The sequence below is a fragment of the Dermacentor silvarum genome, chromosome 9 (assembly GCF_013339745.2).
Source record: "Dermacentor silvarum isolate Dsil-2018 chromosome 9, BIME_Dsil_1.4, whole genome shotgun sequence".
NCBI classification, from domain to species: Eukaryota; Metazoa; Arthropoda; class Arachnida; order Ixodida; family Ixodidae; genus Dermacentor; species Dermacentor silvarum.
The window spans coordinates 3,718,726-3,790,814 of record NC_051162.1 but is presented as its reverse complement, the minus strand read 5'-3'; the positions used below and the strand labels follow the sequence as shown (position 1 = coordinate 3,790,814).

The 72,089-nt window shown below is 48.5% G+C and overlaps 1 protein-coding gene across 1 annotated transcript; it reads right to left on the bottom strand.

The window, feature by feature from the left end:
- Positions 1–37,982: 37,982 nt before the first annotated feature.
- On the bottom strand, positions 37,983–52,797 carry LOC125940290 (acetylcholinesterase-like). The gene is made up of 2 exons (XM_049656312.1): positions 52,792–52,797; positions 37,983–39,197 (listed from the first exon to the last, which is right to left on the bottom strand). Exons 1-2 carry the CDS (start codon positions 52,795–52,797, stop codon positions 37,983–37,985), a joined length of 1,221 nt encoding a protein of 406 aa, XP_049512269.1.
- Between the last annotated feature and the right edge of the window lie 19,292 nt (positions 52,798–72,089).

Here is a 72,089-nt window from a genome sequence, read left to right as displayed (position 1 = left end):
GGGAGGGAGGGAGGGGGAGGGAGGCGACGTTTAGCTGCGGCACCAAGTGCCTATATATATCAGAGGCTCCGGCAACAGTCACCAACGCCGCACGCATTTTGAGCGAACGCGGGCAAAACGCCGACGGCGTCGACAATAGTTCTGCGTGTTGCCGGTGCTGCTGCATGTCCAAGTTTATACAGCTGATAAAGCTAATATCATTACTCCGTATAGCTCTCTACAAATTTGCTATCGCAATTGATGCTTCGCCTTTCAGGTGAAACTGCGACAACCTTTTTACCACTGTGCTCTAAATGTAACTGGCATCTCCGCACCATGAAGGCTACGTAAGAAAATTTTATTATTGATATCTTCTTGTCGGTGGATATTGATCAGGGACAATAATCGCAGAAAATAATATTAGAGTGAAATAAACCAGGTTTATTAACTGCGTGGCGCGAAGAATGACCAATGTACTTCTAGGTAATTAAATCAAAGGGTACGTAGACATATTTATTGACGATGTATACATGCAGCGGAAAAATTACAAATATTCTAAATGCAATAATTGAAAAAGTGAGAACTCCCGACCAGAATAAGCGCACGTGTCTGCAATAACAAACACACTTATTAGTGAATGCTGGAAATAAAACTCTCATTCGCAGAAATAGTATTCATAGCAGGCAAAGCCATATATATATGTGTGTGTGTTATTGATATACTGTACGACGCCGCATAGTCATTTCCGTTCGAATGTAACGCATAACAGCCCTATTGAAATTTCAAAGGGGAGTGACTGTATGCACGAAAGTGAGGACTGTTATTCCGAATGGTTTTGCTGCCGGAGAGTTGTGGCTGTTGCGCAGAGGCGCAGTTCCTGAGAGAATTAACGGACGGTTGTTAATAAGTGCTGCCTAATAATACTTAATAATGCTTAATAAGTCCTGCGTTTTGGGGCCGCCTGTAAATCTGCTAACTTGATTCAGACAAGAATTTTTTACAGTCTCACCACGTTTGCAACCCATTAAAACTGGGTGCCCCATGTGGTATCACACTTATCTTCTTCAAGACCGCAACAGGTCTGTACATATCTCTACGTGTACGTGAGACATGCCATTCCTTTAACTGTTTTATTATGGTCGTTACGATAGTGCACCGGATAACTGAAAGCAGCCGTTTGTAAAAGACAAGCTGCTGAGTTGAGCGGTCATACATTTGGGAAAGGCATTACATTTACGCATGAAATATAGGATAAGCGTAACATGTTTTTCTCGGAAATGTTGTGCCGTGCTACGTGCCTATGATCGAGGCGACGGGAGCTCCCACCTCTGCGCGACAAATCAAGAATTCAACGCGCGGGGAGACTTCAAAAAGCACCCATCTTTGTCGCGGCGAAGCAATAGACGCCTGTTATTTCAAGCGGCACCAGGTCTCCCCCCCCCCCCCCCCCCCCCCCACCGTGGAAAGAAGAATACGACGCGGGTGACGCCAGAAACCGCCCGTCTGGGTCCTGTCGACGAGTCGCCAAGGGGACGCGACGACACATTACGGCGCGGGCGACGTCAGCAACCGTCCCCTCTGGCTCCTGTCGACGAGGAGCCGCCGCCAAGGGGATTTAAGGAGGAACCGGCCCATTGTTAGGCCAGAGAGTCGCCACCGGCCGCCCCGTCGGTCTGGTGCGCTCTTACCAGCTCTTACTGCTTTGACCAGCTATCCCCAGCTAAGGGCAGCTATTACCAGCTATTACCTGCTATTCCTGCTATATCTGTACATATTTGTACATATTGTATAAAGCTTTCGTCTCCTCTTCGTCTGCTTCAAGACTCCGTCTCTCGTCCCGGACCCCGATCCGCAACAGTGGATGGCAGCTATGGGATTGGCGAACCAGTATCTCAACAGCGGATGGCAAGCTGTGAGATACGAGGACCAAGGACGCCTGCTACACCGCTCGATGGCAGCTACCAGACCGACCGGCGTCAACCACTTTGGCTGGGTGAGTGCCCGATGTTTGCTTTTCATGTCGCCAGACCTCTCTAGCACAGGCAGATGTCAGTAGAGTGTTTTGCTTTTGGTAGGCTATTATTTGAGTGTTTTGTTGTTTTGGTAGGCTAGGATTACGAATTTACCTTCCTTGAATAGTCGATTCTAGTTTAAGGTAAGGGTAAATTTTGTGGGCAAGCAACACGAGGAACGAGATCGCGATGGAGGAATTCCAAGTTCAGGACCTCATTCAAATTTGCGAGGAGTTGGGCATTTCCACCGGCTCCGTAAAAGCAAGGAAAGCGATTCTCGACGTGATGCGAGCAGAGGACGTGACGACCGAGGAAGCCGAAGAGGCTTGGGAAATGATTGTGGAGAGAAAGCTCGAGGCAAAAGAACGCGAGAGACGTGAGAGGCGCGAGCTGGAAGCGAAAGAGCACGTAAGTCCCAAGGAAAAGGCAAGGCGAGAGAGCCGCCGACAGAATCAAACATGGATATGGCGCACAGCACGATATCATCTCCACACCTTCAGGGCGGGCGAGAATATGATTAAATTTCTTGCTGATTTTGAAAAAGTGTGCGAAGGAGAAGGTGTCAACCGGGACCTCTGGTCCGAGCGGTTGATCCTGCTGCTCGCTTGTAGTCTCGCGTGCGTTTTGGAAAGCCTGCGTGATGAGGAGAAGCGGGACTACGATGAAGCTAAGAAGGCTTTGTTGAGTCATTTTGATGCTGTAAGTGAGGCCGACTGCGAAGGCCAAGGTGATAGCGACAATGCCGAGCCTGTCGAGGAGAGACCGCGTATTGAGAAGGCTACTAGCTCAGTACGCCAGGGAAATGCTATGGTGCCATTGTTGCACACGCTTATCGACCAGCGGGTACACATTGTTGTGTCGCCGTCTAAAGAAGCCGCTTTGGAAATTGTGGCCGACGACGAAGGTCAGAAAGAAATTCTGCGCCCTTTTGATGACAGCGATACACTCAGGCTTGTCAAGGAGAGACCGCAGGGCAAGCCGGCTAGCTCAGATGGCGTCGGATGCAGTTGTGTTCTGTTAGAAGTACAGACACCTAGCGACGACCACGAGGCTAGCTTGGTTTTGCCGCCCGGAGCTATGTCGTTGCGACTAGAAGGCAGGGCACCTGCGAGTACGAGTGCCGAGACCGCGAGCTTTGTGAGCCGCGCCGAGGGCAAACGACGAAGGCGCAAGCCGAGAAAGTCGGACTCGGGCGGCGATACGGGCCAGGTCAAGCGCTCCAACAGCCAAGCCGTTAGGAAAAAGCGGAGTAGGGTGAACCCGAAGCTTAGGCGGCTGCTGAAATCTAGAATAGGCGTGAGGCGCGTCGCAAGAGAAAGGTTTGCACATGAACTCAGACGTCGCAAATGCCGCCAGTTCTTAGTGGTGTCAAGGCATTGTAAGCAGAACAACGTAGCGAAGCGTCGGGTATGCTCGATAGTCTGCTGCAATGGCCTCTCCCTTTCTGGGGGAAAGAAAGGCGACTGCTCAGCTGTCAAAGGGACAGCGCGCACGCGGGTCCGTGAATGCGCCGCTCTCCCAGTATTCGTTGGCCGCGGGTCGAAAGTCGCCGGTGCTTGCAGCTCTTGTTTCTTCTTGTGTCGCGACTGGACTACGCGTAGACCTGAGGATGGGAGACCCTCTCGAGCGCGTCTGAAACGACGTGTTTGCGCACACCTAGCGATTAAGAGCATACCACCTTGAAAGCCGATTTTATTATGTCTTTTTAGTAATAATTTTGTGTTTGTTTCGTTGCGTTAAAGTTCAGTCGCGTGTTGAGCCTATGAAAGGTTGGATGTGCAGAGAAGAGCGCATCTTTTATGCTCTGGTCCCTTTTATTCGCGAGACACCGACATTTTTTAGTTGTTTAATCATTTTACTGAGACCTGATTGCTGAACGCTCAAGTAGAGAAAGCGTCAGTGTTTTCATTTGTTTGTTGTTTTTACGTTTAACCTAGGCTAGACAAAGCCTAAATGCTTAATTTAGATTGACTTGTTTTTGTATTGTACGCGTTAGTTGTGTCAGTGTATAATTTTGATTCACCTTTGCTTTCGTCTCAGTAGTGTGAGTTTTAGTATTTGTTTGTTTTTTGTTAGGACCGCTTCTGTGCTTTATAAATGTGGTGCTCGTTTTGCCGAGCGCATTTTGACAGCACTAATTGGAGGGCTATTTCATTATGCGGTGACAGTTGTCGGGTTTAATTCCGTACTTTTGCGAAGTGGCGCCCAGGCGCACAGATTAGCTGCGTTCAGCCTTTGCGTCATGGCTTTCGGGGGCAAAATTAAGTCATCTTCGGCAACCTTGATATTTGCCAACCTGCTTGCATTACAGTTAAGAATCGCTTACAAAGCAATTCTGATTTGATTAACCCTCGCGCATTGACAATTAAAGAAAAAAAGAAAAGGTCCGTATTTCGAATTTCACTCTCCGATACGTGTCTCGTGTTGTTCGGGAATTTTGTTTTTGTTGTTTTGTTTTGTTTTGTTTAGCGTAGCCAGATCTCGGAAAATGCTTTGTTCGATGATTTTGGTCTGGCGGTTTGAGGAGCATTCGGAGGGTGCTTGCTTTGGCCGGAGTGGTTTGGCTCTGTTGATTCTCGGTCGTTCCAGTGGACATAATCAGGGCCGAGCAGCAGGAAATACCACCGGCGGGAAAATCAGCAAAGCCTGTACCTCCATCGACGACGTCGCTCAACCGGCGCATCCAATCTTCCGAGCTGCGTCGGACAGCTCGACCTCTGGATGCATTGTCTGGCGGCGGGGGTGCTGTTGTGCCGTGCTACGTGCCTATGATCGAGGCGACGGGAGCTCCCACCTCTGCGCGACAAATCAAGAATTCAACGCGCGGGGAGACTTCAAAAAGCACCCATCTTTGTCGCGGCGAAGCAATAGACGCGTGTTATTTCAAGCGGCACCAGGTCTCCCCCCCACCCCACCGTGGAAAGAAGAATACGACGCGGGTGACGCCAGAAACCGCCCGTCTGGGTCCTGTCGACGAGTCGCCAAGGGGACGCGACGACACAATACGGCGCGGGCGACGTCAGCAACCGTCCCCTCTGGCTCCTGTCGACGAGCAGCCGCCGCCAAGAGAGAGAAAACGAAGAGAGGAAAGGCAGGGAGGTCAACCAGACGAACGTCCGGTTTGCTACCCTACACAGGGGGTAAGGGAAAGGGGGAATCAAAAGAGGAAAAGAGGAAGAGAGTGAGCATTGTGTGTGCAGCGAGGCAACATGACACCAAAGTCAAGTCCCATAGCTGGTGATGTGCGTTGAAGACATCTGACATGAACCAAGGGCCAGTGGTCGTTGCGTGAATAGGAGGCGGTGGGTGAGCCACGGGGCTTACTCGAGACTTGCAAGCACTGGATTAAGAGCATCCAGTACTTGCACTGCACTTCGTGCTGACGGAGTATGCAGCTTGCTTAACAGTATACGAAGGGTATTTACAAGGGACCGAAGCATCACAACCACTTGCCGGTCTACTTCGGGCAATTTATCGGGAGTCGGCATTCTCGACTCTACCGCGGTGCACTGTACACTGTGATCTGACTGTGGTGCCGGCTGTGGCATCGGTTGTGGCTCCGCCTGAGGCCTAGGCTGTGGCGTCGGCTGTGGCTTCAACTGTGGCGTCGGCTGTGGCATCGGCTGTGGCATCGGCTGTGGCATCGGCTGTGGCATCGGCTGTGGCGTCGGCTGTGGCGTCGGCTGTGGCGTCGGCTGTGGCGTCGGCTGTGGCGTCGGCTGTGGCATCGGCTGTGGCATCGGCTGTGGCATCGGCTGTGGCGTCGGCTGTGGCCATGACTGTGGCTTCGACTGTGGCTTCAGCTGGGGTATTCGCTGTGGTTTCGGTTGTGGTTTCGGTTGTGGCTTCTGCTGTGGTGGCGGCTGTAGCTTTGGTAGCGCGGGCCAGGCTTCAGTATTGTTCTCCGGCACGACCTTGTCAGTATTTGATTCGACTCCGCCAGGCCTAGGGGGCAGAGGAGGAGGAGTTGTCGGATGTGCCGCGCTCTTCATAGAGGAACCTTCGTTCTTTGAAGTCCGACGGCGTCGACGGCGTCGGGAGCGTCGCTTTCTAATGGCCGCAACAGCTTCCCGACGAGACGAATGGTCTCTTGCCATCTGCTTCAAGACCGCCCTTTCTTTCCTCATTTTAGGGCAGTCCTTTGAGGTAGCATCATGGGACCCAATGCAATTTGGGCATTTGAGCACCGTGGCTACACATGAGTCTGCAGCGTGGGGTTGTGCGCAGCGCGAGCAAACTCTCGTATTCTCGCACACAGCGCTCACGTGACCCAGCCTCAGGCAGTTGCGGCATTGGAGTGGTCTTTGGATAAATGGACGCACGGGGTGTCTAAAGTGGCCCACCTTGACGTGTGAGGGAAGAGATTCGCCCTTGAAAACCACCTTCACACAGCGGGATGTGCCGAGTCGAGACACGTGAGTGATAGCGCAGCCATCAACGGCTGGCTTAATTAAAATCGGCAAGTCGGCGCTGGAGATGGAGACGTCCACGTCGCTGATGACACCAGTAATGGTATCACTGTCCAGAGGAATGCACGAGCGGACCTTCATGCCGCCAAGTTCCGTAAGCTTGCTCAAAGTGATCCGTGCCGTCTCATGTATGACGTCAATAACCAAGACATTTTTGCGTGCGTTGACTCTGACATCTGTGACTTGATTTGGCGCCACCGCTTCGAGAAACACTGAGACAGACTGTCGGTTGAGTCGTCTCAGGTTGTCGGTAGCGAGTTCTGGTATAAATAAAATTGTACTGACTGCGCTATTCCGAGTTGGTCCTGCAGTCGTCGTGCTTGAAGACAAATAAGCCCTGGTGTTTCTTCGTTTCGCCTTGCGGCTCCTCACAAGCTGAAAGTCGGCATCGGAGAAGTCCGCACTGCTGAGCGAGTAGACACTGGTATCGTCGCTGTGGGTGTCGCTCTGGAGGCCGGTCCGCTTCCTAGACGCAGCCACCGCTGAAGTCGCCATCCCCAGCAGAGGTGCGGGGACGTCAACTTGCATCCGTGCAACAATCCATGACGGCTACCCGGAGATTTACCGAGAAATCATGCGAAAACAGCAGAGCTACAGAAGTAGCGTTCTGGCTCGCAGAAACTTCGTCTTCGTCTCCGCCGCCGCCAAGGGGATTTAAGGAGGAACCGGCCCATTGGTAGGCCAGAGAGTCGCCACCGGCCGCCCCGTCGGTCTGGTGCGCTCTTACCAGCTCTTACTGCTTTGACCAGCTATCCCCAGCTAAGGGCAGCTATTACCAGCTATTACCTGCTATTCCTACTATATCTGTACATATTTGTACATATTGTATAAAGCTTTCGTCTCCTCTTCGTCTGCTTCAAGACTCCGTCTCTCGTCCCGGACCCCGAGCCGCAACAGAAATCAGACTCGGGAGTAATTTATGTTGTTTACAACCCCAGAATTAAGCCGAATTAAGAACGCAGCATCTGTCTTTTTCTTTTTTTTATATAAGCAAATTCTTGGGTTTTACGTGGCAAAACCACGATATGATTATGAGGCACCCGGTTTAGTTTTTGCCACCTGGGGTTCTTTAGCGCGCACCTAATAGACATACACGAGTCTTTTTCCATTTCGTTCCCATCGAATTCCGCGACCTGGATTGAACGCGGGAGCTCCAGAATTAGCAGCGCAACGCCGCGTATCCACTATATAGCCACTAATTAGGCTACCGCGCAGGCTTTCTTTCTCTTCTTTTCTTTTTTGAAGTATCGACTGGAAAAAAAATTCCACGTACGGCTTACGGCCAAATATTAGCATATAGAATGACTAACTAAAACCATTTCCGGCGCTCGATCGCGGTCCGACTGTAATAAATGACCCCGTACCAATTACTCCGCATTCTCTTACGCGAGGAAGGCGGAAACATTAATGGGATGTTGCGCTGCAGTTTACACTTTTTTTTAATCTATACCAATGCTTCCCGTAAATCAAAGTACAAGGCGCGGGATGGGGCAGATATGCTTTACTTGTTTGAAGCGGCAAGCAGGAAGGTTACATATGTTTCTTCGTCTGCGTTTCGCAAGACCTACTGATGGAAAACTATGTGCGCAACAATACACACGAGAGATACATGCTGGTTGAAGAACGAGAAAACTATTTTTTCTTCAAAGGGAACCGTACAGTAATATAGTCGAATGAAAGTCGACACTGCGGCCGCAATGTACGCGCAATCACCGAGCGGCATTAGAAAATAATAAAAAATAAATAAAAAAGAGAAATTAATTTATTCTTAAGGCACAAATACATGTCATATGCAATTATGAACCCCATTTGATCGGTCTGAACGCAAATACCAGCGCGCGAAGTAGCATGAATGACCCTGCCGAGAAGTATAGCCAGCAGTTTCCAACGGCGCGACCTTGATGCGGCCCAATCCACTTCGACCGCAGCGCCGCCCCAGTATTTTTCCACGTCGGGCGCCTCACTGCCAGTGTTGCCAGGTTTGGCTATAAATAGCCAAATCGGGCTACGGGAAAAAATTTTTGGCGTCCACTTGGACGAGTTGGCTATGTGGCTACATTTGGGCTACTGAAAATCTGCGACTTGGCTTTGTTTGGGCTATAAGTGGCGCCCTAATCCACGCTCTAGAGTTGGTTCTGGTCGGGTAGAAGCACATCTCGAAGGCTGTATTTTAGCTGACTGAGCCGGCCGCGTGCGTGTGTGCGCGCGCAAAAAGACCCCCCCCCCCCCCCCCCGCCTCCCCGTTCCTTTTCATCACTCTCTGCGATGTTGTCTGAGCCGGTGGCTTTTATCTTTGATGCACTTAAGCTTACACCCTGCTTGACCGTTATGCACCAGGTCCCCGGGATGAAGCTGGGAGTGGTGGGCTTTTCACAGTACACTGCACTAACATGGCTATGCTCAGGAAGGGACAGCAATATCATAGGGTCGGGGCCGTCGGGCGATCGTAGCGCTGACATGAAAGAAGGGAAGCACGGGTGGATGACACACTCCTGTGGGTTCATGGCCATGTCTTCACGGATGAAGTATCGCGCCGGGCACAGCTTTCAACCTATTCCACGTTTCTGGCGCGAAGCTTTACTGCCATTTTCCTTTTCCAGCTAGATGAACTTTTCTTCGTGCTTAGATTCGAGATTCATTTCGATAGGTTGGACGTAAGATCGGATCCTCCTCAGAGAGGAGATTCCAAACATGGGGAAGTGGGCCAAGTATGCGAGAACGTATAAAAAAGAATGGAAGCGAGACCCCGAGCCAAAGGTGGGTTCTGGTGCTTTTACTTCTAGATGGTTTCTCCGCAACGTCGTGGATGCAGATGCTCATTCTACTAATATCGAAACATGTTTGCCACGATGACATCAGTGCACCACGTCACATAAACTTCACCCGCCGTGTTAGCTTAGCTTGTGAGGTGTCGTGCTGCTGGCTCGATGCCGCGGGTTCGATTCCTGGCCACGGCGGCTGCATTTCGATCAAGGCGAAATGCAGGAACACCCGTGTACTTAGGTGTACGTTAAAGAACCGAGGTGGCCAAAATTAATCCGGAGTCCCTACTGCGTCATGCCTCCCAATAATATCATGGTTTTGGCACGTAAAACCCCAGCAATTATTAGAGATTTGGAATAGGGGCCTCAAACGTATTGGGGCTCCAAAGAAATAGCGTCGAAGCTACTGCGAATGCGCAAGACGGAAACTGTGTTTGGATTTCGCGTCGGGTACGCTAGTTCATCGATTTAGCGGGAGTCCCAAAAGCTACCCCAAAACCTTTCGTCAGCAAACATGGCGGCGCCCATCGAAGCGACGGCTCTAACCTAGCACAAAACTGGGCTCGATTCGTGGTAACGCGTAAAGTTTGTAAGCTAGAAGAAGTGAGTGTGGTTATCGCTTTATCTCAACTAACATGTGTAATGAAGATTGATTCATTATACGCCGCTGATTCCGAATTCAATTGTCGATTTTATGGCTCGTAGGCCTATCACGGATTGACTTGGCTGGGTGAAGGTGCGTAAAGTTGGTAACTCAAAACTAAGCGCTACAAGTTGCATGCTGCAAATAGAATAAGTTCTAAATTGTAATTTAAGGCGAGAACACCAAGGTCTAAATTACTTTTCTTATCATAAAATAGTATATTTTATTTTAATATTTATAACAGCTTTTCTTTGACACCATAGTGACACTGCAAACACAACACGCTATCCGCAAACGCAAAACGTCTATTCCAAAACTCTTCATTCCTGCATGCCCCAACACTAATACCCGCAAAGCTCTGTGGGGCCCCAAATTTTAGGGGCCCCTATTCTAAAACTTTATTAGCCATCAACATGTTTTTTTTTACAGTAACCGGTTTTCACAGCATAACCACTGTTATCAATTTGTTGTTTACCATTGCTCTTTGTGCGCCGTCGCGGCTTTTACCATTTCGAGGAAGTTCGGGACGTGCTCGTCACCGAAAACGACTGCGCGCTTCTTACACTAGTGTGCCTCTTTGTGTAGTAATTTTTTAAAGCTCTGCTTACACCGATTCACACAGTGAGTGGCATCTGTTGCCTGTCCTATCAACGCATGTTCTTGGCGTGCTAGAGACCTAAGATGGCGGCCAGGTTGATGTAAATTGACACTATATAGGTAGTGTGTGTCCCAGCTAATCCAGGCCAAGCTAATTAAAAAATGAGAAAATAAGATAGGACGATGAGACAAATAACGCGAGATATCATAGCGCGAAAGACTTGTTTTAGCTCATCAAAAAAGAAGCCGTGAGCACGTCGCCGGTGCAGATCGCTGGACAGCTGAACTTCTACGCCGTAGGCAGAGATAACGTGAGAGATCGATGACGCTAAACATTATTTTGTTTTCACGACAGCTAAAAAGCACAGTTCTTATAGTTAATATTACTTTAAATAACTAAAGATATTAACTTAGTACTATCTGTCATAAAATAAAAGCACTGATTTGCCCTCTGCAGCGATTCGCTGGAACTTGAGAGCTTCTGGGGCCAACCAAAAAGTGTTCTGTGCAAGCGTGATGTCGCTGTTGTAGATGTGAAGGGCCGATCGCCACGGCGGCACGGACATTTTGTTACGACGGGTTGTGGAAAAAAGGACTGCCGTAGTCGAGTGTGAAAATATATACACAGATAAAATTGCGAATAAAAATGGCTATATTTGGCTACGAAATAGTTTGCACTTTTTTTCTGTTTGGCTACATTTGGGCTACAACTCCTCTAGCTTTTGGCTACGCCGCCTCGTCGGACCTGGCAACACTGCGTCACTGCAAAGCATGCGCCGCCCCAGCCGCTCGTCGCACTCGACCATATTCTGTAACCGAGTTGAACCTAATCGGGACGTTGTGGGGAGAGTGTCAGCATTATTCTTACACCGTGGTCTAGGGTGCCACGATGCCCTCCTCGCCCACCACTCGCCTTCCACTGGGAAGTCGGGTTTGCTCTCCGTTGTGCGTTCGCTCCCCGGGAAAGCGCGCATCTCTCGCCCTCGCGCGCTTTCACTTGCACCAGCATACGGCCAATGAGGGTTTTTTTTTCTATAGGGTTCCTGCTTTGCCCAGGGGCGCTGCGAAAGTGATGCTAATACAGAGCCTACATACGGGACTTCCGTCTAGAGTGGTGTCAGCCTTTGACACAGCACATGCCGCCAGCCGCCAAAACACATAGCTGCCCGAGAGAGACGCAGCGCCATCTTGGGCCCCACACCAGTTTGCTGCGGAATCGCGTTTAATCCTCGTCTAGGCAAGTCTTTGGAAACGTGTTAAATGCAGTCAGTGAAGTCTGAGGACCAAAAATGCCTAGTTGTTGCGTACCTCTTGTGCACTAAGCACTGCAGGAAGTGCGTTTTGTTTCCCAACCAGCCCGAGCCGAAGAAAACGCTGGCTCGCGCAAGTGAAGCCAGACTGCTGGGAACGCTTCATGTGTTTGCTATGTGTGTGTTTTCTTCGTTGTTTTTCTTTCGCTGTAGGACAAGCTTTATGAATTTGACCGTCTCAACGTATCCAGATAACCGAACGTGTCGTTTCTGGGATTATGTGTGGCGAGTAGGGGGGGGGGGGAAGGATCAGCTGTAGCTGAAAAAGCTTTTCCGCCTGCTCGCGCCGGCTTTCCGCGGGCGTGAAATTGAGCTGCGTGGTGCTGATCACAAATGCGTCTCGACTGAGAGGCTAGGCCAGTAGTCGACGTGGTGCTTTGTAACAGCGAGTAGCGAGGACCACTTGAACACGCGGTTGTCGATCTGCAGCCCGCGACCTTTTCAAGACGCGTCAATGGACGTGTCTTCTTTGACGTCAAGTCACCGTTTCTGTCCCGACAAAATATTTACGCTACTGAACGGAACTTCTCGCCAAAAGCCCCGAGTTGGTAGTTCAATGAGCGTTTGAAGCTGCATCGGCACTATTACTATTGGCGTGCTGTTGCATCTATTTTGTGCGCAGAATAATCACGCTACGAATGCACAATGGGAGAACACGTTGAGGACGGACTTCAGAGGCAAATGTGCACATATAGTTTTTATGAGTTGTGTGCTACATTACAATGAACAGTCAAGCGCCCACTTCGCGAACTTGTACGGCTGCAAGATTTTCCTTCTAATGCGTCTTGAGTGCAGCCCCGTTCAGAATGTTCACGTGAATGCACCTACCTAATTATGCTAACGGCCGCGTGGTGGGATTTATTGCCGGCTCATTTCGAATATTCAAGCTTCGAACAAAAAATGCAAGATGACTTGAAGAAATTGAGGCCAGATGCCGTTCCAACAGTTTGCATTTGGAGCTAAGTCCGAAGTGAAGATTACGCTATGTTTTGTCTAAGACTCGTTGAATAATGTGACGTTGCATATGATATTTCTCCCTTGTCTATATTTGTTTTTATTGTTTTCAATTGTGCTGTTATTTGACACACGATGACCTTTAGACATGCGAGTTTGCTTCTGATGGAGTCATTTGCGCTGTACGTAAGTGCGGATAAGACTGTGTGGTCTTCTTTTAATTTTGCTATGTTTGGTACACTACGGTTATTTGAATCATGAAGCCGTATTGTGAGTGATCATTTGTTTTTTACTGCCTGTCCCTGTTGCCTTGTATATAGAGGCATAAAATTCACCCATAATTGGTCATATATATTGCGTGCTTCCGTCTCAGTGAAGCCTTAACAGAACTTGTTTTTGGGCCACGGCTTTGCCGCTGCTGCCTAGAGAAATTTTAGAGGCATACCAAATTCGAAAGAAAGGTAGTGCCTGTATAAGTGATACGTCTGTGGTATTGCGCGGTAAAGAATTGCAGTGCTTAGACATGATGTATTAACCAGTATGATTGGTAATATGCATGGCTGTGACCGTGATGTGCAGTGCGCTTGCGCAAGTTGACTTTGCCGTATATATTAAGGGAGGTGAATCAAAATAAATATTAGTTTAGAGTGGTGCTTGTCTTGTGTACTGTGTGTTCTTCTGTGTCTCGTCATTTTTGATTACGCTGATCTGTTTTCATCGTCAGTGAGCCATGGTTGAAGATTTTTTTTTCATAAATACGGGCTTGGCAGATTTGGTACTTATGCTACTTCATTCTAAATGCTAACAGCCTATGCACATATTACTGTTTATTCCAGCCGCCCCCATACACCGGAAGCCACCAAAGAAGCGTAGCTGTCCTGTGCAGCCTTGCTGGGATGTCACCCCTGCAACTTCCACGGAGCCACACCAACCTTTAGATAACGATTCGACTAAGATGGACAACAGTGCTCCAGTGCCAATCCTAGTTGTAGAAGAAGCATCTCGTGGCGCCGGAAATGAAAACGCTCATGAATTGAGATCTGCGATGGCACCGTGCTTGCTCCCACAGCACCCCAATGACATTCCAGTTCCAAACAGCATGAACAGTGTTGATCAGTCACCCGATGTCAGCGCCACACATCAACCATTTGGAGGCAAAGCAGGCTGATCTTCGGTTTCCATCGGGCAAGAAAATGCCAAGTTAAGCAAGAAAACTAGTGATCTCACTCGCAAGTACATAAACTTGCGGAGGGTGCACGATAAAACAAGGTTGAAGCTAGAGAGCCTGAGGGAAAAAAGTGTCAGCACTTGAAAAGGAAATGTGCGCACTGAAATCGGCATCATTTCTCAATGAAGACCAAGTGAACTCTTTGACGATGAAGATATAGAAGGTCCATAAGTGGTCTGAAAAGACCATACGAGTGGCGCTTCAGATACAACATGCGTGTGGCACAACAGACTACGAAATGTTGAGATCGTTGTCGTACCCGATTCCAAGCAACAGGACCTTGATCCGAAGGCTTCAAAACATTCGCTTCCTGCCTGGCATTCTCCTTGAAGTGTTTAATGTTTAAAGCACAAGGTACAATCAATGGAAGATATTGAAAAGGACTGTGTTCTTTTCATGGACGAGATGGAGATAAGTCAGGGTTTTCATCACGATCGGCCCCTTGATTGCCTTTTCGGTGGCACTACATTGCCTTAAGCGACTGCAGATGTTGCTAACCGCGCCCTTGTATTCATGGTTGGTGGTCTGAACACACCGTGGAAACAAGTTATTGCATATCATTTGATGGCACGCTCAGTTGATGGGAAAGCTCTGAAGGACCTCGTCTTCAATTTGATTGAACTTTGTTTCAACATCACACTAAGAGTGCTCATTGTTACAAGTGATATGGGAGCTGCCAACCGTGCAGTCTGGCGCCTTCTTGGCTTCTCAAGCCATAGGCACTCTGAGACTCTGCGCTCTGTTTCGCACCCACACCTTGAAGGCAGGCAGCTATTTTTTACGGCTGGGGATCCAGCCCACGTCCTGAAGAATATTCGTGCTCAACTGTTCCGTGTGAAGACATTCACTCTAGGAGAAGCAACTATACGTGAGCACAAGCTTACAGCAGGAACTGTGAACATAGACCATGTCGAAGCTGTTCTCACACATGACAGAGACAAGGAGCACAAGATTGCCAGCAGGCTCTCTGACCTCCACATCAGCCTTGGACACATCACGACAATGAAAGTGAACATTGCTGTTCAAATTTTCCGTGAGGCTCCAACGGCTATACGGTATCTGTATAACCAAGGAATCTTACCTCCTGAAGCGGAGCGAAGGCATGGTTTTTTGAATTTGTCGGTAGGTGGTACACCTTCATGTCGTCACGGCATCCAGTTCCTGCTTTGAGAAATTTCGATCTTTACAAACACAAGGAAGCAACGGAACTCCTTGGACTAGCTTGTGCCACCTTCTGTGGACTAAATATGGGACTGACTGCACACTGGAAGCCGTCACAAGCTGGTCTTTTGGTGTCAACCACTGTTCTGCGTCTTTCTCATGAGCTTCTGAACAAGCTCAATTACAAATACTTGCTAACTGGTAGATTGTCCCAGGATTGTCTTAAAAACATCTTTTCTGTATCGAGGCTCAGAAAACCTGTGCCAAGCGCATATGATGTCAAGTGTGCCTTAAAGCTTATCTGCGTTGGCCAGTTTGTAAATACACCGACATAATCTAGCTATGGTGGTGATGACAGCACGCACCTGGCTGACCGTCTTGACCCCAGTTTGAAACAGGATCAAGTGGAAGGTCAGGAGCCGGAGGAGCTTGAGAACTTGTTAGTTTATGCACTTACCGCAGAAGGGTGCGACATCCTTGCGTACTTGGGAGGCTTTTTGCTGAAGTCAGTCATCGGTTTTCTTGGAGAGTGCAAAGACTGAGAAAGACCCCTGGTTGGCGGTGCAACAGGCTAGTACAATGCTCTTATACAGCTGAAAGAGTATCTCAAGAATAGCCGAAAGCTCATCCAGCCAAGCCAAACAGTGATGCAAGTTTTAATAGCATGCGATGAATACTTTCGCAAACATGAATGAGATCCCGACTCTCAAAGCTCCATTTACGGGCATCCCGAGTGCCTTGCGGAAGTCTGTGCTATGAGATTAGGGTGTTGTGATGCGCATGAATCAAGGGCATGCAAAATGCTCCTTGAGAAGTATGTGAGGACAAGACTTAAGATTCATTTCCGACAGCAGCATGCGCAGGGGGTGAACGGACAGTCCAGAAAAACCTGTGCCGCTGCTAATCTGAGACGTGTGTGGTCTCTCACTGGCTAAGTTAATGCTGCTTTGGTTATGTTATGTGTTTGCAGAAGTGTTTGACGTGTGCCTATGGATGTCTTTTTAACGGCTCGAGCAGGTGGGGCATTCACTAAAATGTTTCGCACCAAAGCTGTTTCTTCATTCCTTAGTCTACTGAAAAACAGCATGCTTGCATGCTTTCTGGCTGCTAATAGTGATTTTACCTGAATGCAGCATCACTAGTATCACAAGAATTTTCGTAAATGCTTGTCTTTTTTGTATGGCTGTAACATATTTTGTTGGCAGATATCATTGCAGTCTTGATTTCAGTGATGTGTTGTGTCCTGCGAGTTCACAGTTGTGCTGAGAAAATATGTGAGAATACTACTAAGGCGTTTTGCTACTCCACTATCAGAAAGTGACTACGTGCACCAGAATTTAATGGAGCAAGAATGTAGGTTTGTATTGAAGCTATGTTGTATTGTGTGCTCCGCCTGGTACTGTGTCAGTGAAAGTTTGCATAACCGTGGTCTCCTGTGACGGCTTTACTTGAATTTATATTCTCTGGACTGGCATAAACTTTTTGGCTTTATTACTGTTTGACTCGTGTTTTGGTGCTTGCTATGCGACATTTATTATGCACACATATGTTGTTTATTCAAAGCACCTAATCTTTTCGTATTAATTTTCGCCAAAGAATAATGGTTTAAAGCAAATAGTTTTTGTGATTAAATGAATGTTGTGTAGCTCCATAAAAGAAATCCTCTGCAACACGCACCCATTTCCCGTAATTTTGTTGCATCGCAAGTGTATGGGAAGACAGCGAAGAGTTGGAATTAATCAATGGAACGTTTGTGGTGCCTCCACGCAACATATAAAAATATTGCGGCTTTATTAAGACAGTCTACACTCAGGTGGCCATGATGGCTTATGGCCCACTCACTGCAAGATTCAGAAACATTTCACTTCGTAGAACATGAGAGCTGTTGCAGAGGATTGTGTGAGGACCTGTCATAATTTTCGTGCTATTAGTGCCAAGTTCTACCCAAAATGAAACCAGACGGCCATTCCTTAATGTCCAGATGTGCCCTTCAAAGTTGTGAATCTTGATTTTCTCTCAACTCAAAAAAGAAACGAGAGGGTGTGCACCGTACTCAGTCTTTTATGGTGGCTTTTTACCAGTGCACATGTATGGTGGTGGCAAGGCCCGGATAATGTGAACAGTGTCGTGGTATTAATGGAAAGAGAGACATTTAGACACACCAGGTGATTGTTTCTGATAATGTACCTGTATTCCGCAGTGAGAGCTTCCGACGGTTGGCATGCAGGAAAGCCTACCACTCTGAAAAACACGCCTTAGCAGAGCTCCTCATCCGTGACTTGAATATTTTCATTTGTGTGTACGCCGAATTTCGTGGAGGATGCAAGTGCACCCTTGAGCCAGCGGTGAGACATCACATTCAATCTCACACAGCTGGACTTGGCCATAGTCCTACGTTTCCTGCACTTCAAAAGACGCCATGACTGCCAGTAGATTACGAAGGTACATGAAGCACTGGTTTGGTTAAGTTGGCTTCTCTGTCAGATGTGGTAGGGATTGTGTGCTTGCCTGTGACGCTATAAATGTTACCTTATGGATGCTACAAGATCCTTTGGAATGTTTATTGTTTGTTTCACTGTAGTTTTTTGAAGCATTCTTATAGGATGCGGCCTGCCTCCTGTTTTAGTATCACTTCAGTTGAGATGCAGACTATTTGCAAAGTGTGTTTTCCGAGGCTGATCTTGTAACCTAATAAATGCGCTTGTTCAGTTGTGGACGTATTTGTTTCAATTACTGAACTCCTCACGCAGAGGAAACTCGCTTGGTGGTATGTCTCTGAATGACTGTTTAATGTACTGAGCTTGGGAATAGCATTTCATTTGCCGAGAAATCTAGTTACCAAGGTAAAAAAAACTGTTGCGGCTGGTGGTGGACGCAGGATGAAACTTTTTTTTGTGCAGCATTGCAACGCATAGCTTCCACAGCTTTAAAGCACAATGAACTACTGCAGGAGTTTCACAAAAACAAATAATCTCGTCATTAACTAACGCATTCACAATATACAGTATTGGAATAAAAAAAAAGGCTTTAGCTTTCGCATCATACGGAACGTATACTTCAAAATTATGACTCCATGATTTTTAATTCATATCTTAATAAAGATTTCCACAAGCAGATGGACTGAAATTCTTGCACTAGGCTCTCGCTCTGTGGAGCGCGCCGTATCACGCGTTACATGGCGCGCCCTTCCGTTAATTAGCCTAAAAATACTCGCTCAGTAACAGATTTAATTTCGGCGCGATATAGTGCTCGTGGGACAACCCTCAAAAGACAAAAAGGGGCTCGCAACCTACGTAGTCGGCGCTTCACGATGCTCGGGGCTGACATTATGGGCCAACATGGCGGCCCTTCAAGTTTGGGGGTTGTTTTGGCAACACTGGTTCGAGATGCCACCGCCCTAAAGTGGGCCGCGTATGTAGGCTCCCTGGATGCTAAAGAGCGCCCTCTGTCCTCAACTGGGTAGTACAAAGCTCGATCATCTGCTTCGGAAAGCAGGTTTACAATATGGACCCGCCACTTTCGGTTGTGTTGTACCATGGCCTGCAGCGAATATCGGGCGCCTAAGATTATTTCAGGGGTGGCACGCTGCGCGAAGGCAAGAAATTATGCAACGCCGAATACGTGTACGCCGTTCAAGAAATAAGCGGCGGAGTTTAAGCGCAGTGTCAGTCGCAAGTGAAGCGAGTCGCGTACGAAGTTGAACTTCAGGGAAGGTCTGTACGATGCTAGATTCAGGCGCACGAACGCGAGGAAAGCTTGCTATAAATATATTCACAGCCGCGATACGCATACATAATGTGTACGGAACTCCTCGAGCGCATGACGGTACGCGCCGCGACGGCAGCGGTCTTTCAGCATGCCGCGAAGCGGTGGGCCTCCAGCAATCTTTGTTGACTGCTTACCGCTAGACAAGTAATTATGCATGCGTTGTAGTAGCGGCCATCTGTCCCTTTAGCAACTGATCAATACCTGATGCAATACATATGAGCATGCAGCAACGCGAATCGCGCTGCAGCGCGAGCTCGTGCGCTGCTCGCTTGACGTAGCTTTTAATGACTGCTCGAACACCGCTGTGCTGTAATCAATACTGGCTTGCTGCGCTGCCTCAACGTGCTGGCTTAAGGTAAAGGATGAGAAGATTTAACTCTCAAGCCTGTGCTGCTCGTAGTGAGGTAGTGAAGTTATCCAGCGCGCCCAACGCTCCGCTTCGTGAGGCCTTGAAGGAAAACGGTCGAATCTGATGTTGGGATTCAGGCCTTCTTGCTCGTGGCAGCTCATGACGCAGCAGTATACCGACGGTGACGCTTTTTCGAGGCTGAGCTCGGTCTCTCGGGATCTGCGTCGCCAGGTCCTTCGGCTTCCAGCATTACGTCCCTGGCACACGGAGAGTCCGTTTTCGTTAAACTATAGGCTGCGGACAGCTCGTAGCGTGATCTGTGAGAAGTGACGAGCCTTTTCGCACTCGCAACAGGGCAGGAAAAAGTGCGAATCGACGCAAAGCTCGGGCTAGAAACGTGCTTCGCCACAGCCAGGCCTCAATACTACCCAAGCTGGTACTACACAGATAACAATTCTTGCCGCCACCAGGCACCGCGAAGGTCAAAAAGGTAACGAAATGGTGGGAATTCACCAAGGATTGAAGAAAGGATGCCCTCTGCCACCATTGTTGTTCACGCTTTACGTTAAGGGTACTAAAAGATGATTGGAAAACAGCAAATTAGGTTTTGATTTATTCTACATGCGTAATGGACAACTGGTGCAACAGAAGGTCCCTGGAATGTTGTACGCAGACGACATTGTGCTACTAGCGGACAATAAAAAATTACAGATACTTGCGAATATCTGTGGGAATGCAGCGAGAAATCTAGGCCTTAAGTTTAGCACAGAGAAATCAGGAATTATGATCTTTAATGAAGAGACGAGTAACTTCATGGTGTCAATTCAACAGAAAGTAATACCCATAGTGAAGCCCTATAAGTACCTCGGGGTGCACATGAACGAAGGAAACAATTACTCAAGCAACCACCAAGATAATCTGAAAATAAAGCGGAAGCGGAATGCAGCAATAATGAAACAGAGAGCACTCTGGGGCCACAATAAGTATGAGGTGGTGCGTGGAATCTGGAAAGCAGTAATGGTGCCAGCGATAACATTCGCAAATGGCATTCTATGCTAAAAATCGGATATCTTGTCGGGTTTGGAAGTTAACCAAGGATCAGTAGGTCGGTTGGCTTTGGGAGCCCACGGTAATACCAAAAAAATGTGGTTGATCCCTCTTATATAGGAATCGGTATAGAACACGAAAGTGAAACGTGTCTTCACAGAAGTAGTGTAATGTTTATTGCACATTGATATATAATGTCTATTGGTGTTTTGTGGCTAAAGCGCCCTTAGGCGTTGATGCACCCACGCTGACGCCTGGTGGCACGTCTCCTCCATCACGACTACCAACGTCGATGACCATGAGCAACCGTCGTGCATATGGAAGCTGCACTACGCTGCACACGCTAGCACAACGCGAAAGACGAAGCACGTAACTGACACACTAATACAACGCGCAAGACAAAGCACGTAACTGAATCGTCACCGAGTCAAATCAGCGCGTACAGCGCGTCGTATTTGCAGCCTCCGCAATCAACTTCAGAAACATTTTCAGAGCTAATTGCGGAGGCCACGCTCCGCTGTGCTGAGTACGGTGAACGCCACCTAGGTGGCGTTGGTAGTGCTTCTTGATGCCAGCGTCCCTTCGAATGCTGGCATCGAGGCGTCGTAGTGCTGAGACCACCGAAGCGTTCACTGTCGGTGCGCGTTAGTGTCATAATGCAGTACTTCTCTTTTCTGCTCGTAGGCGGCGGCACCGCCCCGAGCAAGAGCGCGGGTACACGGAGGAGTGTTAGATATATAAGGCGCGTCTGTGTAGCTCTCTGCAAATGCGTTTGTGGCGCAATGGGTTAAACGCTCGGCGATCTATCGTCGCGGACCGAGAGGTCGTGGGTTCGATTTCCAAATTTTGCATGTTTGTGGAACTTTTTCTTCTGGTTTCTTTCTTTGTATTATGTTCTATGACGTATTTCCGTGAAGGAAATACGTCAGTGAAGTCTTGGTGGACCCCGGCATAAAACACTTTCGTGTTAAAATGAGGCAGTGCAGGGTGACATGGGTTGGGCCTCTTTTTAAGTCAGAGAAGCACAGAGCAAAATTAGTTTTGAAGAAAGGGTCAGGAACATGGATAAAAATAAATGGGCGGCTAAAGTGCACAATATGAATTGTAGTAAAGATGAGTTGATTAAGTAAGCAGGTGTGCTGCGGCGTAAGTAGACCGACATGAAGAGAGACTCGATGACCACGAGAAGGCGCGTGTGAAACGGTTGTGTTGATGAGAAGCGCTGCCCGTGGGCAGCGCGTGCGAAGGGACACACCTGTAGCGCTGCACTGCCGGTCCGGGCAGCATTGCATGTGTAGCGTGCGTTGAAAAATGTGGCCCGACTATTACTAACTGTGGTGTGAGCGCGCACAAACAAACATTAACAGATCACACTGAATGACTGCAGACAACGACTGTCAAAACGCTGGCAGCGAGCGCATATACGCCACAGCGGGCGAAGGTACGTGCGGTCTATCGCTTCAACGGAAACTGAGCGGCGAATGCACAGCGCATAAAGGTCAGAGCCGTGTGGAGATAAGAGACGGTGCGAGCGAGCGACGAGCGCGGTTGTTGGCAGAGTAGAAATGCGCCCCCCCCCCCCCCGCTCCCTCCGGCGCTCGCTTCCCGCTTCCTTGCTTGCGCGTGGAAGATTTGAGTGCGTTCGCTCTCCGTGACAGCGTGCGTTCCCGCACGCTTCCGCTCGGGCATACGGCGCGCGGCGAAGATTTTATCTGTAGGGAACCTCACGGCGACGGCGACGACTACGGCGACGGCAACGGCGACGGCGACGCCGACGGCAGAAATCCGGTTGAAGTGTCCATATGATTGGTATCGCAATAAAAAAAGTTGTCGCAGTTTCACCTGAAAGGCGAAGCATCAATTGCGATAGCAAATTTGTAGAGAGCTATACGGAGTAATGATAGTAGCTTTATCAGCTGTATAAACTTGGACATGCAGCAGCACCGACAACACGCAGAACTGTTGTCGACGCCGTCGGCGTTTTGCCAGCGTTCGCACAAAATGCGTGCGGCGTTGGTGACTGTTGCCGGAGCCTCTGATATAAATAGGCACTTGGTGCCGCAGCTAAACGTCACCTCCCTTCCCTCCCACTCTCCCCCCCCCCACGGCCTTTCGTGCGTCAGAAGAAGGCCCGTTTGCTCTACATATATGGTGATTGTAAAGGAGGAAAGAGACGCCTACTTCTGCAGCCCTTAAGGGAGCACGCCACAGAACGCGCGTTTGTTCTCTGCCGTGCGTTCACTCCCCGTGAAAGCGCGCGTCCCTCGCCCCCTTTCACTCGCACATACAGCGTTCGGCGGCGCGCGGCGACGATTTCATCTGCATTGACGTCATACGGAACCTCACGGCGACGGCGACGCCGACGGCAGAAATCTGCTTTGGAGTGTCCATATAATTGCTATCGCAATAAAAAATGTCACAGTTTCGCCCTAAGGGCGAAGCAATGAATGCGATAGCAACACAGCAATGTCATACGAAGGTGAGCGGCCTTGGTAGCAATATGAATTGTAGTAAACATGAGCTGATTAAGTAAGCAGGTGTGCTGCGGCGTAAGTAGACCGACATGAAGAGAGACTCGATGGCCACGAGAAGGCGCGTGTGAAACGGTGGTGTTTATGAGAAGCGCTTACCGTGGGCAGCGCGTGCGAAGGGACACACCTGTAGCGCTGCACTACCGATCTGGGCAGCATTGCATGTGTAGCGCGCGTTGGAAAATGTGGCCCGACTATTACTAACTGTGGTGTGAGCGCGCACAAACAAACATGAATAGATCACACTGAATGACTGCAGACAACGACTGTCAAAACGCTGGCAGCAAGAGCATATACGCAGCAACGGGCGAAGGTACGTGCGGTCTATCGCTGCAACGGAAACTGAGCGGCGAATGCACAGCGCAGAAAGGTCAGAGCCGTGTGGAGATAAGAGACGGTGCGAGCGAGCGACGAGCGCGGTTGTTGGCAGAGTAGAAATGCGCCCCCCCCCCCCCCCCCCGCTCCCTCCGGCGCTCGCTTCCCGCTTCCTTGCTTGCGCGTGGAAGATTTGAGTGCGTTCGCTCTCCGTGACAGCGTGCGTTCCCGCACGCTTCCGCTCGGGCATACGGCGCGCGGCGAAGATTTTATCTATACGGAACCTCAGGGCGACGGCGACGGCGACGCCGACGGCAGAAATCCGGTGGAAGTGTCCATATAATTGCTATCGCAATAAAAACAAATCAAACGAACCAGTGCAGTGAGTTCTTGTAATACAATGATTCTCCTGATTATACAATGTTAGCTAATGTTTCACGAAAAAGTTTGTTATCGGTGAGGGCTACGATACTTGAGGGAAGGTGGTTCCATTCCTGCGATGTACGGGGGATGAAAGACTGAAAGAAAGACTTCATGTGACATGAATGAATTCCCACCTTACTGCGATGATCGACGCGGTTTCAAATGTACTGAGGCCGCATTAACAAGTCGTCGCGAAGCGTGGAGTGACGGAAAATTTTATGAACTAGCGAAAGACGGGCGACTTTGCGGCGGTCAGCTAATTGAATAAGTGCTAGGTTAGTTTTCATTGAGGTTATACTCGTGATACGGTTATAATTAGAAAGAATGAAACGGGTAGAGTTATTTTTTACTAGTTCAAGTGAAGTAATAAGATTAACGTGACTGGGAGCCCATATTGCAGATGCATATTCAAGTTTCGAGTTTATTAGAGTCTTGTAAAGCTGCAGTTTTAACGTAGGTGGTGTTTTCAAAAAGTTGCGCCGTAAGTACCCGAGCATGCGATTAGCATGATTAATGGCGTACTCTATATTAATGGTCCAATTTTAAGTTATTTGTAATGTGTACACCGAGATATTTATATGACATGACGAAATCTAAGGTAACGTTGTTAAGATGATAGGTGCTAGGAGTAGAATTAGATCTAGATACGCGCATTATTTTACATTTAATAATATTTAATTCTATTAAGCACTTCCGGCACCAGTCAACTACATTACCCAGATCAGATTTGAGTGTTAAAGTATCATCAGAGCTGTTAATTTCCCGAAAGATAACACAATCGTCTGCGAACAGATGTATGTTAGAGGATATTGTAACAGTTAGGTCATTAATATAGATAAGAAATAACAGTGGTCCCAGCAGCGACCCTTGTGGTACACCTGATTGTACCTCAGTAAGTGGAGAGTTATGACACTTAGTAGTGACGAATTGGAAATGGTTAGTAAGGAAATGCTCTATCCATTTTAGAAGGTTAGGGTCGATATTTAGTAAGCTCAATTTAAGAAGTAGTAGATAATGGCATGCTTTATAAAATACTAAACTAAAATCCAAGAAGACACAGTCAGCGCAGGGTCAGCGATCCAGGATACGATGCAGCTGATGGGTGAAGGATACTAGTTGATCAACTATCCAGTATCCAGTTCGCCAGATTGGCGAAAACCACATGCTCTAACAGTTTACAACTACTGCTTGTAAGGGATATGGGTCGATAATTAAGAGGTGAGTTTCTAGGGCCGGATTTAAAGATTGGAACCACCTTCCCAATTTTCCATTCCTTTGGAAGCTCACATGAGTTCAGGGATTGTTGGAAAATTTTTGCCAGTATCATGGAGCTGAAGAGGCTAGTGCTTTTAAGAAATTTACTGTTAATGCAATCGAAACCAGGTGATTAATGATACGCCAAGCTATATATTAACTTGTTAATTCCAGGTACTTCAACAATTACAGGATGCATTGGTAATTATTTGTACTGGTGTGCGTTAGGAGGTTCAACATTGCCAGTTCTCGAAAATTGACTTGTAAATGAATCGTTTAGTATGGTCGCACATCTGTTCTCGGAAACAGCATTTACAGATGAATCTTCTAATGAAATAGCATTATTAGTTGTGTTTATTATTTGTCAGAACTTTTTAAGATTTGTTTTCAGTATTTCGGGTAGTGTACTAGACAAGTAGTTGTCTTTAGCAGTTTTTAGAGCTGCTATATAGATATCTGAAGCGGATTTATAAGCTGCCCGGCGCGCATCGGTAGGGGATGATTTCGCTAAGTGATAGAAGCGCTTTTTCTAGTTAGATAAGCGCTTTACATTACTGGAATACCATAGCGCTTGCGCATTTGAAATGATTGTGCAGTTAGGGATGTATTTCTCAGTTAACATGTGAACTGTACTTGCAAACAAATCCCAGTTACATTGGACTGAACGATCCTCTAAATGTTTAACGAAATAGTCATGGAAATGAGACAGTTCATTATTTATTGCTACGAAGTTAGCTTTCCGATAATCGCGTATAGTTTTCCGGTCTTTGGACTTATTAGGGATAGGAACGTTAATAATAAAGTTGAGCGAGAGGTGGTCCCTATCTCCTGGTAAGCATGTGATATGAGAAGCCAGGTCAGCATGTGTTGTAAGTACCAAGTCGGGGGTGTTAGTTACATTATTTCAAACCCTGGTGGCTTGAGTGCGAGAGAAAAAACGGGGCATAAATTAAAGTCATCATCCTGTTGCGAGAATGGCGAAAGGCGTAATGGTGTGGTGTGCCACATTATGTTTGGATAGTAGCAAAAACAAAGGTTGAGAAGGAAAACGAGAAGATACTATGGTAATAGTGTCGTGCAGTTCGTTAATAAATGTGGGGGGCAAAGAAGGTGGCCGATAACAAGCACCAAGAATCAGTTTAGAGTCACCTAGAGTTAACATACCCCATGTTATTTCTAGAGCGCTGTTAATTTCGATAGGCGATGAAGGTATGTGTTTTGAAACGGCAAGCAGCACACCTCCTCCTCTACGCTCGGTGCGGTCAGAGTGATAAATTGGAAACTGGTGCACATCATGAAATATCTACGAGTCAAGCACATGCGCGGGCAACCAGGTTTCAGTTAAGGCGATTATTTTTGCACCACAATTATTTATTTATTTATTTCGTGATGCTGGCAATCCCATCAGGGACTTTTACAGGAGTAGGTTGGAAGGGTTTGTATACATTGCGGAACAGGCATTCACATAAGTATACAATAGGGTAATTACATAGAATACGCTAAAGGTAATGAACCCATGATACCAGCAGTGAGTAGGGCAAAGTGACAACACATAATCAAGCACATGAGATATAAAATTGATAACATCATCCACAATATCACATCCCAGATTTCCAATTTACCTGGTAAGTAAAACAATGATAAATACAATAATGATACAGTCACGCGTGGCTGACAGCACAGTTTGGCCAGCAAGCTCAACAAATTTGTCAACGGGAGGCTGTGCGACCACCGTCGGTGCTAAAGCATTCCAGTCACGAACAGCTCGCGGGAATAACGAATAACTAAATGTATTGTTAGCGCAGAAATATTCTTGGAGTGTAAGGTGATGCTTATGACGGGTTTCTCTAGACGTGTTGTATGAAAGGTAGGTGTCAGGATCCACTTTAACCTTATTATGCAGGATGAGATACAAAAATTTGAGTCGGTACATCATCGCACGACTGGTTAGTGTATGAAGGCCGATCTCTGACAGCATTTGCGTAGGCGAGTCGGTGCATCTATATCTGTTACAGATAAAACGCGCCGCTTTTCGCTGGACAGCCTCAAGCGTAGCTATTTGATTTTGCGCGAATGGAAACCACGCCACGCTCGCATATTCTAAGATAGGACGTATGAACGTCACATAGGCAAAGAGATTGGCTTCCTTCGTAGAGTATCGCAAAGCCCGCTTTAGAAACAGCTTTCGCATCGCTTTGTTTGCCGCGTGCTCTACATGAGCCGACCATCCTAGATCTGATGATATGACGACGCCCAAGTATTTATACTGAGTGACAGTGTTAAGAATGATACTATCATAGCCGTACGGAAAACTAAGTTTGGATTTCTTTTTTGTTACCGACATTGAAGCTGTTTTATCAAAGTTGATGGCCATTTGCCAGTTCTCACACCATTGGGCTATCAAAGCAAAATGCTTGTTAAGACTAATTTGATCTTGTCGGCCTAATACTTCTCTATACAAGACGCAGTCATCTGCAAATAACCTAATCTTGGATTCAACCTTACTAGTTATGTCGTTTATGAACAGAAGGAACAGGATAGGGGCCAGAACGGAACCCTGGGGTACACCAGAAACGACTGGCATAACTTCATAAGTGTGGGCGCCTGACTGAACAAACTGGCGGCGATCAGATAAGTAACAGCTAATCCAACGAAAAATTGGCCCATCTCCTAGTATAAATTCAAACTTTACAAGCACTTTAGCATGGCAAACACGGTCAAAGGCCCTAGGTAAGTCAAGGTAAATTACATCTATTTGCATTTGGTCGTTAATTGCTTTGGCAAAATCATGTAGGATCTCAACAAGTTGGGTAACTGTAGACAGACCAGCCCTGAAGCCATGTTGGTAGGAATGGAGAATATTATTTGCCTCAGCGAACTCTGTAACGGATTTTAAGATCATATGTTCCAAGATCTTACAGCAAGTACATATGAGAGAAATAGGCCTAGAATTTGATTGACAAGAGGTATCACCCGATTTATGGACTGGCACTATTTTTGCAATCTTCCATTCTGCTGGAAGGCATTGTTCAGAGATTCATTTATTGTACACAAGTGCATGTATCTATCATGGAAGAGAGAGCGTTACGTTTATTAAGAACACTTGTAGCGTTTGTGAAGAGTACCGATACTTCAGATGATTTCGACTGCGATGATATGCCCCTGTACCTTTCCTAAGGTGAAGCACGCGGCACAGTAGTGTCTCGGTGACTGGCCCCAAAGCCACGGGTGTCCATCTCTTGAATGCGGTTCAAGTCAAGCTGTACCTAAAGCATTCGTTGTGCATGAACGATCTATTATGGCGTAATCTGAACTGAGGGGAATCCGGTTGACTCTTAGCAAAATTGATTAGTTTTTTTTTCGAGAGATACGGGTGCTGGGCGAAAGGTCCTCGCTCACTGAAATGTTCTGTTGTTTCAGGTGGTTGCGAAGTGAAATAATTTTTTTGTTTGGCCTTGAAGCTCGTACATTTGGCTATAATGGGACGGCATTTGGTAGGTGAAAACGGACCAAACGGTGCGCGCGATCAATCAAGTCGTTTCTGAAGGATTCAAACACTCCTTTTATCGCGGTTGACAATTTATTTTCAGTTTCGCTCCAGGTTTCTTTCGCGTCAGTAAGACCATGGAAGATTAAGTTGTCACACCTCCATCTATCTTCAAATTCATCAAGGCGTGTTTGAAAGGAATTACTGCGGTCTTTAAAGTGTCAAATACGTTGTGCATTTCTTTTCATTCTTTTTCAAGTTGATTGAAATTCTGCGATTTCTCTTCAAGTTCTAACAGTCTTTTTTGCATTACGGAGATTTTTGTTTCTATGTTCTTTTGCCTATTTCCAATAGCCTTCACGTCAGCAGCCAGTTCAGTTTGTGCTTTCGAACTTTGGAGGGAACGTGCGTTTACATCTTTTAGTAATTAAAACAGTTCTTTCATCTGTTCCGCGGGATCATTATGATTATGATTAGGATTATGGGATCCCTAATTATCCCTAATTTTAGAGCCGCCAATGACGCTGCGGTAATAGACTGTCTTCAGTATTCGCTCTGAACCCGCCGTGGTTGCTCAGTGGCTATGGTGTTGGGCTGCTGAGCACGAGGTCGCGGGATCGAATCCCGGCCACGGCGGCCGCATTTCGATGGGGGCGAAATGCGAAAACACCCGTGTACTTATATTTAGGTGCACGTTAAAGAACCCCAGGTGGTCCAAATTTCCGGAGTACCCCACTACGGCGTGCCTCATAATCAGAACTGGTTTTGGCACGTAAAACCCCATAATTTAATTTTGTATTCGCTCTGTGATTTTATGCAGCTTTATGACTCTGGCGCTAGCACAGACCGATTATGGAACTTCTTTTCAGAACTGACAGCACGGTGCGTTGACCAGTTTATCCCAAAACAAAATAAATGCAGAGATTACACTTCTGCGCCAATTGCGCCAAAGTGCGCCAAATGGGATTTACAGCGCCATCCGGATACAATCGACGAAAATTGCGCCTAACTGTGCCAAACAGTCTCGGATTTGATGGTGTCTATCGCCGACAATTGCACCACCGGGGAGTTAAAACTTGCAACGTGATGATAGGGCGAGACTTAGTTGCAACCTTAGTAGCGAACAGGAGACAAAATAGCACTAGCGCGTGCGTCCCGATTAAGCCGCAGCGCCACGCACGGCGCCTACGCGGCGTCTGCCTTGCAAGGCGGCTCGACGGCAAAGTGCGGTTGCTGTTGAGGCTCGTGACTTCAAGGTCAATTGGCAATGCAACGGCGGACATTATCTACTCTGGAAACAAACACAGCTAGTACAGTAGAACCCCGCTGCGACGTTTTTCGCGGGACCGTAAAAAAACAAAAAAAAAAAAAACGGAGGAGCCGGGAAACGCAAGAGCCGAGAGACCGGAAAAATTGAGAAATGCAAGTATTGTTCAAGTGCACACAATATTATTTTAATTCTTACGTGTGAAAAAAGTCGTAGTTTCGCCTAAAAGCCACAGCATCGATTGCGATTGCAAATTAGACAGCTCTACATAGTAAGGATAGTAGTTTTATCGTCCGTGCAAAGTTGTAAACATTCCCTAATAACTATATTAACAAGCATGGTGTCAGCGCGCACAGGCAAACATGAGCACATCACACTCGATGAGCGTGTCAAACGCTGGCATGAAGAAGCGCGGCAGCAGCAGCGAGCGAAGTGACCTTCGTGCCGCTGTCTATCACTTCAGCGCAAATTGACCGCCGAGAGCAGACAGTGCGCACAAAGCTACGAGCCACCCGACGCACCTACACTGCCTAGACTCTGCCCCCAACGCAGATCGCTTTCAAGATACGGCCCGATCGTGCGCCGCCGCGCAGTACGCAGTTGATGCCAGAGAACAACGCCACCCGCTATCCCTACCTACCCCTCGCTCCCTCGCCGCTGCCTCGAGCGCGACGGAAGGCGCGCTTCCTCTTTCTAGAATCTCCCTCCGCTTCCTCCCCGCTTTTCTTCCTTGCGCGCGCGAGATTTGGCCGTGGTCGTCTGCACCCGTTACACGCTTTCACTTGTACATACAGCATACGGGGCGCGGCGATGGCGTTATCGCCCTTGGACATTATACGGAACATCTATGCGCCATAACCAATTTAGGGCCCCAACGCGTCATTGACACTATCTTTAGATAGCAAATACGGAACTCAAAAGCCATGCTTTTGCTAACGTATACCGAAAATACGTTTGTAGGTGTCGCCCCCGGCACTTTGGGCGAGCAATCCCACCGTCATGCTACCAAGCCAAGCGACATGAAAAGTCAAAATGGCCACGGGGGATGGTGCGGGGTGGCAGTTCTCAACGCATGATGCGGGAACGGTCCCACAGTTGCGACGCAACATCGGGGTTACCAATGCATTGCGTCCTTTGGGAGGTACGACCGGCTGAAAACGACATAACAGCCGGGAAAACGCAGCACCCGGGAATGTAACAGCGGGGTTCTACTGTAGCTTGTTTGAAGCACAGCATGACGTGTGATTATAATAACTGCATGCCTCTAATGTGTCCATCATTTATGTTTCTGGATATACCAAATGACATCTGGGAGAACTAGCAATATTTGAAACGATATCAGTTTGTGTGTGTGTGTGCGTCGCATGCACAGAACATATTTTTTTTTCTCCACGAGATCTGCAATAGATGAAAATGTTTACCAAGCTTCTCGTAAGTACGTAGAAATTATTGAGGTCTTCGAATGTAAATTGCAACTCGCTTTTTCGAAATACTTCAGGATGTGAAAAATCTGCTGCTCCCAAATGTCAAATTGCATGCTCCAAAGTGCTCCAAAATGAAATTTCTGATGCTCCAAAAATTGCTCCAAATTAGAATTCTGCAGTAGCATCACTCTAAATGTACTAATAAAAGAAGGCCTTGGATCACTAGATATAAACTTCATGTTAAAGGGAGACGAAAACGTAAAAGGAAGGCGGCTTCACTAAACCCTGACCCCGAAAAGAAACTTTGCATTGTCCGTAAGAGCGTGGAATTGAAGCTCCCGCTGAAGGAATCCAAAGAAAGTTATATAACGGGACAATAATGAAGTTTCTTCTTGAGTTCCCTGGTAAATTTTGGCGTTACATTAATCCGTCATCTGGTATGCACGTTGCTGGAGAAGAAGAGAATGGCCAAGAACGTGCTAGAAATTTCATCTCTTATTTTTTCATATGTGTTCACACATGACAATGGTGTATTACCACCTTTTGTTGATTAAAATCTAAGGTGGCCTATGTCCGGCTTATAAATTGATGAACAAGGCGTTCAGAAAGAAAATTCATTATGGGTTTTACATGCCAAAAGCCCGTTCCGATTATGAAGCACGCTCTGGTGGGGGACTCCGCAATAAATGTGACCACCTGTGTTTCTTTGGCGTGCACCTAAATCTAAGATTAAGAGAGTGAAGTTGCCGGCGCGCAACTTTTAGCCGGCACCCGACGATGTAATTCTTTTCATGGGAAATACATTATGATTTAAGTACACAGGTGTTTCTGTCGCATTTCGCTCCCCTTGAAATGCAGTCGCCGTGGCCGGGATTCGATCCCGCGACCTCGTGCTTAGCAACCCAACACCATAGCCACTAAGCAATCGCGGTGGGTCAGGGTGTTCTGAACCTCTTTACTCGATGTTGACATCAAAACGCACCCGAGCCCGGACGACATCCCTAACGAGTTTTTGTACACGTACGCTGAATGGGTTTCTAAATATCTGACAAAAATATTTCAGTCATCTATTAGTAGCGGAAGCTTTCCTGGTGCTTGGAAGCGAGCAAAAGTCATACCTGTTCATAAAAGGTGCGATCTTTGACAATTACAGCCAGTTTCCCTCACAGTACAAAAGTTGTAGGCACTTTGCTGATTACCAGTCTAGCACTCTGCCCGTCGTCTCTGGGACGTCCGGTCCACTTTAGTCTTTACTACAGATATACAAAAAAAAAAACCATCTCTTAGCCACTAAGAATCGTCGCTGATGAGTGCATTATCTACGGTAAAATAAGCTCAATTCAAGATCACAGTGAATTAATTTCTATGCTTGAAAAAATAATGAAATGTTGTGAGGGATAGCAGATTGAGTTTAACTTAAAAAGTCGGTGTCATGACTATAACTAGGAAGAAAATATTCTTAATTCCAATTATCAAATTAATGGTGCCTCCGACGCACCATGCACCGTGCTACTCCTGATGTAATGAGTCTCGCATACAAATCTCTCGTAAGGCCAGTAATAGAATATGCAAAAATAGTACGGGACCTTTACACAGCAGTGTACTACCTCAACCTTGAAAATATTCAGCGCCTTGCTTCAAGATTTATTTTTAATGAATAGAACCACCCCAACTCAACTGTGCGAACAAGCCTCGGCTCTCGAAGCAAGAACCAGATATAAAAGATTGTTTACCTTATTGTCCACGACTGAGTTAGGACAAACAAATCACAATATTTCCAAATCAAAACGAACGAAACATCCAGGCACTGCCACAGTAAATTTATTCCATTACCGGTCTCAAGAAATGATTGCTTTAAGTTCAGTTATTTTCCCCGCACTTGAAAAGATTGGAATACTCTCCCAGACTCCACTGTATCATCTTCCACATTCACCAAATACCTTCATAATATTGAGAATGTTTTGTTTGCTACTGAGACCGAGCAGAAGGTTTGTATTGCCTATGTGAAGTGAACCGATGTTTTTCTGCCTTTATGATGTTTTGTTGTTTTATTTTGTGCCAGGAAATTTTATTTACAACTGCCGTATGCGCATTTATTTCTGTTAAACATCTGCCGATCTATTTCATTTTGTACTTTGTATTATATTCAAATTACTCCTTTCCCACTCCTCATATAGTCCCTCTGGGACTGACTGAAATATCCATAAATGAAATGAAATGATGTGTGTACAAAGAAATGTTTTCGCATGTAAATTATGAGCCCACTCGGATTGTTCTAAAGACATACAAAGGTCAGAAAATGGATGTAGTAGGGCAATGCAATGTAACCGCGATTTACGAAAAGCAAAGTGCTGTTTTACCAATCGTTGTTGTCAAACAACGTGAACGCGAGTTGCTTGTATTGCTGGGAAGAACCTGGCTAAAAAGCTTCGGCTGAATTCGAAATCGATTTACAGTGCACGCAGCAAAGACACAGTAGATAAGAATCGCGCGAAGTTTCCAAACGTGTTTTCGCAATCGCTTGCTGCTATCAGGAACCTTGAGGCGCAAATTGTTTTGCAACCGGGTTGTACGCCTGTGTTTTGCAAAGCACGCCCGCTTCCCTTTGCGCGAACAAGCTGCAAAACGTCTCGTTTAGCTTGAAAGCAGCCAAGGCATAATCACACTAGTGAGTAGAAGCGACTGTGCAACACCACTGGTTTTTGTCCCAAAGAAGCAAGGGGATTAAATACACCTCTATGGTGATTAGAAAATCACTGTAAATCATGTACCTAAAATATACCCCTACCTCCTACCAAGGGAAAGAGAAATCTAATCTACCAGTTATTTCGATTTAGAATTTTTGGGTCAGTACCCCTTTGACCACCCTTAGGATCCAGTGGCGTAGCCAGAAATTTTGTTCGGGGGGGGGGGGGGGGGGCTCAGGTTGCAGCGCGGCCTCCTCCTTATAGAATTTGTCGAGGGATCAAATGCATAAATAATAACTGCATTGCCAATTTCATTGTATATTAGATGCTGCAAACGAATTATTGAACGCTATGCACTGTCCATTAAAATATGTATGTTTTCATAACAGAATATATTCGTTTGCCCCAAAAATTGTGGCAGAAATAACTGATATCAATGCTTCCGTGTTTTTTTTTGTCTAATTAATAAGTAAAGAAAACATCTCATGAACTTTAGAACTATTGACCCTGTTCGCGGAGCAGTTTGTTTTAGAGAAACGAGAGGGCACTCACGGCTGCGCGCCATACCTCTCCTCAGCGACCGCGCACGAATATGAAACCATTACCGATTCTACCTTGCTTCTGTGCGATCAGCTGTAGGAAATGCAACTGAGTTTTCGCTAACACACTGTGCTCCAATTATGCTAGATTGAATAATGTGGATTGAAGACGCATGCAGTAGTTGGCTGCAAAAATAGTGACTGTTATGTTAAGGAATAGAATGAATCTGTGTGGCGAAGTTCGCGGACCGCTGCTGCAACTGTCCGAACGTGTTACCGGCACTTCGTGATGTGCGGCTTTCCTAGAGGATACAGAAATTTGCTCATCCACCAGCCTTGTATCGCTAAACTTTAAAGAAAGGGCTTCATCCCCAGAACGTCGGCAACAGTGAGTACCACTCGTTAAACAATGACAAAGGGAGTAGCGCCGCTTCCTGTCACAGTAAGTTTCGCGCACGTTATCTATACACATCTGTCCAAATGGCAGGAAAATTTACGCCCACTCTATCGCCGACGTATCAAGAATAAGTGAATGGACGCACACTTGAATATATGCGCACTGTATACACACAATAAATGACGGACTACACCTATGGCGCACCAATGGTCGAAGCTGCATGTTTCGTGACGGTCCACAAGAGTAAGCGAGTTACTAGCTGTAATATATATTTTCTACAAGGTATTACAATGTACAAAATAGCTACGTTTCAAGCCTTGTGCGCAGCAAGACCAAATCTATCGGATTCGGAACTGAGCACACCCGCAAGCGATTAGGCAGAAAATAATCAGATAGTGGCCGCACCGAGGAACTTCACTGAGTCAGAAACTGACAAGCCACAGCTTCAAAATATTTGCCGAATAAATAACAAAGAGCAAAACACACTAATCCTGACTGAATTCATAATCGCAAAGCTTGGAATGCATATTTAGCCCCGCTTTTAGAAGAAGCACCATATAGACTGCCTGCGCCGTTTGGACATAGCTCAATCAGCTCCGAAAGAGCTTTTGCATGTTCTCTCAAGCTGTGATCAAAGCTTTGTGTCGTCCACCTAGTCACCGTCTACGATATCTCCGAAAACAGAGGTTTTCTAAGCCGCGCCGGCGTCATACACTTTCATTGTAAACAAGGAGGCAACGGAGGCAGTTGAGGCAAGCAATGGACGCGTCACCATGTGATCAAATATGGCAGCGCCCACGGGATCGCCGCGAAAAGGGTCAATATCAGTTCGAAACCAGCCAAGCAGTGCATGCTTCTTTCCTTTTCCTATAGGCCATGAAATGAATAAGTTGAGGACAAATATTTTGATGAATCTTTGTCATTCAAGAACCTTGTTTACATTTTTCTACATATGCAACGGCCAGGAAGAAACCTCAATGACGCTATCCCTCGTTGCAATCGATTGCGCAGGAGCAGCTGTAATTCGTCGTGTATTGTAATTATACCGAGATAATACTCGCAGCAGTGAGTAGAAATAAAAAGTGGGAGTTCTGCAAAGTATATATTAGAAATGCGAAGATAGAATGGAATATACAAATGCGAAGCTACAACTCGCTAAAGGGCAAAAAAAGAGTCGCTGGAAACAAAGTTCACTGCTTGTATACACAAAACCTCGCAGAAAAATATTTAAACATAGGTATCAGTCTCCAATAAATCTACGTATTTAAGCAAACGTCAGTGTATATAATGCGTCAAATACGACAAATAAACATGTTGCTCAGTCACAGATAGTAAACTTTGAGCACAAAAAGACAGATGATCCTGGAAAAAACATAACTATGATCGCAGAAATCGTGATATGTACTTGGGCCATGCAGCGGTCGCGACAGTGCCATGTGGGTAGAATAATAGAGGAATAATGCATAAATCAGTACGAAAATGTGTAATTTAACTGCGTGCACAACGCCAACAAATATTCTGCACCCAAAATTAAAGGAGGGTATTCCTTCGTTTCAAAAAAGAAATAAAATCAGGTAGCTGAAAAGGAAAGAAAAGGACAAACGAAGGCCACAGATGATGCGGTAAGTTGAACTACCCAATATCCGAGTGTTTTTGGCGAACGCCGCGTGGGCCGGGCTTTCAATGAGCAAGGTCGGTCAAAATTGGTTATTGGTATCCTCGTAATTTTTGTATTCGCGTGATAATTGTGATCATGATGCTAACTGCTAGAATAAACGGCGAAAATTTCTGCGGTTTTAAAAGTTAATTAAGAACTTATGGACCTGAAGGAACAGTGCTTTTTACTTGCATTGATTTTTGCTGCTTCGCAATCTAAAGGACAAACTTCTCTCGGCGGGAAAGTTGAGCTAAACGGTCACGTTGATGCCGACGTCTCTGTGGGTGTATAGAAGCGCCAGCCTAACCATGCGTTCCACAGACATTGTAGAGCGCAAGTAGTTTTTTAGTAAACTCTTGTTAAAAATATATTCTCTCTGTGCTGGCAGTGGTCATTGGAAGGGTGACTAGAAGCTGCAGCAGTATTTACGCATTTACATAGAACCTGCTGTCGCCGTGAGAGATGGGCATCTATTCCGGTGTTAAAACCTAAAACACTCCCTTGATGTCGTTGGCATACTTGTTTAGGTACCTTGCAGGAACAGTAGGCTGTTCGATTCCAGCTATGTCCGTCGTTTCGTCAGGAAGTATGGAGAAGCAGCCTGCTTTTGAATCTAAGCTTTCTTTGATAATGTCACCACAAATTTCTATAATTTGGTTTTGTGCGTCTGGGCTTAAATACGAGGCAATACTGGGGCAACATTCCAAATGGTTCTTCAGAACTGTATCTCCACAATCAGCTCGCATGCGAAGAAGCACTCTGAAAATGCCTGTATTTTCAGCAGGGGCATTGCTTAAATCTATAGGGCCCCTGTCCCTGTGGCCACGGAGAGCCAGACCTTGTCGCCCGCAAAAAAAAAAAATCCTCAATAATAGGCCGTTCACTTTCTTCTGTTTTCTCACATTTTACTTTGCCTGCCCTGGTCCAGCTGATCAATCACATTGGGCACGCTTCCTGAAAATGTTTGGAGAAAATTATCAGCTGCTAGCTGACAGTCACGGTGATATTTAGTATTTTCGTGTGTGTGGGAGATTGCGAGCGCGCGCTTCCATTTGTGGAACGGCTTGGACACGAGCGTTCTAGTGCGCGCATGTTGGCCCAAGTTTATGAGGACATTAACCCCATAAAGTTCTAGAATTGAAAATCTTTTAAAGCATGCCTTTTGAAATGTCAGCGCACCTTTCGCGTCAAAAGTTTATGAGAACTTTATACCCATAAAGTTTCGTAATTGAAATCCATGCGCTCCGTATATTCCGCGGCCGCTGCGAGATGTCGCAACGCGCGCGCTCGCTATCGAAAAGCCGTTGAAAGTTTGTGCTCGGATGGGGCTCCTTGCGTTACGTGACTCCAGGTGCAAGGGCGTTGTCACGAAATCCAGCCCGAGTTTGCAATGTTCGTGCCGAAATGTTTTTTCGAGCGTGAAAAGGACATTGTAGACAAAATCCAGAATGATTGTCGGCGTCGGTGGTAGTTTTGGTCGGCGGTGCATGCCAGCACGAAAAAATTTCCGGGGGGGGGGGGGAGGGGCTGAAGCCCCATCAGCCCCGCCCCCCCCCCTGGCTACGTGCCTGTTAGGATCATAATAACGTTGCATCTGCGCATACAGTATACGAATCCTGAAACTAGCAATATAATATATGAGCCCCAAATGTATGCATGTATTCCTCCCCATCCGTGCGCGAGAAAGGAAAGTGCTAAAATTGGTCTGGTCATAGAGTCCCCTTACCCTGTTTGTGCGAACGTTGACAGCATCTTCATGACGGCTTCACTGATATCTGCTCCTTGCTCTGCGAAACCGTCTCTATTGAAGAGTGGGCGTCCAAAAAAGTAAGGCAGTTCCATGCTGTGACCAACGCCAATCCAGGAGGGAGGTTCCCTTCGTGAACGGTACGAAAAGACGTAAAAGTACACAGTGTTGTTCCTGGCAGAGTGGTGCTCGGCCACAAAGTGTGTCGGACACACGAACAACCTGTCCGAGAGGTAAGCCACGTATTGCTCCCGAAGCGATTCCTTGTCGGCGGCTTGCCTCTCGTAAATGTCGAGCATTGCAGGCTTCTCTCGCTTTGTCCAGGCACGAACAACATCGTGCAACGAAGCCCGCAGTGCCGCCTCCGGCACTGATGTGAGCCGTTCGGCCTGCAAGTCAGCTCTCATCCTGATGGCAAATGCCGTTGAGCCTTCGTTTGCGGTGACGCCCACGAGGACGTCCACGTGGGCCACAAATCCTTTCTTAATGGCCGCCACTGGCATTCTGGGCAGGTAGTCCGTGTGGAACGTCGGCAGGAAAGGGAATACCTTGGGCGAGACTGCCCTGGCCGCGGCCCGGACGAGCTCCCCCGAGGGCTTGGTTCGGAGGCAGGCGAGCACGTCGTCGGGCCGGCTGGCCAGCGTTGTCTGGGCGTGCGCACAGCCTACGAGCGCGGCCACGGCATCTCCCTTGGCCACGCTCTCCTGCACCGACTCGAAGAAGTCCCGGGCCGCCATGTTGCCGCTCATCATGACCGCCCTGCGGAAGAGGCCCCTCCCCAGCGGAGACAGCATGTGGCTGTGGACGCTCATGCCGCCAGCGCTGTGTCCGAACACCGTGATCGCCGCCGGGTCGGCACCAAACGCGCGGGCGTTGCGACGCAGCCAGAGAAGCGCCAACCGCTGGTCCATGAGCCCCACGTTGCCCGGAGCTTCCGGCGTGTCCGCGTTGAGGAATCCTAGGATTCCTAGCCGGTAGTTGATTGACGCGACGACGCATCCACTTCGGACGGCTAAGACGGCGGCCGAGTAGTTGTCGTAGGAAGCGGAGCCGCTCGTGAAGCCGCCGCCGTGGATCCAGACGAGAAGCGGCACCGTCTCGTCCGCCCAGCGGGCCACCGCAGTCCACACGTTGAGATAGAGGCAGTCTTCGCTGAGCCTGATCAAGCCAGTTGACCATGGACGCAGCACCTGCGTGACGACACGAACGGCGGCTGACGGTGCTTTGTCCTCACGCTGAATCCAGCTAGCTACTTACTTCAACTTCAACAGAAAAGCAGTACAAAAAACACCCCCAAGCAATCCGTACAGATGGTTAACCAGCGAAGCTGAAACGTACAGCCTCGGTGTTTAGCAGTGGGTTAATCCCGAGGCTGCATAGAAGCGTTTCTCAATTATTGGTTACATGTTTGTGTTTCTAGTGGAACGCAAGCGCCAATGTCGGGTGGATGCTGCTAACTAGATATCGAAAGCATGCAACAACGGCGAGCCGAGGAAACGGCGTTGCGGGCAGAGCAGCGTAAACGTGGCAACGGCGGTAACGCGTTCACTAACGACGTCACTAACGGCGCTGCCAATAGCGCGCACGCTTGGGTGCGACGTAGAGAACCACGTAACTGACGGCGCAGCCAATGGAGACGTTTAGCGAAACATGGGACGAACGGGTTTTCGTTTCGCCTAGCCATATACAGCTTTCGCTGTAAAATGCCCAATGCTGGCCTTCAAGTCCTGGACGTCCCGCCATTGCGCAGTTTCCCAGCACAAGCAAGCTGAAACGCAACCGCACGCTGCTGTGCATGCTGCTTTTCTTTTTAGTGTCCGACTAACGTAAACATTATGAAAACCTTGCCATAAACCGAAATAATCAAAAGTTCACTAAGCAGTAGGCCATTTCACTCCAATCGGGCGTTAACATCGCCTTTTCCTGCAAGTTTCTGGTAAGGGCATACACCGCTATATTACGTAACGCCATCTTCGGAGCCTGCTTTCAATATAAAGGAGTAGTAATAATAAGCAGTAAATCGATCAAGCGTGACGTTTCATTAGACTGCACAGGGACAACCTCGATGGTCATCATACAAACACACTCGATTCACTGCTGAAAACAATGGGTACAAACTAATCTAAAACAGCAAAAATAGCAAAACCCACAACATGCACAGTCAAGAACGATGCCAAGGATGCCGACGTGTGAGCGTCGACCACTTCAGCAAATGTACCGTCGGAGGGCGTTTCCCGTGCTGCGGAAACCACGCGATTGCGGCTAGTTCTCTCCCGTGATCCTTATGACTCTGTCTCCTGTAACATGCGCATGTCCGCCGACGAGTGCGTTATAAAACATCATTAACGACTCGGACGAATCTACGCTCCCCGCTGATCTCATCCACGTGCAGGAATGTGTGGCTCATGACGCTGAAACCTACTAAATGTAAACTCGTGTCGATAATACAATTGCGTAGTCCTTTGTCTTCTCCTACACAATTGCCTACGTCCCTGTTGAAGTAGTCGCTTTCTTTATAAGTATGGGCTAGGGAGCCGACATGCAAGCGCTGTTTTAGGGTGTTGACAGCACCAAAATTTTGACTGCTATTTAACGCCAAACTTGGTGAGTACGCATTTTGAGTCCCAATCGCGCTTGAAGTCGCGGCGCATTTCTATTTTTTATTTTTATCACGCTCGAGCACGCGATCTATTAAATTCCTTTAATTGAGTTTTGCACCTACGCGCACACAAAACCTGCACACATCTTTGATATACTAGTGGCATTTTCCTTTTATTGCGATAGCAATTATATGGACACTTCAACCGGATTTCTGCCGTCGGCGTCGCCGTCGTCGTCGCCGTGAGGTTGCCTATAGATAAAATCTTCTCCGCGTGCCGTATGCCCGAGCGGAAGCGTGCGGGGACGCGCGCTATCACAGAGAGCGAACGCACTCAATCTCCCACGCGCAAGCAAGGAAGCGGGAAGCCAGCGCCGGAAGGAGCGGGGGGGGGGGGGGGGGCGCACTTCCACTCTGCCAACAACCGCGCTCGTCGCTCGCTCGCACCGTCTCTTATCTCCACACGGCTCTGACCTTTATGCGCCGCGCATTCGCCGCTCAGTTTCCGTTGAAGCGATAGATCGCACGTACCTTCGCCGCTACGGCGTATCCGCTTGCTGACAGAGTTTTGACGGTCGTTGTCTGCAGTCATTAAGTGTGATCTATTCATGTTTGTTTGTGCGCGCTCACACCACGCTTGTTCATTCAGTTATTAATAGTCGGGCCACATTTTCCAACGCACGCTACACATGCAATGCTGCCCGGATCGGCAGTGCAGCGCTACAGGTGTGTCCCTTCGCACGCGCTGCCCACGGGAAGCGCTTCTCATCAACACCACCTTTTCACACGCGCCTTCTCGTGGTCATCGAGTCTCTCTTCATGTCGGTCTACTTACGCCGCAGCACACCTGCTTACTTAATCAGCTCATGTTTACTACAATTCATATTGCTACCAAAGCCGCTTACCTTACTTCGTATGACATTGCTGTGTTGCTATCGCATTCATTGCTTCGCCCTTAGGGCGAAACTGTGACATTTTTATTTTAACACATCAAACTTCTTTTTTATATAGCATATAAAACAACAAGTTATAAGGGACAGTGCATTAAGCATTGTCATTGCCTTCCACTTGTACACACTATAAATTATCGGTGTTTTTTGAAGTGTGCTGTAATAAAAACTGTGCTTACAAGCCTGTTTAACTAAAACGTAGACGTGCCATGTACTGCTCCCAGACATGGAGTGTGTATCTGGCTGCTGAGGCCAAAGGTTAATAAAGAAAGTTAATTATTTTCACGTCACCAAGGGTTGCGGGAGATGTGGTCTGTCGGCTGATCTCTCCGATTTGTCCCGCATCCTATATTTGGAGGAAAATTTTACCCGCCAATTTAGCTGGCGGAGGCAAGTACCCTTACAAAGGTTGTCACCACCCTCAAACAGCGCTTGCGTATAGGCTCCCTAATATGAGCGTCACCGCAACACCACCTAGAAAATAACCAGGTCTCCGCAAGCTAGCATAACGTCACATGGATGAGATGGGCCTCGATTTTGGCTTCATCGTGTATAGTAAAAAAAATTTAGCGTAGCTTGCACTGGAGGCGCAATGCTGAAGAGACAGCGGAGCTGATGGGCACCTAGCTGGCTTTTGGGCTAGGCTAAGTACTACCAAGTCATCCCCAGCATTTTGCGGTATTTATTGATTATTCATCGATTATTGATTAGCTATTGATTGGCTATCGCAAGTATTGGCCACGTATTTGGGCTAGGCTAAGCACTACCAAGTCATCCCCAGCATTTCCCGAAATTTATTATTGATCTATTATTGATTAGCCACTGATTGGCTATCTCAAGGTATTGGCCCCGTATTTGGGCTAGCCTAAGCACCACCAAGTCATCCCCAGCAATTTCCGGAATTTAATAATTATTGATAAATTATCGATTAGCTAACGATTGGCTATCGCTAGGTATTGGCCACGTATTTGTGCGAAGCTGAAACGTGCTAAGCACTACCAAGTCATTCCCAGCATTTTCTGGAATTTATTGATTATTGATCGATGAGCTATTGATTGCGTATTGCAAGGTATTGGCCACCTATTTGTGCTAGGCTAAACACCACCAAGTCATCCCCAGCATTTTCCAGAATTTATTGATTATTGATAGATTATTGATAAGCTTATTGATCAGCTATCGTTTGGCTATCGCAAGGTATTGGCCACGTATTTGTTCTAGGCTAAGCACTACCAAGTCATCCGAAGCATTTTCCGGAATTTATTGATGATTGATCAATCATTGATTAGCTATTGATTGGCAATCGATTGACTATCACAAGATATTGGCTAAGTATTTGGGCTAGGCTAAGCACTACCAAGTCATCCGCAGCATTTTCCAAAATTTATTGATTATTGATCGATTGTCGAATAGCTATTGATTGGCTATCGATTGCGGATCGATGACTTACTAAGCTAAAATAGTCCCAACCATGCTTAGCTAGATTTAGCCAGGCTCAGCTTCGCTAGTTCACAGGGGTATGTGCCATTGCGCTTGGACCCTTTCTGCACTACCGCCAGGATCGGCCCACATTTTTTGTGGGCGACTAACGGAATAACGGCCGGCTTAGACAGCTGCGCTGTTAAAAGGAGCAAACGTTCAGACTCTCGACCATGTAGGCTTTCGATAGTGATGATTATGATTACAAGTTTATTATATATTCAAGCTGATTTGTTGCAAACCTGTCGCTTCCAGTGAGGAAACTCCCAGAGAACATGGTGTCTGGAAGAATTGCGATTGCTGCAAACAGCAGCGAAGTCTTTTCAAGGCAGCTTAGTTCATTACACATTGTACTATAATTAGGTATTATTTCGTCAACGGAAATATCTAGCTGTACTCTCCCTACTGTTTATGAAAAGAACAGCAATGCTACCAAAGTATATTTTTTCGCTGCCTGGAAGAAACAAAGCCATTTCTGGTTGAGCTAGCAATAGCAATGCATGATAAGCTATGGAATCTTAAACTGGGGAGCATTTATAAATCAGGTTATAACGGTTTCAAGCTTATACTTCTAAAGGTGGGGGGGGGGGGGCAAGTTGTTATTTGCAGCTTCGTGCAAATTGTTGAGCATTGTGACGCCTCAAGCAAAGAAGTTAGGTTGTCAAGCATTTCTAATTGTTCTGGTACCGCACTCGGATATGCTAGGATTACGCTGATGTCTGTAATGCATGAAGTAGCAGCGGGGTTCAAGAATGGGAAGTAACACTGTGTTTGTGTGCTTGTGTGTGTGTGCGCGCGCGCCTCTTTATGTCCAGTTGGCACTTGTTCTTATGGAATGCCACTGTGGTTCAGCATTGTATTTGCTGCGGCTCTGAAAATGCCATGCACGACATGCTCTGGCTGGTGGCTGCTGTCGCAGGTCTGTGAGCTGCCAGCATCTTCCAGCATTCATGAGACAAGCCCGACCAGTGCTGGCTTTTGGCTGGTATCATGTATGCAGTGCTTCAAGAAAAACTGTTTTGCGAGAACTGTACGGAAAGGGCTGTGCTGCGAAATGAGCACTTAATTTTAACACGAAAGGGTCTTATGCCGGGTTTTACGACTGATTTCCGGCAATGGATGTGACGTCGGGTCATCTAGGAGCGGTGATGCGAAGTACTGCATCGTGACACTAACGAGCGCCGACAGGGAGTGCTTCGGTAGTCACAGCGCAGGGTGTCCAAGTGGGTCCAATGCGGTGTAGCCAGAGAATATAGAACCAGGTGTCGCCTCGTGCGTAGAGTTTCATACAGTAATTATACAATAAATAATTATGCAATGAAAAGCATCGTTAAAATTGTCTGATGGCACGATTCGAACGCAGGACCTGTAGGAGAGAAGACCGACATTGAAGCCATTTCCCCACGGACGCATGCATCGACAAGGGACATAAAACGCCCTTATGAATTTATCGCGGGCAAGCTAGTGCATTGAGACGCTTGGTTCAGTTCCGATTTGGCCACCTCGACAAGCTGAAGAGTTGTAATTAGTAGCGATTGTGCGCGTTCGCAGCGTCTACTGCACTTGGAAAAGTATAAATTGCTCTGAAATTTACGGCAAAGAAGGCATATGAAGCGCACAAGAACGTCTAAATCCACAAGCACGAAGATCAGACAAACCCGCGTATTTGTGTGGCCTCGTGTGGGCAGTTAGCGTCGGATTAGAATGTGGCGCCTCGTCGCCTACGGATTGCGACTTCGTCGTGCATGAGCAGTGCATCGCCTACTGCGCTTCGCTTGCGATGGCACCACCTAAGGCAACTGGTGCGCTAAAAGGCGCAGAAAGGCAACGACGTCGCCGGGCGAATCTCGCTTTGCTCCGGCGAGAGACACGCAAGCGTGAAGCAGAATGCATTCGCGCGTTCGCGGCTGTTATGATCGGCTTGGAACTGCACCTGTAAAATGTGGGAATCAAGCTCGAGCGCCTTTCCCGTGACGAGATAATCCTCTTTCATCCCCGAGAGAGCGTCTGACCTCTACGGAGCAGACGAAAACAGCGAGATACCAAGAAGGAAGACCCAAGGGAGAGGAGGTCGCCAACTTGACCGCCCGACAGAGGTCTGACACTTCCACAAGTTCCCCGAAGGAGTCATCGGCAGGTTATGCCTGGAATCTGTATCTCTCCAATGTGGGAAGCAAGCCCCAGCGCTTTTCCCGTGACGAGATAATCCCCTTCAGCCCCGAGAGAGCGTCTCACCTCTACGGAGCAGACGAAAACGGCGAGCTACCAAGAAGGAGGACCCGAGGGCGAGGAGGTCGTCAACTTGACCACCGGAGAGAGGACTTCCCCGAAGGAAACGCCGGCCACCACGAGGGGATTTAAGGCCGTCCTGGCCCCCATGTTAACCAGAACCGCTCGAGACTCGGATAGAGTCAAAACCATGTACCAATGAAGTGAATACAATCTTTTCTATCATCATGATGCCCGCCTTCATCGTCGTCTCCTGATTCCTGCGGTGACGACCCACCTCACCCGGTCGAGAATATATCAGCTGGTTGGCAGCAATGGGATACTCCACCCTTCGTCCTGGCTTCAGCAAAATGGTGAGCGCTTGACTTTCTTTGAGAATTTGCCAGGTTTTAGCTTCTGTGTTTTCTAAAACGGCAAATTAGTTTCTGTACGTGCAGGCTCCTGTTGAAAGCTTCCTCACGTCACAGCAGAGTAAGAAAGTCCTCGTTCGGGATTGACCATGGATTTGGGCAAACGGAAAAAGCCAGAGTTGTTATTACTTTGTGAAGAGCTGGGAATTGAGGTCGGGAAAAGTCAGAGAAAGCCGCAGCTTGTTGAGGCGATTGAGAAGTGCGGGGCTCTTGATGACGAAATTTCAGAAGCATGGGAAGAGATAGAGAAACGAGCTGAGAAAGCTGAGCAAAACGCTGCAGAAGAGAGGGAACAGAGAGCTGCAGAAAGAAAGGAACGAGAGGAACAGAGAGCTGCAGAAATAAAGGAACGGGAGGAACAGAGAGCTCACGAACTAAAGCTAAAAGAACTAGACGTGCAGCGGGATCTGGCAAGGCAATCAGCAAATAACCTCTCAATAGATGAAAGGAATTCAGGTGAAGCAAGAGTGAAAATAAGGGATCTCATGCCGTCGTACAAGGTTAACGATGACATGGGATTGTTTCTCGTTATTTTTGAACGAACCTGCGAGAGAAACGGGTTGGCACTAGAGAGTTGGCCGCAACAGATTCTGACCGTTCTTCCTGGCGAAGCAGCCGAAATAATTGCAAGGCTAACGAAGGACGAGTCAGAAGATTATCAGAAAGTAAAAGCTGCGTTGCTAAGGAAATATCGGCTCTCAGCGGAGGCTTTCCGCCGCCGTTTTCGGGAGGCAGCTAGGACACCGGGCGAGTCTTTTCAAGATTTCACTTACAAACTGAAAGCCAATTTAATTGAGTGGCTAAAAGGGGAAGATGCGTTCGGTTGTCACGACAAGGTTGTTGAGCTAATCTGCATGGAGCAGTTCTATGGGTCCTTGAGCGAAGAGATGCGCCTGTGGATTCAAGATAGGTCGGGCGAGAAGGGCTTAGAACGTGCTGCAGTGCTAGCAGATGAATTCGCCGCACGTCGCGAATCCGAGAAAACGCGCGTCAGGCCGTTGACTAAATTCGGCAAAGAGAAAAACAGGCGCCCCTTTCACAAAGAGAAAGCTGGAAGTGAGACCAAAGACATGCCGACAGATAATTTTGGCCAGAATAACAGTGCAGCGAAAGACGAAAGAAAAACAGAAAGGGCGTTTGAGGCTAGAAAACCGGTCGTCTGTTTCCGTTGCCAGGAGCCTGGACACCTTGCGATCGGCTGTCGGAAGCCTAGGATTGTTTTTTCTTTCGTCAACGACGACGGAAACTTGGAGCTCTTAGAACCCTACATTCGCGACCTCGCAGTGAACGGAACGCCATGTAGGGTACTTAGGGACTCGGCTGCGACAATGGACATCGTCCACCCTGCGTATGTGCAACCTGAGGATTTTACCGGGGAACATGCGTGGATCCGGCAGGTAGTTGAGGAGGATAGTGTTTGCTTGCCCATAGCCAGCGTAAAGATCGAGGGGCCGTTCGGACTATTGATGACTGAAGCCGCGGTATCGCAGAATCTGTCCAAACAGTACCCCTACTTATTTTCAAATCGCTCGGAAATGCTGCTAAAGAAAAAGGGTCTGAGTTTTGGCGACTATACGGCCCAAGCTCTCCCGCGTCCCCAGGCTCATGAGATCGCGGCGGAGATAAGGCAAGGCAATGAAGAAAGGAAAAGGCCTCATGACATAGGCACTCAGGAAGCGCAGCACATAACTAATGAAAGCGGGGGAAAAGGTGCTAGCGAGGAGGCATTCGGCTCAGTGGGCATACCGCAGCAGAGGCTGGTAGAGGAATTAGAAACTAATTTGGAAATGTCACATTCGGAGGGCTATTTAGACCATTTGAAGGTTGTTAAAGAAGGAATCGCGGCAGAAGAGAGCAATTACGTCGCGAAGGTAGAAGCAGTGGCTATTCCGGAGCACGTTCCTTGCGGAGACAAGGCTTGTTTTAGCAGCCCTAAAAAGGTCAAGGAGGCGCTGAAAACCTCCCTTGTACCTCCGCATTTGAGCGGGTTTCCGGAATCGTCCAAAGGAGAGGAGACTGATATGGCGGCCAAACAGGGCAGGACCCGGACGATCGAGCATTGCACAGGCACATTCGGTGACCGCCTGGCGAGGCAAAAATTTTTCAGACAGCGCAAACGAGCGAAGTATTTAGCACAGCGCAAGTTCGAGACAGACACACCGCAGCCCGTAAGCGAAGGGAACAGGCCACCACGCAGAACTTCAAAGAGCTCGTTACGGTGGTTGAGAAAACGGAGACGTCGCCAAAGGCGGCTGACAACAGAACAGGGCGCGTCTCCGCGAGTAGGAATGCGGCTGGAAGGGGCAACCTGGATGAGGTACGCGCGCAAGCACAGGGCCAGTCAAACAGTCAATGAGGGGGAATGCGCCGCGAGAGGGAGAGCAAAGGAAGAATGGCGATTCTCCTCGCGTTTACGGCCTCCCTCCCTGAGACGCAAAAGAAAGCTGCGGCCACACGAATTGACAGGTGACGGGAGGGGGCAGTGTGTGTCTGGCACCCTTTATTTCCCATGGCGAGGCCCAATGACTTTCAGATTGCGACCTAGTCGAGTGCGCATTAGGAGGTAGTAATTGTCGAATTGGGCGTCTCCATAAAGTTCCCGTTTGTAAATTTGTAAATAGAGCACGTTGCATCTTTTTTTCATTTGTTAGTTATTGAGACCTTATTTCTTTTAATTTCAAAGGTTCCGCGTTAATCTCGGTGATTCGTTGTGATGATTGTTATGCGCGCCAGTTACGCGAATAAAACTGCGAAGCAGGTTTTGCGACGGTGGTGGCTCGTGAACGCGCTGTTTTTTAGATACGCATTGATATGGAGGTTTGTAGAAACAAACCATTTTGGGTAATTCAATGCTTACAGGGTAGGTGCGTTTATCGGCTACCATTGCAGATAGAGTATGGCTTTTTGTTTTCTGGCTTTAAATGCCACTTTATAAATCAGCTTAATTAGGAGTTCAAGCGGTCATCAGAGCGCAGTACATTTTGCCTTAGAAGCGCTGGTACTGGCAGATACTATTGACCCAACGAGTAACTAACTCACTGCGCAGCATTTATCCGTCTGATCATTTTCAATGCACTCTCAGTCTCTCAATAAATGTGGCTTTCCCGGGCAGGAGAAACAAAAACGTTAGGTATTAGGCTAATTGAAATATGCACTCAAGTCTGGTTTTTTCCTTTTGTTATTTTCGGGAAGCTCGAATGAGGGCTGCAGGTTTAATCATGATAAGGTTTTGTGTGAAGAATGTGTAAACCTGGCAGTTCTCATGGTTAGTTGGGTGCTCTCTGTTTGTTGTGCCTTGGGCTTGGCGTGGTCTATTTCCAGAGGGTGTCACCTGGCCTGCCTTGGAACGAACGGCGAAACAAAGCAGAGGCACGGGATCTATGGTCTCTTCGAGGTGCTTGGATGCTGCAACCCCTTCGAGACCTCCTGTGGCGGTGGACGGGCTGTTATGATCGGCTTGGAACTGCACCTGTAAAATGTGGGAATCAAGCTCGAGCGCCTTTCCCGTGACGAGATAATCCTCTTTCATCCCCGAGAGAGCGTCTGACCTCTACGGAGCAGACGAAAACAGCGAGATACCAAGAAGGAAGACCCAAGGGAGAGGAGGTCGCCAACTTGACCGCCCGACAGAGGTCTGACACTTCCACAAGTTCCCCGAAGGAGTCATCTGCAGGTTATGCCTGGAATCTGTATCTGTCCAATGTGGGAAGCAAGCCCCAGCGCTTTTCCCGTGACGAGATAATCCCCTTCAGCCCCGAGAGAGCGTCTCACCTCTACGGAGCAGACGAAAACGGCGAGCTACCAAGAAGGAGGACCCGAGGGCGAGGAGGTCGTCAACTTGACCACCGGAGAGAGGACTTCCCCGAAGGAAACGCCGGCCACCACGAGGGGATTTAAGGCCGTCCTGGCCCCCATGTTAACCAGAACCGCTCGAGACTCGGATAGAGTCAAAACCATGTACCAATGAAGTGAATACAATCTTTTCTATTTTTCATCATCATGATGCCCGCCTTCATCGTCGTCTCCTGATTCCTGCGGTGACGACCCACCTCACCCGGTCGAGAATATATCACGGCGCACAATGCGAACTCGGCCACTGGCATTCCTGTAGCTGTGGGCGTCGCAGCTCGACTGGCTGCCGTAGTTACTACCGAGCCGGACCAGGATGCGCGCACCTTCGCCGAAGCCAACGGTGCTAGACTGGCTTCAGTTGTCCGCCCGTGCGCTTACCGCCGCTGTTGGGCAGCCGCCAGATGGCGTTCCATGGCGCTCCACTGCCTCGCCGCAGCCTCGTGCGGCCGGGCACCATGCGCGTGTTTCACGCTCGCTGGCGTTCTCCCGAATTAGGCTACGTTCACACTTGGTCTCGAAGCAGGCGGAAGCGGCAAAAACTTCTCAAAATCCGCCCGCCTAGGCGGCGAAGCGGGCGGAAAACCAGGCGGAATCGCGGCGGAAAGTCGTTCCGCTCGACCGGAAGCTCCACTAGCATGTAAAATCCGGTCGTAAAATTGTACATGGCACCAAAAGTGTAGGCTGCGATGGTGCTCGACGCGATCTAGATCCACCACTTTCTCTACGACAAGAGTGGTACTAAAACGTACTGTCAGCAATACTCGCGATAGTATTCAACGTCGCGCGACCGGAGGTGCAGCCTCCGGTCGCGAAGCCTTGGGGTGACCCAACTTCTCGCGCTTTTGCAAAGCTGGGCGAACCCACCACAGCCGCTTCCGAGGTGTCCGCTCCTTCCGTTTATTCATTGTCCATTTCTAGGAAACAAGTAGGTAGAAGTATAAAAAACAATTTCTTCGCCCACTTCTGTGGCAGAAAAAAGTTGGGCAGATTCCTTGTTGGCGCTCCGCAATTCTGCTCGCACGGGCGCGGTATGTTGCAGAAGTCGCAGGGCGCTTGTTCCGTTACGCGGTGGTTTTCTCGTCGCGACAATAGATTGGGACAACGCCTCCTATAAAGACTTTTGATTGGGCTCAGGTCTCACGTAGAACGCGCAGGCTTCGGCGAGCCCCAACACAAGGGCCAACCCGGGTTTTAGCTTTGGTGTACTGGAGGCGCTGCAATAATACGAAATGATGAAATGTTATTACAACCAGTAAATAAAAGCTATTAAAGAAATATAATCACGCCTAGGCACCATCCTTTGACTCAGCGATAACGTGCCCGTATGAGAATTACGGAACGGCTACGAGGAATTTACCGAAGGTCGCAGATGACACGCAAAGTTGCGCGAAACGAACACTTTTGATGACGGGTGGGAAAATGAATGAACATACCGCTCGAAATGGTGCGATAATGAGCGCCACCACGCCGACAAACATACGCAGACTAGATGGATGTGGGCGAAAGCGGCAGCGGTGGCAGCGGCGATAGCAAAACAAATGTGAACAACTTGGACAAACGCGGAAAAGATTTTCCGGCCGCTTTGGCCTTTCCGCCCGCTTGCCGCTTCCCGAGTGTGAACGTAGCCTTAGTGATACCATGCGAAATTGGTATCCACCTACAGCGACGACATATATCGCGCTAGTTGGTTCATACTGAAAGAACGGTAAACTGCACGACAGGAAGAAACGCATACGACGAAGCGCAGAAGCTGCGTTTTTAAATGTCGTGTGTTTCTTCCTGCCACCTAAACCATTCACGCAGTTTACTTTTCCCATACAGCAGCTTGGCACGTTTTCTCGCTGCTTTTACTTGCTTAACGCTTTTGTCTGGGGCAGTTATACGCCAGCTAGCAAGACCAAATTTGTTACCCACAAAAATAACAGCCCAACTTTCCTGTAAACCAATGAATGCTTTATCAAAGAAAACCAAGTAAGAAACAGCTGTATGCCCCTATATATAGCTAAGACTTGAACTGTCATAAGGGACATAATCTAGGCAAATTATTTAGGCCTACGTGGAAACCAACTTCACCTACAGCAGCTTGGCATGTTTCCTCGCTGCATTTACTTCAAGACTGGATCCCCACCGCTGCTCAAGGAACCTTGCCTAAAGCACGTTTCACATGGTGCGATTTTGTCTGCGAATTCGCACGTACGAATTCGCAGCTGCGGAAAATAGGCCGCCGGACCCTTCGTGCGTGCGTTTTTTAGATGGTCGGCGTGCTGAACTTCTCTGCGAAAAACACAGGTGTGGTGGTAGCCACTGTAGCGGTGGAAACAGACGACCAATAGGAGGCGGTTCACCCATACGTCATAACCATTCAGAATGCTTAACGAGTATGCGAAAAACGCAGCTGCCGTAGATCCATGTGAAACGGGATTGCGAATTTCGCATCTGCGAAAATCGTAGCTGCGAAAAACGCACTGCAAAATCGCACCATGTGAAACGGGCTTAAGAATGTTTTTTTTATGCAAGGTGTCTGTGTGAATAAATAGAAAGGTATATATGCGCGTGAATAAATAGAAATTAGCGTAGCTTGCACAAGTGGCGCAAAGCTAAAGAAACAGCGGAGCTGATTGACACCTAGCTGGTCCTGGCCTTATGCGGGTTATGCTTTTCCGGAATTTATTGATTACTGATCGATTATCGATTAACTATGGATTGGCTATCGCAAGGTATTGGCCACGTATTCGGGCTAGACTAAGCACTACCAAGTCATCCCTAGCATTTTCCGGAATTTATTGTTTATTGATCCATTATCGATTAGCTATTGAGTGGCTATCGCAAGGTGATGCGAGGCGCAGCTGTGCGCAGTGACGTCATAGCTAGGCGAGTTTTTGTGAACACTACGCGGGGAAGCAAAAAGCTTAAACAACTCCGCTGTTAAAAAGTTAATGGTGCGCGCACTCAGTTCATGAAAGCGCAAGAGGCACCCAACTTGACTCAGCGTATTCTCTGACAGCTCTTCTAAGATGGCCCAGAACAGGTCACCAAACATCTCCTCTGTTACAAGAAGGTTCAGGAGATGGCGCCACCATTCCGTACGAACAGTGTTTACAGTAGTTTACACACTGGCCGCACGCCCCTTCTGAAACCTCCGCTCCCTCCGTCGTGGCAACCGTCCTCCTCTATGAACTTGGAGCAGACGAAGTATCAAGTTGCGTCTGGCCCTCCTGCTCCTCTCTTGCTCGTTGGCCGCCCCGTCTACTCACTCTATTCTCTGTACCTCCATGTAACCACACCCATTCCTATGTACTCCATGCTTAATAAATTCAGTTAACCCGAATTAACACAAATCCAATGTTCTACCTCCCACTAAAAGAGACATAACGAAACATGGTGTCAGAAGTGAACTAGTTCTAATTTCAGCGCATCAGCAATGGAAAAGATTCCTGCACCTGCGAAATTAGACTCCAGAGGAAACGCTGCGGAACAATGGCGAGCCTTCAAGCAGAGCTTCACGCTGTACCTCAAAGCAACTAAAACAGCGAGAGCACCATCTGACCGGCAAGTAGCACTTCTTTTGACCGTCGGTGGTTCTTCACTGCTTGATATCTACAACACTTTGGACTTCGGGGAACCAACTGCGGAAAGGCCAAATCCAGAATTTAACTATGCTTATGTCATCAGCCTCCTCGACGCGCATTTCTTACCCAAGCACAATGAGCTGTACTCGCGATACGTCTTCCGAACTCGCATGCAACGGGAGGAAGAGCAGTTCGACAGCTTCGTAGCAGATTTGAAGCTCAAAGCGCACGACTGTGAATTCGGAAACGAAAGAGAAAAAATGATCCTCGACCATATCGTGTGTGGCTTCTATGACGAAAAGGCTCGTGCAGACATTCTCAAGCTGGAAGATATGACCCTAGAGAAGGTTGAAAAGGTGTGTTGAGCACACGAAGCTACGATAATTCAAATGAAAACATTTAAAGAGGGTACTACACCAAGCAACGAGACTGTGCACGTAGTAAAGAAATTTGTCCATCGCACCAATGCCAACTCGAAAAGCGCAAAAGGAAGGACACAAAAATCTAACATACCAAAATGAAGGTATTGCGGTGGTAGCCACGAGCGCAAAAGAGAAGCATGCCCAGCTTGGAAACAAACAATCAGCAAGCGCAAGAAACGAAATCACTTCGCAGCAGTTTGTAAACGCAGCAGAGTAGTTGCTGGCTTGGAACTAGATAGCAAGGATGAAACCATACTGGCAGTTCAATTGAAGCAACAAAGTAAGCTCAGTCCACACGTTTCTGAGAGTGAACGGAACACAAGTGAAATTTCAAGTGGACAGCGGTGCAGCTGTGGACGTCATCCCGTCTAGACACGTCAAGGTACAGCAGACACAACCGTGCACAACAACACTGCGAACGTGGAATGGAAGCAAGGTTCACTGTTCAGGCAAGGCGCAACTAGAAGTTACAACCGCAAGCGGACAGATACATTCTGTAGAATTTGTAGTGGTTAAATATGACTTCACTCCTCTGATCGGAAGAACGACAGCCGAGAAAATGGGTCTGATAACCATAGACTACAACCTTGTGGCTGGAATCGATTAAATTCTCGAAGAGTATTTCACTCATCACATAGTGGAAAAATACCCAGATGTTTTTGGAGGCACTCTAGGAACACTCCCGGGAAAAGTACACTTGGTGACTGAGCCAGACGCTGTTCCGAAAGCGATAACAAGTTGCAAAGTTCCTGTCAGCATTAAACCGCAATTAGAACAAACATTGGCAAGCCTGGAAAAAGAAGGTGTCATAAAAAGCGTAACAGAACCAACGCAGTGGGTGAGCAGATTAGTTGTTGGAACCAAGAAAAATGGTGAAATGTCAATATGCCTTGACGCACAAGCGCTCAACGAGGCTCTCGAACGAGAACGTCACATTGCCCATCCTCGATGATGTGTTACCCGATCTTGCCAAAGCAAAAATCTTCTCAAAACTAGATTTGCGAGAAGGGTATTGGTAATGTTCTCTCGATAATGAGTCAAGCTTTATGACCACATTTCAAACACCAAAAGGTCGTTACCGATGCCTGCCGTTTAGACTTGCGGTAAGCAGCGAAATTTTCCAGAAAGGACTTGAAGTGGCACTTGAAGGACTGAACGGAGTTCTCGGCGTTGCAGACAACATTCTTGTCCTTGCAGTGGGTAAAAATGAAGAAGATGCTGTCAAAGATCATGACAAGAAATTAGAGAGTCTACTGCAGAGACGCCGACAAATTGGAATTCGTCTCAACAAAGAAAAAACGCAGCTTAGAGCCTCATCAACTGTCTTCCTAGGACACGTGCTAACGAAATAAGGACTAAAAGTTGATCCAAATAAAATCAAGGCAATTGAACAGATGCCAAAGCCAGTCGATGTCCAAGGAATTCAAGGCTTCTGCGGAATGATCAACTACCTCTCCAGGTTCCTGCCGAAAATATCGCGTGTATTAGAGCCATTGAAAAAAGTCACTGTCAAGGATACACCATGGCAATGGGGAAAACCACAAGAAGAAGCATTTCAGAAAGCAAAAGATGCTGTGACAAGAGCTCCAATTCTGGCCTACTTCGACTCACGAAAGCCGCTAGAAATTCGATGTGATGCAAGCGATCTTGGACTCGGAGCAGCTCTCCTTCAAGACGGACAACCAGTCTCGTTCGCCAGCAGGGCACTTACACCGACAGAAATACGCTATGCCCAAATTGAAAAGGGAATGTTGGCTATCGTGTTTGCATTAAACAAGTTCCACCAGTACACATTCGGAAGAGAAACAAAGATCATCAGCGATCACAAGCCCCTTCAAGCTATCCTGAAGAAACGATTGGATCAAGTTCCGAGACGACTACAAGGCATGATTCTTCAGACGCAACGATAAAACATTGTCATCGAGCACAGACCAGGCAAAGAATTACTTTTGGCTGACGCGATGTCACGAGCGTTCCTTTCCAACGAAAGCAATCAACAAGAACTGGAAAACGTCAACGTCGTACACTACCGTCCTGTGAGAAAAGAAACCCTGGAGAAGATTCGGTCAGCGACTGAGAGAGATGAATCACTGCAAAGGTTGAAAGCAATCATTTTGTCAGGTTGGCCACAAGATAAGGGTCAACTATCCAAAGACATGCGCGTCTACTTCACATACACAGATGAGTTTGCAGTTGAAGACAACCACATCTTCAAGGGATTACGTCTAATGGTTCCAATGTCTCTGCGAGGTGAGATCAAAGCGACACCCCACTCATCACATCTTGGGATTGAGAGCTGTCTACAACGCGCTCGTGAATGTGTCTTTTGGCCAGGAATGAATGCAGAATGAAAAAACCTCATCGCAGGGTGCGAAATATGTCAAAAGCACGCACACTCCCAGCAACGAGAAACTCTCCTAATCAGAATCAAGCTATCCATGGGAGCGAGTTGGATGCGACATCTTCGAATTCAAAGTAAAGGACTTCTTGATCACAGTGGATTACTACAGCAACTTTTGGGAAGTGGACCAACTGAATTCAATGACCTCCAGTCAAGTAATACTCAAACTAAAGTCTCACTTTGCACCACACGGCATACCAAGAATTCTGATAAGCGACAATGGGCCGCAATTCACCAGCGAAGAATTCGACAACTTTTCAAAAAGCTGGAACTTCGAATACAAAACGTCAAGCCCCGGATACCCGGGTTCCAATGGAATGGCTGAATCAGCCGTAAAGACGGCGAAAATGCTGCTAAAGAAAGCCGAAGACAGCCACTCAGACCCACAAATGGCGTTTCTTGATTACAGAAACACTCCGCTGCAAGAACTAAACGCTAGTCCTGCGCAATTGCTCATGGGTCGCCGCACTAGAACGACTTTACCAACATCGTCAGAGCTACTGCAGCCCAAAACAGTCGACGTGGGCGACAAAAGAAAGGAGAAGGGGCAAAAAAGTTGTCGCAGTTTCACCTGAAAGGCGAAGCATCAATTGCGATAGCAAATTTGTAGAGAGCTATACGGAGTAATGATAGTAGCTTTATCAGCTGTATAAACTTGGACATGCAGCAGCACCGGCAACACGCCGAACTGTTGTCGACGCTTTCGGCGTTTTGCCCGCGTTCGCACAAAATGCGTGCGGCGTTGGTGATTGTAAAGGAGGAAAGAGACGCCTACTTCTGCAGCCCTAAAGGGAGCACGGCGCAGAACGCACGTTTGTTCCCCGCCGTGGGTTCACTCCCCGTGAAAGCGCGCGTCCCTCGCGCCCTTTCATTCGCACATATAGCGTTCGGCGGCGCGCGGCGACGCTTTCATCTCCATTGACGTCATACGGAACCTCACGGCGACGGCGACGACGACGGCGACGCCGACGGCAGAAATCTGCTTTGGAGTGTCCATATAATTGCTATCGCAATAAAACAACGTTTTACTACAACAGACAAGCCAATGATTTGCCGAGCCTCAGAGAAGGCCAATGCGTCACAGTGCGACCACTGAAAGTAGGGACATGGGTCAAAGCGACAATAATAAGAGGAATTGATGAAAGATCGTATGACGTTCAAGTTGGCGACAGCTTCCTGCGAAGGAATCGAGTATTTATCAGACCGATACCTTCTGCGACAGTCGATAATAACCAACACGAACAGCCAGACACTACAACGCCACCGAAAGATACCAGCGCGACAAGCGAGACTAACCACACTCCCGTCAGACGGTCTCAGACCTCGAAGAACGACAAAACTTCCCAAGAGACTCGATAATTTTGTCGTCGGTTGAAGGGTTATCTCCAAAAAAGGAAGGATGTTATAAGAAGGTTCAGGAGATGGCGCCACCATTCCGTACGAACAGTGTTTACAGTAGTTTACACACTGGCCGCGCGCCCCTTCTGAAACCTCCACTCCCTCCGTCGTGGCAACCGTCCTCCTCTATGAACTTGAAGGAGACGAAGTATCAAGTTGCGTCTGGCCCTCCTGCTCCTCTCCTGCTCGTCGGCCGCCCCGTGTACTCACTCTATTCTCTGTACCTCCATGTAACCACACCCATTCCTATGTACTCCATGCTTAATAAACCCAGTTAACCCCCGTTAACACAAGTCCAGTGTTCAATCGCCCACTGAAAGAGACATAACGAAACATCCTCTTCGTTTGCGTTTTTTTCGATTGTTTCGACAGATACGAGGGAAGGTTCGGGAACACTTTCGTTGTCTCGGGGCACCTCAACCATCTGTTCATTGATAATATGCACAAACACTTTAAGATACGTCCTGCTCATGAAAGTGTAAATCACACACCATGGCTTTCGCAGAGAGTTCCCGGTCAGCACGAGGAATCGCTCTGTTCAACGCCGATCGAAGTGTCGCATTGCTGGGAGCACACAAGAAGTGGTGCGCCGAAATGTCGACATCGTTCGATAGCCGCTTGTTGCAGTCAGGAACGCAGCACGTTGGCATCGTCTGCTAATATCCTTAACAAACGCGGCGAATGCTACAGTTTCGTGGATGACATGCTCCTTGATATCCGCCGTCAAAAAAACCACTCACAGAGTACACCAACGCTACACCGCGTGTTTCGTCCGGCCAGTTCGCGTAGCCGGCTAGTGGAGAAGTGAAGATGGGTGCGACGGCAGCGCCATGAAGGCGTAGGCGGGTGGCGGTTCCACGCAACGCCGCCGAGTTTTACAACTGAAACTGGTCTAGTAACGTTAGCTGAAGCCACTTGCCAGCAGGACGCTAAGCAAACCTGCAACATGGTCGCCAATCGTGCGCCTTTCCCTGCAGTGGACCGCGAGTTCAAGTAGCAAACGTGCAAAAGTTTCTATGAAGACACGTTTAACTTTCGTGATGTACCGATTCCTATAAAAGAGGGATCAACCATAATTTTTTCCAAGTTTGTCGATGACATTTTTGTCATTACCAAAGCATTCGCAACCACTGCTTGCCGCTAGGTAGAGAGAAGTAATTAAATGGAAAATTTCTACAAAGAAACCCATATTTTCCTCAACTACAAGGCTTTTCTTTCGAGGAATCCGTATGGGTTTCCTTTCTAGCAATGGCTACAAGGTTCTACACAACAGTTTCTTCTGCGTGGACACTCGCACCGCCGCGCAGCTCCTCATCGAGGTCGCGTAGACGCTGGGGAAAAGGGTGCCTCCACTCTAACCACACAAGTTTGCAGCGCTGCCGAAGGTACGAGGCGCACACGATTCATTGCGCAGATGAATATATTTCCAGTCGTCTGATTCTTGGTGGCATGAGAGAGATTTAGTTTTTCTTCGTACCTGATGCGTTACAGCGTTACGTGACATGCTGAGCACATCTCTAGAGGCATTCGGCCTTTCTTTGGCTAAGCAGTCCTGCAGCTTCCAGAGTGCTGCAAAACACTCGTCAGATGGTCTCTGACGTCATGTAACTGGAGCGTAGGCTACTTAAGTGACACATGCGCCATGTACAATTTCATCTAAAGTTTATAAAAACGTGTCCAGTCAAGATACTCTTCTGCGATATGTTATCCACCCGAAGTATATCTAGATTCTACTAAATCAAATCAATGTCGTCCTATCATGTTCGTTCATTCCGCATACTCATACCTTATTTCAGCTCTGATTTACACCTCGGCCATCCTTGCCGAACTGCGCCGTTCACCTGCCCGTTGTTGTGCAGCGAACGCTTCGTACCCGCCGTGACGTTGCGCTACTAAGACGCCCGAGGGCGGCATCGAATCCTGTTCGCGGCGGCCGCATGCGCTGGGGGTGAAATGCAGATGCGCCCGTGCATTTGGTTCGCGTTAAAGAACCCCAGATGGTCAAAATTATTTCGGAGTCCCTCGCTACGACTTGCCCAATAATCAAATCGTGCTTTTAATTGGCAACCCTATACTTTATTTAACTTTTAAAGCTTCTAGGTCTTAAAGACTTTGTCAACAAACATCTCGCACGGAAAAATATCAGCAGTATCTTTTCGATGACAAGGTTTTCTTAGCGGACTTCAGGCGGATTTGGTGTAATTCGCTATCTTATAACCACTTCCAGGAAACAAATTGCCTGATAGGTGACTTGTGGTTGTTCTATAAACATAAAAATTGTATCAAATGATGCTCCTCCATGCTGAGAACAGGTATGAATAGTTAGCGACTAAGGCTATATTAAAAAACACATTAGTAGCTACCGTACGTGCTACGTAAAGTGTTTTTCCGAGCGATAAAGAAGCCCACGAATATATACGCAAAGTGCCTCGTGCGACCAGTCGCGCGGCAATTCTGCGTGTATTCGCGGGCTCCTTTCACACTCGGAAAAATACATTTATGTAGCACGTATTAGGCAACAGAAAGCTGTATCAGGAGTTGTTCGTGTTGCTGTACAATTTTCTCATTGACACTTTGATTATTAGGACAGTGCTTCTCGAGTTAGATAATTAAATACAATTAACTAATTAAATCTCCGTAACGAAAAAGTTACTGGCGGCTACACCACTGTACTGGAAACAATACGCACTAGGTTTGCTTCGCGTAACACCTGCAAGGACTGTGTGGCGGAGACAACCACCGCAAGGCCGGGAGATGGCGCCACCGGACAGAGCGACAGCATCATCACCGATACGGAGCCGAGAGATGGCGCCACTGGACGCAGCGACATCGTGAGGATGGAGAAGGAGCGGTGGGGAGGCCAGGCAGAGTGAATAAAGGGTTGTACTTCTTCGAGACGCGGTGTGCACGCTTCCTCCCTGACAAGTGGGGGCTCGTCCGTGATTGGAAATGGATAGCGTGAATGTTCCGGAGGAAGTAGTGTAGTACCTCGTCAACCAGACAGACGGATTGCCCATCCAGCGGGAACAGGTCGCCTCCCTGCTGCGGCAACGAGTCATGACCGCCACCGTGACTACCGCGCCGGTAGGCCTAGGGGTGCCGGTGGCTGTGTCGCAGCCGCCTGCCGTGAGTTGCACGCCATACGGGACATCAGAGCCACCGAAGCTCACGGGATTAAACGACCTACAGTCTCCGAAGGTGTTCCTCGAACGTTTGGAGAACTTTTGCCTCGTGTCTGGTATCGACTCAGCCAGAAGGCTTAGTAACGTGGTGCCGGCCGCCTTGGAGGGCAGCGCTAAGCTGTGGTGGCGCTTTGTCGGCGTTTTCGCCACGTGGGAAGAGTTCACACAAGCGTTCCGCGCGGAGTTCGCTTCAATCGACTCGAAGCGCCGCCTGAAGGAAGAGCTTCAACAACGCACCCAGCACCCAGAGGAGAACCTGAAGGAGTTCATTTATGTCATATCGGCATACTATGACCGCATCGGTGAAACCGTACCGGAAGAGGAAAAAGTCCAGCGGGTTCTCCGCCAAATGCACCCGCAGCTACAAGACCTCGCAGAAGGGTCAACCTTTACCACTCTGAGGGAGCTCGCGACGGAGGCGGACGGATTGATGGAAAGAGCGTGGCGGCGATGGCAGTACAAACCGCCGCCGCCACCAACAAATCAGGTCGCAAAGGATTTGGCATTTCAACCACACAGGGCAGTCGCTAACGCTCTCGGACCGCGGCCCATGTCGGCGGCTGCCACCGTGGGCACCACTACGTCAGCCACAATGTATCCGCCGTACCACTGGCCACTACACCCCGCGGCGGTCCAACCGTCCTATCTTCGTGATAGAATTCATCCCGCCCCCACGCTCCCTACGCTGACGCAGCCGATCGCCTACACTTCGCAACCGGCCGCTCGTTGGCAGCAGCCCAACACACGCCAAGTTCACTGCCAGCGCTGCGGAAGGATCGGCCATGTTGCCCGCCAATGCGCCACGGGTAGGCAAAATGCGCCGCCCAGGTGTTTTCAGTGCCATCAACTGGGGCACGTGCGGGCCGAATGCCCAGAGAATCAGTACTCGGGAAACATCCATTGGTAGATGCTACGCCGGCGGGCATCTACGACAGCGCGCTCCAGGTTGCGGCCACTGCTGGCAGAAAAGAACCCCTTCTCGACATCCGCATAGGAGCAACGACATTCCAGGCCCTCGTGGACACGGGATCCAGCGTCAGCCTTCTGGGACAACAAGCGATGGCGGCCGCTGAAGCCACAGGAGCCAGTCACAAAAGAGAGGTACGCACGCTCCGCCTGGCCACGGGCTGGTCTCAATCTACGTCCTCGCTCCGATGCAAAATCCACTGGGCGGCAGGCTCCCGCCGTCAGCGGTTCCTGTGTGTGCCTGACCTCTGTAAGGACATTGTAATCGGGAGGGATTTCCTGACAGTGACTGGAATATCGCTCCATATTGCACTGGGAGGTTGGACAATTGGGACGGAACCGCAGTGCATGGTACCCTTCGTCAAAGGAGAGCAGCAGGTTAAGGGGGAGCTAGAATCATATGACCTGCAAGCAATCATTAACGAGCAACCAATCTTCGCTGAGCAACCTGAGCCTATGGTCAGCTCTGAGGTCTCAACCGCCAATGACCCTGCTGGCTTTGCGGCTCAGATGAATGTTGATCCACGTCTGGTGCAGGTGCTCGACACTTTCAGCCCAATTATTACAACTACCCCCGGGCGCACGACAATTGCTGAACATCGAATTGACACTGGGGACAGCCTACCTGTACGTTGCAAGCTTCGGCCCGTCAATGCCAAAAAACAGGCCATTATGGATAATTGCATCCATGACCTCCTAGAACAGGAGCTCATACGCCCGAGTACCAGTCAGTGGACGAGTGCTCCTGTTTTGGTCGCAAAAAAGTCTGGTGGCTTCCGCCTCGCCATTGATTATCGGCCACTGAATAGCCGAACAAGGGTGCCTGTTTACCGTATGCCCAGGACCGACTGGCTGTTGGCACAGCTGGGTCAGGCACAATGGTTTTCAAGTTTTGATCTGTCACAAGGCTTTTTCCGAATCCCAGTGTGCCAACAGGATATCCCTAAAATCGCATTTATCTGCCACCAGGGCACCTTTGAATTCACTAGGATGCCCTTTGGAGTGGCAGGTGGGCCAGCAACCTTCCAAACGTTGATGGACAGAGTTTTGGATGGTATAAATCTTAAATTCGCAATGGCATTCCTCGATGACGTCCTGGTGTATTCAGACACTCTGGACAACCACGTGGAACACATCCAATGTGTACTCGAGCGCATCAGAGCCGCAGGCCTCACCATCAACCCAGACAAAATCCAACTCTGCCACCACTCGCTCAGGTTCCTTGGACATATTATTTCACCTGGGCAGTGTAGACCTGACAAAGACAAAGTGCTTGCTGTGGTGCACTACCCTTGACCAGGAACAGTCAAACAACTGCAAGCTTTCCTTGGCCTGGCGGGGTATTATCGAAGCTTCATACCTCGATTTTCGCTCACAGCCCACCCCCTCACCAGCCTTTTGAAGAAAGATGCACCCTGGCAGTGGACCAACCAGCAAGAGTGCGCATTCCAGAGTCTGAAGCAGTCCTTGGCCAATGATGCCATGGTGAACCTGCCTGACCTCAACCAGCCCTTTGTGGTGGAAACAGATGCCAGTGGTATTGGAATAGCTGCTGTGCTACTCCAGGCGAGCCCCGAGGAACTCAGACCTGTGTCATTCATAAGCAGGGTCCTCACGGAGGCAGAAAAACAGTACACTGTTCAGGAATGGGAGTGCCTGGCAGTGGTCTGGGCAGTCGATAAATTCAGACCTTACCTCGAATTCACGGAATTCGAAATCCATTGTGACCATTATTCTCTCTCATGGATGTTTCAAACAAATCAAGCCTCACCAAGAGTCAAGCGGTGGGTCCTTAGGCTGCAAGGCCTTAACTGCAAGATCAAACACAGGAGAGGACTTGCCAACATTCCAGCAGATGCCCTTAGCAGAGCCCCCTTGAACTGTCCAGACAACCCAAGCCAGACTCTACCCGAAACTCTGTTCCCGATTACCGTTCAAGAGCCTGAGCAACACATTACGTTCGAGACAGTTGCCCCCCTGTCTGTGACAGACGATGTGACTCTCCTCAACGATATAGAATGCCTGATTGAGGAGCAAGGCGTGATCCACTGTTCGCTAAGCTGAAAAGCGTCATGCAAGGTACAACCCTCCCAGAGAACGACCCACAATCACGCCTAATTAGGGACTTGGCTGCTTCGACAGAACTGGAGTCTACTGGGTTGCTCGTTCAGCACAGAGGGAACCAAAAGGTGCCTTGGCTACCAGAGTGCTTGCGGACTCTGGTGCTGAAAATGGCGCATGACCACCCCACGAGTGCACATGCGGGTTTTTTCAAGCTATTACAGTGGGTCTCTTCTCGTTTCGTATGGCTGGGTATGCGAGCAGATGTATCTAAATATGTCAGATGCTGCAAAGTTTGCCAGCGCTCCAAGGCAAATCGCCAAAATCCAGCGGGCCTTATGAGCAGCCAGTGGGCCACTGCACCGATGGAGGAACTTAGTGTAGATGTCATTGGACCGTTACCACTCACACCACGGCGCCACCAGTACCTGCTGGTGGTGGTTGACAAGTTCACAAAGTTCATTGAATTGTTTCCTCTAAGAGCAGCTACCGGCCAAAACATTGTTGATTGTATGCGGCAAGTCTTCTGTCGGCATGGAGTACCAGTAGCAATTTCCAGCGACAACGGGCGCCCATTTGTCAGTACGCTTTGGAAGAGCCTCCTGAAGCAATGGGGCATAAAAGACCGTCATACCGTGCCTTACCGCCCCGCCGGACAGATGGTAGAACGCCATAACGGTACAGTTAAGGAATGCCTCCGGGCCTACTGCACAAACCACAGGGAGTGGGACTCTCACATCCCCGAAATTGCCTTTGCTCTCCGCACTGCAGAGAGTGTTGTGACAGGCTACACGCCTGCCTTCCTGTGTTATGGTCGAGAGCTGCGCAATCCATGGGAACCACCTGGCACCAAGGACAACGTTAACCCGCCTGCCACGGCTTACCATGCCTTTTCCGAAGAAGTCCGCCAGTGCCTTGCCCAGGCCTTTGAATTTACTCACGGACAGCAAACTGCCGCTCAGGCAAAACAAAAGACATATTACGACCACCACAGGCGGCCAGTTACCCTGAAACCAGGCGATCTTGTTCTCCTGGAGAGCCATACTTTAAGTAATGCAGCAACAGGCGTATCATCGAAGCTCGCACCAAGACGTTCAGGTCCCTATAGGATTACAAGGAATGTCGGTGCTAACAACTTCATGCTGACAGACCCAACGACAGGGCGCCGTCGCGGGATAGCCCATGCTGACCAGCTGACCGCGTATTATGAACCTCGACTGGACATGCCCGCGACGGGTTCACGTTCAACGGGGGGGGGGGGGGAGACGTGTAAGGACTGTGTGGCGGAGACAACCACCGCAAGGCCGAGAGATGGCGCCACCGGACAGAGCGACATCATCACCGATACGGAGCCGAGAGATGGCGCCACTGGACGGAGCGACATCGTGAGGATGGAGAAGGAGCGGTGGGGAGGCCGGGCAGAGTGAATCAAGGGTTGTACTTGTTCGAGACGCGGTGTGCACGCTTCCTCCCTGACACACCAATCCTCTTTCTTTAAATCTCGCTGCGTGATAGCTGGGACACCCTGTATATAGTGTCCCAACTATCATGCACCAAGTTTTAGAAATATGCAAATGTCACGTAGCTGGACAGACTCAAGTTACTGTTGTTTGTCGTTGGTTGGAGATAAAATTTTGCATTCCGCCTAATTACAAAATTATTTTCATAATTGATTGATCAACTTTTCAAGTACTATAATTCGGATAAAAAGCGTGAACGAGAAAATTGCAGAGCGAAATGGAAAACTCCCGATACAGCTTTCTGTTGCTCAATACGTGATACACAAAAGTGTTTTCCGAGGGCCAAAGAAACCCTCGAATACACGCAAAATTGGCGCGTGACTGGCCGCTCGAGGCCCTTTGCGTGTATTCGTGGGCTTCTTTCACGCTCGGAAAAACATTTCTATGTAGACATATTCAGCAATAGAAAGCTGTATCGGGAGTTTTTCTTGTTGCTCTACAATATTTCCCATTGACACTTTTCATCTAATTATAAAATTTGACAAGTTGAATAATTATTAAGACTAAATGTGTAATTAGGCGTAATGTAAATGATAACCTGAGTGTCTCCTAGCGATGGTAAACAACACTACCTTAATTGTTCTGCCCTGCTACGTGACATATGCACTTTAAATCTTGGCGCCGACCTTGTATAATACTGCTGTTTTCTGTACAGATGTGCGCCTCATTTTCATATTTGTTCCATTCTGGCTACTGAATTCTTTTACAATGCACGTGTGGTGTACATTACGCGCTTGCACGTTTTATTCAACATTTTTCTATTGTGGGAGTGCATGAGAGCGTAAGCTTCTGGGATGGTTATCTCCTATTAAAATTATCCAGCTGCTTCATGCACAATTTGTTTCTTATTGTGTGTTTGCAAAATAAGAAAAAAGTCTGTGTGATAATTGTGTGATGGGCGTAAGGGCTACAGCGTGGACACGCTGTAGCAGGCATTGTCAAACACGCTTACATTGACACATTCTCATATGCAATTTAAGAAAAATGAAACATCTTTTCTTAGATCCTGCAAGAGTCACTCACTCCTCAATATACGAAAGCCAAATGAATAATATACACGGTCTATGTTAGGTGAAATTGGAATAAAAAAGTAATTTGCTCAGGTTTTCACCAGTAAACTGTATTAGTGATGCTGTAATCCAAGTTAAGACGTCTGCCAAGCTTTGTCTCGCCTAATAAATTCCGATTTGAAAGAGTTTTTACATAGCTATGTGTATTCTAATCTTAAGTTCTAGCCATCAACAGTCACTTTGCTCTAGTGCGTTGCATATCACATGCTTGAGCCGTTTCATTTCTTAATTTATATCGCAGCCACACTGAATTCGCGCAACAATGCTTGAACGGTTTTCTGAGTGTGAATGGAAGCAGCGATAAGCATGAAATGCAACATATTCCGGTGCATTCACTATTCTCTTTTGACTGAAGGCTAACGCTTTTATTTTTTTATGCTTGGATGAAGGACCGCACGTTCCCTACTACATTATCTTCCAGAGCGTTGAATTCCGCTGCCGACCATATCTAAATATTAGTGCAGTACTGCCGCGCCTGTGGCAACACGGGACACCGTCAAGACGTCTGTCCGAAACCGGTCCCGGATTTCTGCTACAAATGCGGCAAGACAGGACAACCACAAAACCACGATTGCAAACCAACCTGCAAGCTCTGCAGAGAAGGGCACGAAACTGCAAGTAAAGAGTGCAAGAAGAGACTGAAGACAAACCCACCACCCTACAATATACGGCAACAGAGCCTCAACAGGCTCCAAGAAAGAAACAACCGCTGGAGCGCTCCAGCAGTGAAGAGTTCCCGGAGCTGGTCACCTCGGCCACCAGCTCGAGCAGTATCAGTGCGGGCAGCTCCCCAAGGCGCAGCAGGTCCAAGTCAATACTGCGAAATGCCTTGCGCTCCCGCTCTCGCTCGCGCTCCCACTCGGTCAAGCGTGCGAGCAACGCCGACGTGGCAAGTGGCTCGAGCGCCTCGAGGGGTACGAGCACCTTGGACTCCTCGTCGAACGAAGGCATTGCCATACGGGTCCTCGAAAACAAACAGCAGAACCAGGACAGCAAACTGTAGAATCAGCACAGCCAATTGAAATGCTAGCAAAACCTCATGGACAAACTACTCCGCAGTCAACAGAGACAGCAAGAGCTCACCGACAAACTGCTCCAAAAATGCAAGGAACAACAAGAACTCACAGACAAGCTGCATCAAAAATGCCAGGAACTCGAGAACATGAACAGACAGTCGGGGACGACGCTGACCAAGGCGGATGTCGAAGCCATAGTAGATGCAAGGTGCCTGATATTTCAAGAAGCCTTTATGAACAACATTCACGCCACGATGGAAAAATTGTCGAATCAGCCGTCGAAAAGACAGCCGTAACCGTCGAAAATAACATCGCCGCGCTAAATGCCAAGATCGATGGGATCGCACCACAGATCAACAATTTTATCGCGCATGTTAAGAAAAATTATGTCACCAATGGACAGCTCAACAATTCGCGCCGCACGGCTCGGAAGAAAGCGCGGGCGAACAGCCACTGCGACTCTCGCTCCATCTCGCCCACTCGCCGTCGCGAATTCGAATCCATCGACGACGGCGACCTGTAAGCACAAGGCGAAGAACCAGAATTCAAGTATCCGCATATGGCAATGGAACTGTCGATCGTACCGCCCTCGACATGCCAGCCTGCAAGAATTCATCCAGCTGAATCAACCCGACGTCATAGCACTACAGGAAACTAACCCGCAGAATGTCCGACCGCAAGGATACACCACTTATGCACAAACCCAGCGCACTGACATACTGGTCAAGAAAACTCTCACAGCGCAAGAACACGACATAGACAACACCCAGACAGAACACACCCTAATCGAGGTTTTACCGGAAAGAAGGACGCAGACAAGCCTATTCGTGGCCAGCGTGTACAGCCCCCCTCGGGACCAGTTACCGGACTTCGATCACTTTGTACGAAAAATCGAGAAGTCCACGAATGGCCACCAAGTCGTAATAGTGGGGGACTTCAACGCCCCGCACACGGCATGGGGCTATCATACCACCACGAGGGAAGGTGCAGGGTGCACGATGCCGCCCAACAACACAGACTCACCCTCTTTAATGATCCTCTTCAGACCACGAGAATTGGAAACATGGTCTCCAGGGACACAAATCCCGATCTTACCTTTACGGCGGACGTCCCCTGGGTAGAGTGGAGTCGACTTCCAGAAACCCTATTGAGCGATCACCATATCCTCCAATTAGATGTAGCACACACCCGTAGACAGAACAAGACCAGAATTGCACGACTAACTGAATAAAAATCCTTTAGGGACAACCTAGATTCCTGAGCAACTATAAACGACGTTGACGAGTGGCTCAAAAATGTGCTAGATATAACAGAACGCCACACCAAGGTCATACAACTCGATGCCGATATGCCCGCGGTCGACGCGCATCTCCTCCACCTCTGGGAAGCAAGAAGTGCCCTCCTCAAGAGATAGAAGCGACAAAAGCTCAACAGAAAGCTAAAGACACGCGTCGCTGTCCTTACCAAGCAGGCTCAAGAATATGCAAACCAACTCGCCAGGCAGAACTGGCACGCTTTCTGTGACAAGCTACAGGATACTCTGAGCACCAAAAGGACCTGGCACTTCCTACGCGCACTCCTAGCCACGGAACCTACCAAAGCGGTACAGAAGCAACATCTCCATAGACTTATCCACAACTACGACGGATCAGAAGAACAACTCCTCCGAGAAATACAAAAGAAGCTCTGCGGAGATGCACCTTCTGGCGCGTCAACTAGCAGCAAAATATACACTGGAAAACCGAATCTAGAACTCGACCGACCCTTCACGCAGGCCGAACTCCACGCAGCCCTATCCAAGCTGACTAGAAATACCAGCCCCGGAAAAGACCGGATTGCCAACAAACATCTACGCAACCTACCGCAGCAGGCGACTGCGGCTCTCCTCCGGTACTACAACGAGTGCTGGAAGAAAGAACTGCCTGCTGCATGGAAGCACTCGGAGATCACCATGATACCCAAGCCTAACAAACCTCTCAGCTTGGAGAACCTACGCCCGATCTCCCTCACCTCATGCGTGGGAAAGCTCTTCGAACATATGGTGCACGACCTCATTACACAGTACCTCGACGATAATGGCCACCTACCGGACACCATGTTCGGCTTCAGGCAGCACCTTTGAACGCATAACGTACTCTTACAACTGAAAGAAGGCCTCCTCGATCACCTTAACAATTGAAGCAAGTACTGCATACTGGCAGTAGACGTCAAGGGAGCCCTTGATAACGTCAGCCACGACGCGATCCTCAACAACCTCGAAGGCACCGGCTGCGGCACTAGGACCTGCGCGTACGTCAGAAACTTTCTGACCGGCCGCACGGCAACCGTCAGGATCCGTAATATCTGCAGCGTAAGCTTCCAACTTCCAAACAGAGGCACCCCGCAAGGGTCGGTCATCTCACCGCTACTCTTCAGCGTGGTTATGATAAGTTACCCAAACTCCTCGAGACCATACCAGATCTGCGTCACGCGATGTACGCTGATGACATCCCGCTCTGTACCAGAGCTGCGAACATTGGAAGGCAAGAAAGCGCCCTACAAGAAGCCGTAAACACCATCGAAAGCTATCTCCAAAATTGTGGCCTACGCTGCGCCCCTGAGAAGTCTGAGCATCTCGTCCTGAAAGCAAGAACGAGAGGCAGACCACCCGACTACGAAGAGCCTGACCCCTGCGTCACCCTCAACGGGACGCCAATCCTGAAAGTCGATATGCTACGAATACTGGGACTCATTACCAAGGACGGATCTGGAGCGGCCAGCTTGCCAAGATTACAACACACCCTTTCGCAACTCACGTACATCGTCAAGAGGATCTCAAGCCAAAGAAGCGGCCTCAAGCAGCAAGACACGATAAGAATAATACAAACACTGCTCACCCGTCGCATCACATACGGCATGCCGTACCTGGCTTTAAAGAACGCAGAAATAGAAAAGACCAACATCATGATAAGGAAGGCAATCAAAGTCGCCCTGGGACTTCCCCCATGGCCTCTACTACACGTCTCCTTAAGATGGGCGTGCACAACATGTGGCAAGAGCTCGCCGAAGCACACAAGACCAGCCAACTAGAACGACTCAAGCTCACACCTACCGGGAGATCAGTACTCCGCCACCTGAACTACAGCGAGACGTACGTCGCAGACACGGACAAGAAAGAACAAATCCCATCGGACGTTCGAGAGCCCCTCTGCATCGCACCCATCCCGCACAACATGCATCCCTTATACTACAAGAGCAGAAGGGAAGCTAGAGCCAATGCCATCAAACTAAGATTCAAGCAAGACCCGGACGCCCACTACACCGACGAGGCCAAGTATCCGTATCGAAACGCGTAGGCTCTCAGCGTCATAGACTCCCGAGGCCGCGAATTAGCATCGGCAACCGTCAACGCACGCAACCCGGAAACGACGGAAGAAGCGGCAATCGCTCTCGTCACCACCACATGCACAGACGCAGCAGTCATTTTCAGCGACTCTCAGGCTGCCTGTAGAAACTTCTCGAGGGGCCGCATCTAGGCTGATGCACTCAAGATACTAAAACGACGTAGCACTCCACTCCCGTACACCTGCGTAACGTGGGTACCAGGACATGAGGGACTAGAGGGGAACGAAGTGGCCCACACCGCTGCCCGCGAGCACGTCAGCCGGGCTCCCCTCTCCCCACACGCTCTCTGACCCGCGGCAGAAGAGGCGGAAGCCATACCCAACAACTATACGGCGATATTGCAAAACTACAGGCTCGAACGCCGCGTGTACTCTCCACCGCACCCAAACCTCGGCAAAGAGGAAGGCGTGGTCCTCAGACGCCTACAAAGCAATACGGACACTCACGGAACTATAATGCACCGCCTCTACCCGACGCTCCACGGCTACTTCTGCCCTCTCTGCAACGTTCCCGACACCCTGGCACACTTGCTCCTGGAATGCCCGTGGCATGAAGACAGCGAAATGCAGCCGGAAATAGACGCGAACCGAGCACCACAAGCAAACGAAGACCACCTAATCGAAACGTGGGAGGCCAAGCTCGCCCTCGGGGACCAGGAAGACCAACGATCAACTCGTCGCCAGGGCCAAGAGAGCAGTCGAAGCCAGAGGGTTCCTGGACTAAGGAACCTTCCTACCTCAGGGTGATACCGGGCCTCGCTCGGGACACAGTTTCAACAATAAACGTTTCTTTTTCTCTCTCTTGGATGAATGGCTAGATTGGACGAAGCAAATTGTGCATGCGAGCGGCACTTGACAGGGCTTTGACTGCTGCCCGATCGATCTGTGTTCACGTCAATCACGCTCTGCACAGGATACTTTCAAGTTAGCGAAGCATTAAGCCTAGTATACGTATCAATTTAATCTGAAATAACGAATTTCCTTGATGCTTTGAGTTTTAATGGCTCCACTATGAAGGAAAATTTAGGGGAGGCAGCGGAATGCCAAGCTGCCGGCGTCGCTAAGCTGGGACCGCTGACCGCGGCGCCATCTATCTGCTCGCAGCAGAGCTACTGCGTGCGCCCGGGCGCTGCCCAACATAATCTGGACGTGTCGACACCTAAATATTCTTACACCGTGTTTCGGAGAGAGGAAGCCGGTTCTCTCTCGTTGAGTGAGTCTTGAGGAACCGTTCCTAAAGAGCGCTCAGGAGCGAGCCGGATTTTTTGAACGGCTCTTTTGAAGGGCGAGAGAGCCGTGGTTCAGTAAGTGAGCGGTGGTTCTTTCGGAGAGAGGAAGTCGGCTCTATCGCGTTCAGTGAGCCGTGCCGAACCGTTCCGTCATAGCCGGATCTTCTGCTGGGTTTCGAGCTTTCGTTTTCGGATCGAGGAGTGGTGGCCGGCGTGGGCAGACACGCGATACTCGTACACGCTCGCAGTGTGTGGTGTGTGCAGCAGTCCCTTCGGTTTTTTGTGCGTCCTATGGTGTGGCACCCGATGTCACCGAGAGCAGAAGTAAAGAATCCTTAAATGGCAAAGG